This window comes from Glycine max, chromosome 7, assembly GCF_000004515.6.
Source record: "Glycine max cultivar Williams 82 chromosome 7, Glycine_max_v4.0, whole genome shotgun sequence".
Taxonomy (NCBI): Eukaryota; Viridiplantae; Streptophyta; class Magnoliopsida; order Fabales; family Fabaceae; genus Glycine; species Glycine max.
The window spans coordinates 10,254,195-10,326,283 of NC_038243.2; the positions used below are offsets into that span (position 1 = coordinate 10,254,195).

A 72,089-nucleotide genomic window follows, 5' to 3' on the forward strand; every position below is an offset into this window, starting at 1 on the left:
AAGAAGTCGTAACACCTATTACGACTTACTCTTTTTTGGATAATTATTTAAAAGTTATCCCGGATTAAAAAATTACGCTTAAAATACCCCTTTTAGTAAAAAAAAAACCAGATTTTAGACACTATCTATGCCCTGGCTATTATTACACTGCCAAGTAGAACTCTGCCGAAATCTAAAGTTCAATATCCCTTAGTTTTACCACAGGAGCATTAGCAGGCCTCTACTTCTTTTCTTGCCCTCCACACAAACTTGCTTTTTCTGTTACAATTTCATGTGGATAAAGATAAACCATGCCTTGACAAGGTTTAGCATAAAGTCTCGTTTTCACAAAATACTCTTGGCTGATGTTGATTTTTTCATTTGCTTCATAGATCCAGTTAGTGATTGGTATTTCATTGCTAATATCTTTGTATTTGACTCTTGTTTTTCTTCTGCTTCTTATTTTAATTGACGGAAATAATGCTGGAAGATTGGACAAAAAATATGTGGTACATGTTGTTTACTATTAGAATATTAGAGCTCATATCATGATGCTCATAGGTGGTTGTTTGATGCCAGATACATCAGGTGCAAGAGTTCATTTTTTATATATCTCTTTTTATTATCAAATTTGACTGAGGCAAGTCATTACAGTTGGGATGCAGCAGTATTAGCATCCCTTTTTCGAGCTCTAGATCGGGCTGTGAAACCGGACCAAACAAAAATCGGTAGATGTTTGTTGTTGCTACAGTCATAGGAGTGGGACCGCATTAAATGTATTATTCCAAAGATAGATCACCTATCCATGGAAGAAGTACAAGAAGGACACAAATTTCCTCTTGCACGAAGGTGATCTCGTCCAAGGATCCAAACAAATATTCCCACCAATTCAGTGAGATTGATAGGTGTCATATTTGATAGACTATATATGAATGAGGTTCATTTCTTAATTTTAATGACTTAACTATTTTTTTCTGTTTCCTATTCGATTATAAATATGTGACAATAATAATGTATGTGTTGCCGTTCTTGTGGACTCCTTATGACACACCAGAGATAAGACCATTAATTAATGATGTTAAGGTATCAATGATTGTTCAAGCAAAAGTCCCTCACATATGTTTTGCAATTACGAAAATGACATCCAATAGACATGGTCATGAGACAATTTGGACTGCGACAAATTATTCCAGATGACCCACAAAACGTAGATCAACTCCATGACATAGATATTTGAGGGAGAACATATATTTTTTGGCCTCACCATCATCGTGACTGGATTGCCAAATGGAATTATTGGAATGATTATATTGTTCATGGTGAAATGGACCAAGGTCTTTTGCATGAAAATTCAGAATACATGCAATGGTATATACGTCAAACTAGATGACATATATCGCGTGAAGGAGCACTATCTACTGAGATTGTAAGATATTGAAAACGATTATGTAGGGTCAGACAGTGAAAAGAATAGTAAGGGTATAAAGAAAAAGAAAGACAAGAACAAGATGGAGGCAGAACTTAATTTCTTACTAAGAAACTTTTTGATTTTACATTTAAATTGGAATAATTTCTCAGGTCAAAGAATATTTAACAATATCAAAGTATATTGTCAGTTTAATTTACAATTTTAAAAAATTATTGATATTATTATTAATTATTATTTCTAACTTTGTAAATTTGAATCACAATATTATCCTGGTCATCACCAACATCAATCATATGCAGAACCCAAAGGACCTCCCATGCATGTTCTTGGATATATGTCCCAACATCATCCATCACAAGCACAATATCAATTAGAAGCCTTCTCTTGATACGCATCTCAAGGATGTCAACAAAGTTTTCAACCAATAGGGTTCTCATCGTATATGCCTCAATACTCATTTCAAGTCCCTTCTACCTCAAATGTTTTTATGGCCTCTCACACATGTTTGTCACCACTTTCAACATTCTACCATCTGCATGTAATCTACCACGATCGAGTTCTTGTTATCGTCCATCATTACCTACTCAAATAGGTGACATGGGTCATGAAAATGAGGAGGAGGATGATGATAACAACAATAACGACGACGACGATGGTGACAACGATGGGGATCATGTTCCTTAACGACAATACACAATTACACGTGAGCATCCTAAATCAAGTGGAGGTAGAGATCATAGACCAAGAGAACAATAAACACATGCAATTCGTCCAACAAGATGAGAGACCGTATTTAGAAGGACTCATTGTGAGACATCATCTCAATATTAATTTAAAAAAACATGTAATTTTCATTTAAATGTCATCAATTTTTAAATTAAAGTGTTTCAAATTTTTATTATCTCCTTTTAATTTTATTATGTATTTTTATTAATAGATTATCTAAATTTTAAATAAACAAAAACATTAAAATAAAACAATATTAAAATATGTAACATATTTTAAATAATAAAATATTAAAATAAATTAATAACATATAAAATAAAATCATAAAAATTATACACCATATTAAATAAAAATTATTAATAAGTAAAATTAAAATTATTTTTTTTACATTTAAATATTTTTTTAAATTTAGAAAAATTAGAAAAAAATAAACTGTAAAAAGAAATAAACTTTGAAAAAAACAAACAACTTAAAAAAAATTTAAAAAAAGGTTATACGACTTTAAAGTCGTAAAACAAAATAAAATTACTTACAACTTTGAAGTTGTAATTTTTTTTAACTGAAATCCTAAATAGTTTTACAACTTCAGTTAAAAAAATAGGACATTATAGCACCTGTTACCACTTATTCTCTTTTGCGTAATTATTTAAAAGTTATCTTGGATTGAAAAATTAAGCTTAAAAATACCCCTTTTAGTAAAAAAGTCAAATTTTAGACATTATCTATGCCCAAGCTATTATTACACTGCCAAGCACAACTCTGCCGAGATCTGAAGTTCAATATCCCTTAGTTTTACTACAGGAGCATTAGCAGGCCTCTGCTTCTTTTCTTACCCTCCACAAAAACTTACTTTTTCTGTTACAATTTCATGTGGATAAAGATAAACCATGCCTAGGCAAGGTTTAGCATAGAGGCTCGTTTTCACAAAATACTCTTGGCTGATGTTGATTTTTTCATCTACTTCATAGCTCCAGTTAGTGATTGGTATTTCATTGCTAATATCTTTGTATTTGACTCTTGTTTTTCTTCTGCTTCTTATTTTAATTGACTGAAATAATGCTAGAAGATTAGACAAAAAATATGTGGTACATGTTGTTTACTATTAGAAGAATTAAAGATGAAAACAAGCACTAAAGGTAAAGGATGCTCATGTCGAACCTGCTAGAATTTGCCTTACTAATATTCAATACCAAAGTAAGGCTTCCATTGCCATTCACTTGCTTCGAATTTGCATTTGTCTTTACCATTATTTATCCCGAGGACAAACTTTTATTGATGTGTTTGTTACCAAAATTGAATGTATATCCATCTCAATACACCTTTCCCAAATTCTCAGTAGTTTTAGATGCAAATGAATGAGCACTATAAAAAACATTAATTATGAGAATGTGTTGTAGTGTAACATTACTCAATTACACTATTCCTAGGGAAAACACTCTAGTCAAATATGTAACTTCAGTTTTTTTGGGTTCATTCCTGTTTCGTACTGTTAATATATACAGCCCTGCAGAGAGAGGCCAGACGAGGAGAGGGTGCAAATTCCAAAGCAATATTTTATATTGGCGCCAACACACATGAAGAACGGGGTGTAGTGAGAAATGATTTTCAATATATACTATAATTGATTTTATTTTTAATAAATATTATTAAAATTAAATATATTATCTTAGATTTTGAATAATAATTTATTTAGATAAAAATAATTAAATAAACACTAACATTATAGGTAAGTTGATTATTGTTGAAAAAACATCAACATGTCCCACCAAAAAAGGACAATAGTAAGTTGATTATTTAAAAATAAATATAAAGAGGTAAAAATATTCGGTACGAACACATAAATTTCTAAATTTTGGGGCTAATTAAATTCCTATGATTAATTTTAATAGAAGAACTCAAATAGAAAAAAAAAAGATTAATTCGGTAAGCTAATTAAAGATTATGAATTAATTTAACCTTCTTTATATGTCAGACCTTTCTTTTTCTATTTCTCCTCTCAATCGAATATTAAAAATTTGATACTATCATCTTATTTTATTCTTCTTTATTTTTTTTTCTCAGTTTAAATTCAAACAAATACAAGCTAAAACAAAAGAGGAGAGAAAATAAGTAGAATATATATTTTTATTAAATAGATATTAAATAAGTAGGACTAGGAGGAAGAAAAAAGAAAAAAATAAAACGGAAAGGTTTTCTCTGCATCGCAGCGAAGAAACCTCAAAACAAAACCCTGCCTCCCTTCTTCACTCTTTGGCTTCGCCGTTCGGTCACAGAACACATTTTTGAATTGAAGAGAATTGGAAAGCAAGAAAGCAAGTAAGTAACAATGGCGACTCGCGACGGCGGCATGAAGTCGACGTCAATAAACGGCGTTAAGATGTACACGATAGCGTCGCAGCAACCGTCACTCGCTTCATGGCTTCCCTCCAACAAGAAGCAGAACTCTCATCGCAACGTCAAAAGTATACTAACTAACCTCTCTCACCTTTTTTTTCTCATTCATTCATTTGCTCATTCTTCTTCTTTCAGGTTACACGCAGAACCTGCAACTGCTCGAAGACTTGCGCTTCGCCACCGCCGCCACCAAAATCAAGGCCACTCCCGACGGCGAGTACATCATTGCTTCCGGCATCTATCCGCCGCAAGTCAAGGTCTACGAGGTCAGGGAGCTAGGCTTGAAGTTCGAACGCCACTTGGACTCCGAGATCGTTGATTTTCAGGTGCTAGCTTTATTTCTAATGAAATCAAAAGTTAGGTTTATAATCTCCACTTGTTGTTGAGCGAGCCTCATTTTGTTTATATTTACATTAGTTCATGTTTCTGTGTTTGTAAGCGGTCTCTTACTGAGGAGGAACTGCATAGCTTCAATTGAAATAAAAATAAAAAGTTAGGTTTATATTCCAATTCCAATAGTTGTTCTGTTGTTCTTTATTTTTATTTTATTTTTATGTTTACATTTGATAATATCCTCTCTTGTGTTTGTAAATAAGTAAATTGTAAGCGGTCTGTTACGGAGGGATTGATTGGTAGAGGTAACTGCATAGCTTCAATTGAAATAAAAAGAAGTTATGTTTATATTCCGATTCCAATAGTTGTTGTCTTCAATTTATTTATGTTTACATTCGTTAATATTTGCTGTTTTTGTAAACTGTAAGTGGTCTTTTATGGAGGGATTGGTTGGTTTAGGTAACTGCAAAGCTTCAATTGAAATAGAAAGTTAGGTTTTATGTTCCAATAATTGTTGTGCTTCATTTTGTTTATGTCAATGTTTTCTTTGTGTTTGTAAACTGTGAGCAATCTATTACAGAGGGATTGGTTGGTTGAGGTAACATGTTTTTGCTAATGTAGGTTCTGACAGATGACTATTCGAAACTTGCATTTTTATGTGCTGATCGCTCTGTTTATCTGCATGCGAAATATGGAAAGCACTACAGTTTGCGGATTCCAAGGTTTCTTCTCTATGCTTTATGTGTATTGATTGCTCTTGGAGTTTAAAGTGTGATTTGTGCTGAAAAAGGATTGTTTGTTGTTATCATTTGGTAGGATGGGGAGGGACATTGCTTATGACTGCTGGTCTTGTGACTTGCTTTGTGCTGCATCGTCCCCAGATCTGTACAGAATTAACTTAGAGCAGGTGTTTTAGCTTATAGCTTTCTGTTTCGATACCTTTTCATATTGGTTGAGTTTTGAAAAAAAGAAATACTGAAAATGGAAAGCTGTCTTTCTGACTTGTTAGGGGCGATTCCTCTCTTCCCTTAACACACAATCCCCTGCATTGAATGTAGTTTCTCGAAGGTAAATACTGTAACTTAAATACTAATTTACCCTGCTTTATTTTCTTCAATTACTAAATCTTTGTATATTTTGTGTATGTACCTTGCAATTTTGTATTAAATCACTGGAAATTTAATCTTTCTGAATTTTAGCAAGATTCATGGATTAGTTGCCTGTGGTGGTGAAGATGGTGCTGTGGAATGCTTTGACATGCGAGTGAGATCTTCAGTTGGTAGAATTGATGCTGTTGGACCTAGTGGTGATGTTGACCAGGTAGCATGTCTTCTCTCTCACTATTTACTCACAAGTTTCAAATGGGCAGGAAATGTTTATCCTTTCACCTTTTCCATATCATAACCAAATATGAGGTTATAGATTACTTGGTAAATTTTGTTGTGTAATAGACATCTTTATTGTTAACCTTTCCATATTTGTAGGAGGTCACTGCATTGGAGTTTGATGAAGATGGTGGTTTCTTGTTGGCTGTTGGAAGTAGTGCAGGAAAGGTATGATGCTACATTGCTATCATAGGCTGTGTGACCTGTGCCATTATTGGGACAGTTGTGGCAAATTTTGTAGTACTTACAGTAGTCATGTCTGGTGTTATATAGGATTTTAAGGAAAGGTTGTCTTCATCCCACAATCATAGGTTTGTGAAAGTGGATGTATATACTATTAAGACAAGACAGGCTTATTTCATATAATGGGCAATGTTAAGGGCTAATTTCCCAAAAGCTGAAGCTATTAAGTGGAATTCCATGAATGGATTTATATCTCTGACATGGAATTCTACAATGGGCATTGTACTCCATAAATTCTTCAGTAACATAAAATAGACGTAATAGAAAAAAGAAAAGAAAATCCACCATCTGTTGAAGAAACATAGCCCAAAAAAAGTAATGAATTATGGATATAGCATAAACCCCCAATAGTGAAAGTCTGTGGCTTGAAGTTACCTTGGAATTCCTCTAGATGCAACAACCTATTGAGTTTGAAGTGTGGATAATGCAATAGGCACATTTTACCTTGTACTGAAATTTGATTTAGTTATGAGCAATGAGGGCACCAAGGATCAAATCTTGACTATTTCATCTTAGGGCCTGTTTGGGTAAGCTTCTCTAGAAATATTTCTAGGAGAAGAAAATAAGAAGAAAAAAATGAAATGAGCTTTTCTATAAGTTAAAATAAGCTAACCATTAGTTAATTTGTAGATGTCCTCTCATCTTTTAGAGAACCTATAGGAGACAGCTTCTACAAATTAGCTAATGGAGAGCTCATTTTAGCTTATGGAGAAGCTCATCTCATTATTTTCTTCTCTAAAAGTGCATCTAAAGAAACTTACTCAAACATGCCCTTATCTGACTTTGATACCATGTCAAGCACTAAGTCTTACAAAAGCTTAAGTTGTTAATTGGAGGTCCAAGAATGGTTTGATATCTCTAACTGAGCCCAAAAAGTAGTTGGATTAAGTGAGAGAATCTACAAAGTCCAAAGTTATGTTAGAATTCATAAAGTCAGAAGATAAGCTATTACCTTTTACATGATCCCTTGTTTCGTAATTATTTGTTTGAAAATGATTAGACCTCTGGGTAGACATAGCTGATTTAAAAAGTGTACACAATGGAAATAGGACATACTTCTTGTGGCAGCATAGAGGGTGGACTGGTTTTCTGTATTTTTTCTAAATGCTATTTATTGGGAAAATCTTTATTACTTTTAGCAGAAAAAAAACTCCTTGTGGGAACACAATTTTACTTTCTAAACAAAACTCCACATGTATTTTTCCCCCTTGAATATGGATACTTTATACATTAAATTTTGCATATGCAGGTTCTCATCTATGATCTGCGCTCATCACATCCTGTACGAATACAGGATCATATGTAAGTTGACATTCTCATTTGAGAAATTTATATTTGTGTTTGTATTAAAAATAATTATATCTTTAATTAATGGTTGGTTAAAAAATTTCTTACAGGTATGGCAGTTCAATATTGGATATTAAGTGGCATCGTACTCTTAACTATGAACAACCAATGTTGATTACCAGTGATAATCATGTTGTTAGAATATGGGATCCTGAAACGGTAGAGGAATTTGCTCCCACTCTCATATTTCATATTAGTAGTTCAACTGCTTTTCTCCAAATTGATATGTACACCTTGGTCATCCATTAAAATTGTGATGTGTAGTGTCTGTTTTAATTAGTTGGATCATTCAGTAACATTTTCGTAGGTAGGAGAAAGAATGATCAATAATGTTGCATGGCATGATTGACTTCAAGAATTCAATTGTGACATGTTGGGACTTCTATATCATTCTATATATTTGGAGATTGTTAACAGATGTCAGACTTTGAAAACATGATCTTAAAGTGTTTTCAGCAAATTTTTGCTAAGCTATAATTTGTTAGATAAATGTACAAAAATTTCTTCTTACCAAATGTTAATGATTTAAATTTAAATCTATAATAATATTCTACTTATTACCTTCATATTGTGGTTCACCTGTTAATCTTCATTAAATGACTTTTCTTGATAATATGTTTTTGCAATATCTAAACTAAATTGTACATGCATACATCTTATGTTTAAAATGAGCTTGGTATCCCTTGTTCCTAAACATTTTGGTAATTAACTGCATCTAGATTGTATGTTTTATCAGCATGGGTTGTTTTGATTGATTAATCTGTTTCCAGGGAGAAGGCTTGACCAGCATTGAACCGACAACAGGAACAATAAATGATGTGTGTACATTTCCTGGCAGTGGTTTGATCTTGCTGGCCTTGGACTGTAGTCAAATACCATCTTACTTCATACCATCGTTTGGACCTGCTCCCAAGTGGTGTTCTTCCCTAGAGAATTTCACCGTATGTTCTTAATATTTTGATTATTTTATTTTTGTTCTGGTTATCTATGTTGTGACATTATAACTATTTTTACAGGAGGAGTTAGACATGGGCGGACAAACAACTATTTATGATCATTACAAATTTTTGACAAAGGAGGAGCTTGAGAGGTTAAATTTGACTAACCTGATTGGCACCAATCTACTTAGAGCCTACATGCATGGCTTCTTTATTAATCATGCATTATACAAAAAGGTAGGTTGTCTTTGGTATGTTTTCTACTTTACATGTGTTTCTCGAGTTATTGAAATGCTGATATCTTTTTTTTTTCCTAGAGCCTGACTGGCCTTTTCAGTTTTTACATGAATTCTTAAACATGATAAGTTGGTAAATGAAAAAAACCATTTAATTTATTAGCTTAATGGAAAAAGACATGAGTGATTGGCATCTTATGTGTCAAAACATCTAAGAACTTGAGCAAGCTTCATGATGGAGATTCTTTCCTTGCCTTTATCATGTGCTAATTTTTTGCTGTAAGCCACATTTAATTTTAAATTGTAAATTGGCTATTTTCCTTTCAAATAATGTGTTTGGTGTGTTGGATGAACGTTTTGGTTCACCCCAGTGCTTTTGGTATAAAAAGGAGGTCTAATTGCAGTGTGTGGTTTATGTCTATGGTATATTTGGTTAGAGAGAGATGCTCACATTTTCAAGGGTGTCTCTTGGCTCTTAAGTTTGATTTTGGGTAGGGCTGTATTTGTGACTTATACTTTGCTCATAGCTGTTTCAAGGAAGTTTACTTTTCTTGTATTCAAAAAACTAGATATCTTTGCTTGATTTTTTCCTTCATTATGTTTTACTTTTTCTGTTTTGGAGAATAACCAATCCTCAGCTTAGTTGTAATTGTTTCGTTATATATATATATATATATATATATATATATATATAGAGAGAGAGAGAGAGAGAGAGAGAGAGAGAGAGAGAGAGAGAGAGAGAGAGAGAGAGAGAGAGAGAGAGAGAACTATTATACCATTCTATAACTTTCAACTAAATAATATTCTTAAAACACTCACCGTTGGATTGAAAGTTTGTTTCACATAGATCATATATACAAAATTTCATATTAATCCAAAATCATTTGCTACCTCGTTTATATAAATTAAAATCGATGTAATATAAACATTTCAAAATATACTAAAATATGGACCATTTGATTATCTTCTTGTTCAATTTTGACAAAAACAATCTTGGTAATATGTAGATATAATTCAACGGTTAGATTAATAAAAATCACATTCTATATCAAGTTATAAAAATGGTCTAATAATTGTTGAAGTTACACCGGTATAATTCAATTCCTCCATGTGTGTGTGTGTGCATATATATATATATATATATATATATTGATTACAGTATCATGTTTATGCTGTAGTTATTTTTCTTAGATGTTTCTAGACCTAGAGTCTGTTTTGTCCTATCATATGATGCATCAATTATTTTGTAGGCAAAAGCACTGGTGGATCCTTTTGAATATGAAGCTTATATTGAACAGCAGAAACGAGAAAAGATGGAAGCTGAGCGTGCCTCACGAATCACGGTAGAATTGATTCCTTCACTAATCATTTTAGTTTTCTATTCATAGTTTACATAGGTAAGGGTGATTAATGATTTATAATTATTGCTCTGCCTCAATCATTCTCCTTGCAGGTCAGGAAAAAGTTACCCAAAGTTAATCGGGCCCTTGCAGCACGGCTCCTAGAAACTGAAGAAGCTGAAAATGAGAAGAGAGATGGAGATGTTGATGATGGCGAAGCTAAAAAGGCATCCAAGAAAAAGAAAGGGCTCAGCATGCAAGATCTTCAGGACGAGCGATTTAAAGCAATATTTACAAATGAGGTACTGTAATATGAAATATGGCAGTTGTGTTAGTCTTTTTAATGACTTTATCCTCTCTCTTCAGCCCTTTTATTCTAACAAGTTTTAAGATAGTTATCATAGCTGGCTACATTTAAAACGTTATAACTTCCCACCATCCCCAATGGGTTGAATTAAATTTTAAGCCCTTGTACTGATTAATGATGATGCATCAAAACTTTGGCATACAGATACATATCATTGTTGGATTGATTTTTCCACTCTAGTCGAGCATATCATTTTAAATTTTCTTATAGATGCTCAATGTAAATTATGCATACAAGAACTTCTAACTACAAATTTCAAATTCAACTGCAAAATTGGAATATTTGAATGCATTTGATGGGAAATTTGGTGGACACATGTAATTTGTTTGTTCTGACTTGTGATTGCTTTTCCTTTAAACAACACATTTCTCTTACGGTTATTACTTATTCCATTTCAGGAATTTGAGATTAAGGATTCCTCACAAGAATATCTGGCTTTACATCCAATGGGTTCTAAGAAGCAAACATCCTTGTTAAAGGAACATTTTGAACCTGTCATGTCAGATGATGATCAAAGTCTAAGTGATTCTGATGCATCAACATCATCACAAGATGAACCTGCAAATGGAATGAAAGACAAATCTCGGGTTCCAAGGTGAGAATGTTACCAGTTTTTTGTTAGGTTTCTTTTCCTTTATATGGGAGATAAATAGGGTGATCCGTTAGGATTTGGAGCATTTTATTAATTTTTCTATAATCAATGACATTTTCTTTGAGATCAATGGCATCTTTATTATTGTTCTATATCTATTAGTAATTCATAATTACTGATGCATTTTTACATAATATGCAGGATGTATGAAATTAAAAATGAGCAGCATGCAGAGGCATTCTGGAGCCAAAAATCACTTGCAGGGGAGGACTCACTTCCTATGGGAGACAGAGTTGCAGCTCTCAAAGATAACCAACAACCTTCTCGTGTTCCAAATGGTGTTAAACAGGGTCCAGGAGGATCACGAGAAATCACTTTCTCCACAAGAAGCTCAGCTAAGTACAAGGAAGACGAGGAAGATAAAGAAGTGCCACACAGGAAAAAGAGGGGAGTTCAATCCTTGGGGCTTAAGCCGCAGAGACCAGTGTTTCGTGGTCAAGGGAGAGGGAAACGGGGGAATGGCAGAAGAGGACGTCGATAATGACCTTTTACATAATGTAAATGGCATTTGATTCTTCTTAGATCTTGCTTGCTTGATCCTTATGGCTCAGTTTTCCATCCATGCATCCTGTGACTGAAGGCATGCACAGGGTAGGCAATGGCTGCAGGGCTACATGATCTCTGATATGTAGCTGAACATCTTAATGCGTTTACTTATTACATTTTTGTTCTTTCCCCTATTTTTGGATGCTCTATCAAGATAAATTATTTTGTGTGGAACCTACCTTAATTGTTACAGTTTTGTTCAAAAACCAAGGATAGGGGAGGAGGTATGAGTAATCTCAAATGTTACATAGGGATTTATCTCTCCCTTTAAGTGAGAATGTACCATGTACTCCGAATTTTGTTTTGATTATTCTCACCCATTGGGGCTGAATTTTCCCCCATTATGTTTATTTGTGGGTTCGACTGCCTCCTCCCTCGTACAAGAAAAAGCTCCATAATGCTATTGAATATAAGTTCTGACAGAAAGAACGTTCATTGGCGTTGGATGATGATTTTCTGATTATTTATTTTGTCAATGTATCCCCTACAAGTAGTTGAGATATGTTAAATTTTCAAAATTGTAACCAGAGCTTATTCATAATAATAAATTGATGGGTTTGTTCACCAAATAGATTCATCAATCACTTATGGTTAATGGCTGTTGTGAATTTTATCCAAAAGTGAAAGATCAAAATTCAGTAGTAATCAATAAATTCTGAAATTGTATTACTTTATCGATCCAGCAGTTTATGAAATTATGCTCATATATTACTTTGTAAGTTCTTATTAACGATTCCGAACTAATCATTGATATCATATCTATATGAAATTATGCTCATATATTACTTTTTAAGTTCTTATTACTTATGAAATTGTAGTTTTTTTTTATAGTGCGACATTGACATGGAATAGCACTAATGAGTATTTTGTTCATCAAATTTTGATATGATATCATATTGAAATGTAAGATAGGATATCAATGGAGAAACTACATGATATGACAAGGAATTGTGAACGTTTATGTTTCTATTTCGAACTCTTAGTACCACTTTACGTTTGTTTTGTTGGGTTTAATTGCGTTTTCTGCATAATTCCTAAAAATCTGATTTATGCACGTTTATGTTTCTATTCGAACTCTTGGTACTGCTTTACGTTTGTTTTGTTTGGTTTAATTGTGTGCAGGGAATTCAATACTTCCTAATTGCTTTCGAACCAACACAAGAAAAATTGAAAGTTATGTTAAGGGTGTGTGGTGGTGACCAGGTCACGTAAGAGAGCCTATGTGAAGTGTACATCACTTCCGTTGGGAGAATGAATACTTCCGAATATGATGAAGCAAGCCTATATATAGACTATATAGCTATGGACTATAGTAAAACAAGGCTGGGTTGAGCTGTACATAATATCAAAATGTGCCATATCTATTGCTGCTAGGTCTTGGTATTACCATATTGGCATGGTTAGTGCACTCCTCAAGTTTAACATTATTACTTACTTTTTGATAAAAAAAGACATGATCATTCTTCCCCGTATAAGATTGTTGGAATAGTCACAATTCTATATCATGTTATTGCCCTAAAACTAATTGGAAAGATTTTGTTTTAGTGTCTTAATTGACAAAAAAATCTTTTTTTCACTACTATTTAGAAAACCAAATAATCCAAAGGATTGGGCACAGTAACGTAAAGTTTTGCTACATTCATATGTGGGAAAGTGATTATTTATTATTTAGCGGAAGAGATCGTATTTGATTCTCATTATGCGCAAAAGTGTTCGATTCAAAAAAAGAAAACAAATTAATTTTCTAAATAGAAGAATAAAATATCAACAGAAGATAACCAGATAAGGTATATAATGATAAAATGATGAAGAAAGTCTATAGTTCCTATACAGAAAGCTAGGAGGGGCAGAGGACCCTAAATTAATGTCAATATCAAACTTGGGATTTAGAGAACGGTTTGCGTGATTGAATCATTCGCCACGGTTCAAGACTTGCCCCTTTTGTCTTTGCATGATTCAAGAAGAAAATGGCCCGTCCATAGTTCAATCCTGTCTTGGGTTTGTTTAATATTAAAATATCACAATAGGGCCTAAATTTGACACTTGTATATCTCGCAACATTTTATAGTATAAAAAGATTGCAATCATTTATTGTGAGCAATAATTCACTACTAATTTGGGAGGAATAATCTACTCCTAACATGTAAGAGTCTCACTTTTCACATCAGAGCAATACTCTTGGCTCTCAAAAAATGGAAACTCGTGACCTGTATACATATAAGTTTTAACACATTTCTTGAGTATATATTACTTTATCTAATTTGGATTGGTTCCTATTATTTTTCTCGAGAGATTTTTTTTTTCCGATAAATTTTCTCTTGAGAATTTGACCTGGCTTAAAAATATGAAATTTCAATTACATATGATAATTAACTTGTGTCAAATAATTTTATATAGGATTTCATTTTTAACATTTAATTAATCACGTTTTAAGTTTCAAATAGATGAACAGCTAACCAAAATCATGAAAAAATAGTAGTGGTACAAGGAACTAACAAAATTTAAAGGATATAATTTTCAAAGACGAATGGAATCGTTTCATTTTAAGGATATATTTTTTATTATATTTTGGGGGTAGCTGCTAGTGATGTGGACTAATATAGCTAATGAAAGGAACCCTTAACCAGCCCGTTCTCTTGTTTATATTCATTAGTTAATTAACTTGACATTAGGTATGCTTATTTCACATTTTCCGAATGCAAAGGCGCGTTCAGGTATAGGAATAAATTCTTCCACCCATTCAATGAATTTGGGATTTTGTGCTTTAAAAAAATTGATCAATTATCATGCATGCACCGTCATATCATTGTTAGACGCACGTAAAAACAAAAATGCTTAATCTATGATAATTTTCGGCACAACCTAACCATAGCTTTAGCTAAGCCTATATGGTAGCTATATATCAATCAAATGGGATTGTGTGTCCCTTAAAATGAATTCACTTTCAAGGATAGGATGGTTATGCTTGCACATGGGCAGAGTCTAAAGGATTGCAATGAAAATGACTTACAACTCAATTCAAACACCAGATATAAATATGGGTCAATTTGGTTTTAGGTTTCATAATCATGGAACAAAGTGGGTCTGAAACCGAATGACTTTAATTAACCAGTTACTAGTTAGAAAAGCTCACCACTAGTGTCTAGTGCTAGAGCTTATTGGCGTAACAAAAAGTTTAACTTGATGTAATATACCAGTATTCTAATGAACTTGTCATTGGTTTTATTTTATGCTTGCAAACAAGATTAATGAACGTGAATTTGCCAACGAAATTGGTTAAATGAGCAGAACAAAGATATTTGTTTGGCTTCTTGTTTAGCTAACGACTTCTGTGCTTGATTGAAAATATATACAAAAGAGAATACGGGTGAGTAAGGGATTAAGCATGGGTTGAGATGGGTTTATTTTTGTTTTTATCCAATCTAAAATTTTGAGTAGATTATTCATCCAAATTTGAACCCGACCTGATCAAGATCCCAAACCTTGACTTTCTAACGTAATATATTAATCTCAATATTGTGTATTATTAAATCGTAGAATAAAAGAAGTATAAAACTTAAATTAAGATATATTTTATAATATATATTTAAAATAAAGGGTCTAATATCTTTATGGTCTCTATTTTTTTTTTTTTGTATTTTTACTCTTAATTTCTACACTTTTATGTCAATAATTTATATTTAAAATTAATTATATTTAAAAAACATGTTCAAGATGAAATGACATTTACCATAATTATACCATACGAACTATTTTTCTCTATCTTACTCTTATGGTAAGTTTGAATGGAAAGGAAAAGTAAAAGTAAAAATAAAAAACAAATATAACAATGTTTTTTTTTTAATTAAAACGAAGTAAAAAAAAAAAAAGCTAACTTCTAAGAATAAAATTTCAAATTTTTCTTCTGCTTTTCATTTTTCAAATTTTTCTTTCATTCCTCACTTTCCATCCACCTTTCTAAACAGAGTATTAGTTTAAGAAAGGTAAGAATTTCAATTTAATCTATTCCGATGTGCTTTGATGAAAAATATTATTAAATAAAACTATAAAAGTGACATTATATAAAATAAAATAAAAATGGTAGTCGACGTTCTTACTTTTTATCTAAGAAGTAAGAACTAATTAAAAAAAAAGGGAGGAAATTAAATTACACAAACATGCAATCAAGTATTAGCAATAGCAAACAGAGGGAAACATTATATGAGAGAGACAACATGTTTTTTCTGTTGTCCCTCCTATATGGCTAGAACTTGTCCTTAACCAATTCTCAATAAATTCTACTCAGCTGCATGCCTATAAATCTCCTTCCTCTTCCCATGACTTCTCTTTACATCTGATACAGTCTCTTTCTTTTCTGGCTTTTCTCTTGTTTGATAATTGATATGCCACTTCTAATCTTTGGTAGTATTGTAGTTAAAAACCATTGGCAAGGACATAACATATTAACATTAGAGTGCAAGAAGTAGGTATCTCTTTCTTTCTCTGCCTATGCCTCTTTCAATGTCTCTCCCTCTGTCTCTATTTTGGTTCTTTCTGTATGTTTGATGAGTATGTAATATATTTAGTCCAAAGATCATGCAGGGCTTCAATCTGAAGGAGAATAAGATCATGAGAAAGATATTCAGCAGTGATAACTTCAAAGGAGAAAATCAGAATTCGTCAGAGGCCAAAAAGGAAAGTCCTAGTTTGAATCAAGCATCGGCAAGATGCTTCTATCATCAAACCAAAAAGTATGAGGTCATAATAGTATGAATTCTTCAACAATTGTTCTCTTTCACTTGAATCCTGTTCTTGCTATACTATATTTACCTTGAATGTAACTCTCATTTGAATATTAATGTGCACAAGGATCTTTGTTGGTTCCTGGAACATTGGAGGCATTACACCACCCAAGAACTTGGACATGGAAGACTGGCTTGACACACAAAATAATTCAGCAGATATATATGTTCTGGGGTATTCATCTTCTTTGGTTACTTAAGATGCATGTGAGAGAATCAACTGCATAGAGACTAAACTGTTGGATTCCTATTATTTCATTATGTGTGTTGTTATATCAGGTTCCAAGAAATTGTACCACTAAATGCAGCAAATGTACTAGGTCCCCAAAACAGAAAAGTTTCTATGAAATGGAATTCTCTAATTGGGGCAGCCCTTAACAATAGAACACCAACAAAGGTTGTTGAAGAAAATAAAACAGCTGAACCTCAGAAGATATATCCTTTGAAGGAGCACATTTATGCAGAGGGAGAACATGGACAAGATTTTCAGTGCATCATAAGCAGGCAAATGGTGGGAATGTTCATCACCATTTGGGTTCGATGTGACCTCTATCAAACGATCAGGCACTTGAGTATCTTGTCTGTTGGCTGTGGAATCATGGGTTGCTTAGGAAACAAGGTCTGTTTTCACATATCATAGAGAAACAGAAATGCATGTTTTTATTTTTTTTAACTAAATGTTTTCTTTGTTCTTTTTATTGATCTTAAAATACAGGGTTCAATATCAATTAGATTTTACTTGCATGAAACAAGCTTTTGCTTTATATGTAGTCATCTAGCATCTGGTGGGAAAGAAGTAGACCGAAGACATAGAAACGTAAATGCAGCTCATATTTTGTCCAGGACAATTTTCCCTTCTGGTCCTCTGCATGATATGCCTCAAAAAATTATTGATCATGAGTAAGTGTATCCTGAATTGTGTATATTATTATTATTATAGGAAACTATCATTTAGGTTAAAGAAATAAGTCATCAACTAGAAGGAACATTTTTATAACAATGAAGATATACTATCATTATATATTAGATATGTAACTATTACCATTTCCAAGTCCTCAAACTTTTATTTGTGATTGGAAAAATTTAATTAACTTTGGGTCTGTTCCCATGCAGCCGAGTAGTCTGGCTAGGCGACTTGAACTACCGAATCTATATGCCAGACTCTACAACAAAATCATTGATCAAGAGAGGAGAGTGGGAAACCTTGTTGAAACATGATCAGGTAAGGCTCATCATGTTACTTCTTGCATGGCATCATTTTGGATTAGTTAGTTACCATAGTTCACTGAGTTTCAAGATTTAAACTAAATTGGTTTAAGGCATATCATGCTACTTTTTGAATGTCAAAGTTTTTTTCTTATTAATTAGTTACTATAGTGTCCCGATCTTTAGCTGAGTTTAATGGTGCCGTGTTGTCCATATAGTTCACTTCACATAGTGGGATAAGACTTTATTATTATTGTAGTACCATAGTGTTCTGAGTTCAAAATTTAAACTTCCATGCAAATTATATAGCTCAAGATGGAGCTCACAGAGGGACATGTATTCCAAGGTTGGCATGAAGGAGCTATAGAGTTTCCACCTACATACAAATACCGTCTGAATTCTGTAGACTACCTAGGCTGTGATCAGCAGCATGTGAGCAGAAAGCGGCGCTCCCCAGCATGGTAATTAATCAAACATTAACCAATTTGGATGATTCTCATTTCATGACATGTTATTACTTTTTCATGACACAAACTTCCTATAGTGTGACATGTTATTACTTTTTCATGACGCAAACTTCCTATAGTGTGACATGTTATTACTTTTTCATGACATGATCAGAGTCTCACTTCAGATGCTTTATTTGAACCATTAGCAGCCATGGCTACTCTAAGTCTAACCACAAGATTGTACTGCAGGTGCGATAGAATAATATGGTTTGGGAAGGGAATGAAGCAAATCCAATACAACAGGAGCGAGTCAAAACTTTCTGATCATAGGCCTGTACGAGCAATGTTCACAGCTGATATCAGGGTTGCAGGGACTTGTAAATGATTAAAAAAGTTACAAAGGCAATTTGTCCAAGAAATTTTGGTTTTAATGGACTAAATTTAGTCATGGACCAAAACCAGACACAGACACCGGACACCTAACCAAACTTAGTCCTGGGCTAAACCAAGCATCGGTCCACCAGTCAAACTTAGCCATGTGACCATTTCTCAGATGAGAAGTTTTAGGATCCTAGGAAGACATTAGACATGCATGTAGTAGCTGAATTCTTTGCCCATCAGGATAAGCATTTGGAATTTATTTCTTGCCTAGAGAAAACATAGGAAGCCTGACAAAGAGTTGCTCTCCATATTTTTTGGAGGGAGAAAAGGGGGGGACATGGTGATGCAAATCGTAGAAATATGGCATGTTTGTACTATAAACTCGTATAAGAAACTGGTATTATGACTTCAAATTCAGTATTCCTATGTTATGATATGTTTAATATTCACCCAACCCAAAAACCCCATCAGTTAATTATTTGTGAATACGTCAAGATTAGGCCATTGGATGAATCTGAACAAATTATTAAATGACAAAAAATAATGCGCTAAAGGAGTTTTTTCTGCAGTCAACATTGTTGTCATCTCATTAACATTTGAATTGGCAATCTTATGCACATAATATAATGCGCTTCTGGAGCAATCATTTCTCTGCACTTGACCTTTTGTTCCTTCAGCCACTTAGTTCCATGTGGTATTCCATGTTTTGTTTTGTTTTTTTTTTTGAAAGGATAAGAAGATAGTTATATTAAAAGATTCTCAGTTTCAGCAAGTGGTGCTAATGAACCAACCCACAAAAAGAGTAACAGAAAAGGTCTTAAACAGAACATAGCAGTAAAGGAACCTCCTAATCAGTAAACCAAAACATATTAGATACTGATAAATACTCCCCATAACATAATTTTCGAGACCCCTTAAAAACCCATATACATTTCGGTAAGACAGATTCCAACTATGCCACATTTGAGAACATTATTTCACCGCGTGACAGCTTTTTTGCAGCAACATTCGAACACAATGCTTTACAGCTTTTGTGAAACCGATATTAACCCCTTTAACATCTGTTATTGCAGCTCCATATCTTTTCTTTGTTGTTGTCTTATTCTTTGATTTGCTTGATCCTTTGGTTTCTATTGTGATTTTCAGTCATGAAACTGATCCAATACATGGATTCAGAAAAGTTTCCCACCATCTATTTGTACAAATTCCTCTGTAAACTCAGAAAATGTCACAAAATTTCCTGCAAACCTTTCATCTTCATTAAAACTAAGAACACCCAATACATTCCTTGGGATTCATGATCCAATTTGACAAGGAATAAGAGAGCCCCGCCAGCAGCTTTATTCCATTCCCAGGACATCATTTGAATTTTTTCCAACAACTTCATCATTTCCTATAACAATGCCTGTGAAAATCAAAGAACTGCAAGCCCTCCAAATGACCCATAGCACTGCGTATCATACCATATACCGACACCACTTCATGTGAGTTAGCTGATAAAAAAAACATCTTAACTGAAAAGAACTGTTTCGAATATCAGAGTGTAAAGGAGCACTGAATCCCCACCAGTCTAGAACTCTACTCCATAATTCCCATGACTTGCAGCACCCTAGTAGTATATGATTAGTGTCCTCTATATGGCCATCACACCTCTTGCAGTCAACTTCTCCCTAATCCATAATACTCCTATAAACAAGATTTTGTAAAGAAGGAATTTTGTCTTGGACAACTTGCCATACAAAGAACAAAATCTTGGAAGGAATTCCTTTGAGCCACATATTGGAAAAAAGTCCACATTTGGGCCTTCTTCTTTCTGAGGTTATATACTGTAGTTATGGATACAAGTCGAATGTTCTTTTCCTTCTCTCTCTCTCACCCCATCTCCCTCCTTCTCTATCTCCTCTCTCTTTGAATGAATAAGTTAACAAAACCTGAAATGCAAACATGAATTTTACATTTTACATTATATCTCAAAAGTATAATTAAAATCAAAACTAGAGTAACTAAGCTTGTTCTATCACCTTACAAGACTTCTATCTAGTGACCACTTCATGAAGAAGTTTCTCATCTTATCAATCTTGTGCTGTTTTTCTGAAGAGTGAGAAATTTTCCAGCTTTTAAAGCAAGCTCATTGTTCATCAAACAATCTCTCTTCTCACAAAGTGTATTGATCATAGTGGTATATTTTTGGGCATGTTGACAACATCCCTTCATTAAAAGATGCTTGCAAAATTAAGTGCAGCATTAGGTGTTCCGACTTCATACGAACCATTGGTAAGTATAGTTATGCGTGATATATATTAACAGACTCCTCCATCAACAATATGCTGAAGCAAGGCACTTGCTACCAAGATGCTGGTTTCTGTAAAGTGCATCAATGTAATTGATAACATCCAGGGGTGGAGCATTGTCATGCATCTCATTAACAAGCTTCCACGCATAAGAGATTCTCCCAGATCTGCACAAGGCATCAACAAGAGAAATGTAAGTTATGGTATCAGGAACCAAATTTTTTAGATGCATGTCTTTAAAGAGATTAACGGCCTCGTCTATCCTTTCACTCTTGCACACTCCATTAATCAAGAAGGTATAACACCAAACATCAGGTGCCAAGCCCCTCCTAATCATTTGGTTAAACAATAAAATTGCTTGGTTGAAATGTTTACTTTTGCATAAAGCATGCAACAGGGTACTGTAAGTAACAATATCAGGGGGTGGACCATTATTATGCAACTCATTGAGAAGCCTCCACACAGAGGACAACCTCCCAGATTTGCACAATATGAGGAACCAAATTCCTTAAATGCATTTCTTTCATGAAATTCATGGCCTCACCTATCCTCTGATTCTTGCAACACCCATCAATCAATATACTATAACTCCAAACATCAAGTGCCATGCCCCTCTTAATCAGCTGGTTAAACAACACAACCGCCAGGTCAAGATGTTGCCCTTGGCACAAACCATCCAACAAGAAACTGTAAGTAACAACATCTGGTGCCACACCACTCTCACACATTGCCTTAACAACCTTCCATGCAATCGCCACCCTCCCACATTTACAAAAACAATCAACCAACAAATTGTTGTTGGTTCTGCAATACGAGAATCAGAAGAGGGTTGAAAAAAAAGAGAGGGTTGTCAATCAAGTCTCTGCTATGGGTAACTATTTCTTTGTTCCCCTTTGAAAACTTCTCCTCTGTTCTTTTGAAACTCAAAATCATTTTGTGTCATCCTTTCCACATTATACAGTATTTTCATTTGATGGTTTTTATTCTAGGAGTCGAAACTGCGTGGTGGTTTGGATAAGTTTATAACGTTTTCTAATTTTTATTTTGCTTCCATCAAAATATTTCATTTTTGTTATATTGTCAATTGTGCTTTTCTCCATCTTCTTTTTTGTGGTCTTGTATGCAAAGGTGAATGCTTTTGGTGAATTTCATTTCATCTCTCTTTTTTCCCATTTTTTTCTTCTATTGTTACTGGTATGCATGACTTCAATTTTTTTCCTGCACTGGTAAGCATTCTCCTTTGAAGCCCCCACCCTAATTAGATATGCAATTTTTATAATTTCTTTTGCTTCCTCAAATACGTCATTTTTTACATGGTGATTTTTTTTTCTTCCTTTAATACACAGTTGATAAAAGGAGTGTGGTTACCTATAGAGCTGACAACTGACCCGTGTAGGTAAGTATTGTCTTTTCAAACCCCAATTTCATTGTTCTTTGGATACTAATTTTATCAGCTGTTGTTAATTTTTGTTATTAGTAATCATATCTTTTAATTTTGATTCATATGTTGAATTGATTCATATGTTAAATTAACAGATGATTATCACTAATGTGCATTTTGAGTCTGGTGTTTGTCATACAGTCTATTTAGAAGCCGAGTCAATTACACTGTTTTAACTGTGTATTTTTTTAGTGTTTTTCAGATACAGTTTTGTGTTGTTCTTTAAATTTGTAGAGTTGCTTAACTTTGATGTTGCATCTGATGCATTTTCTACCTTTAAGGTCAGATCAGAATCATCCCCCATTTTAATTTCCATTATTTGTCTTACTGATAATTTTAAAGTTCTACATGACACTTCTTCATACATCCGTATGGATATTCTTTGCAGGATCTTCTTACTAAGCATGTAAGCGTGGTCTCTGAATTTTTGACAGCTTACTATGACGAGGTTTGTTTCCTCCTTGACATATTTATCTGATTTGACCATATCAAGGCAGCACTTTTATGCTGATTGAGAAAAAAATGTTTATCTAATATTTATACCCTAGGAAATTGTGGGGAAAATAAATTAATCGATTAATTGTTCTGCTCTCTGTGATATAATTAAGTGTTCATATCCTCATATTAGAATATGTACATAGTACATATTGCAAATTGAATGATTGGTGTGGTTTTATCTCCCATATTACATTTCAACTTTTTTAATAGGACTTTATGTTCCCAGTTCTTTGATATCTATAAGAGAAACTCTTGACATCTCCTAATTATGTCACAAGGAGGCAGTCTTTGAAGGTTTGTTCTGTCAACAATTTTCGACGTTTTTGTTTCCTTATCATATTTTTATTTCTGTGAATTTAACAATTAAATTTCTATGAATTTTAGCTTCTCTCAGAATTTCTTTGGATGCTTGATGTTCGTTCACATCTTTAGGAGTGAAAGAAAAACATAATAAAGAAACACTGGGTAACTCTCTAGCTTTATTTATCATTCCTATAAGTAGAAGCTTAACATCAAGGCATATTTAAATAAAACAAGAAAATTAATATATTAAACCAGCCAGAGTTTTCCACAACATAAAAGGAAAAAGATGATGGCTCTTACAACTAATGTGATGAGAGATGACTCAGACAAGGTACATAAGAGAGCAAGAGTGGGTGTGTGCACCTGTTCCACTAGCAGTTGCTAATAGAAAAGTTGAAATCACTGGCCCTGTGGATTAGAAAGATGGTCATCAATGCTCTCAAATGTGGAGCTAAAGTCTTTATGGTTAGTACACGTACACTCTACATTACTATGTAACTTTACTAATTTGACTATAGTTGTTAATCAATATCCAAGTTGAAAGTTGATGCATATATAAAAATAGTATAAAATTAGGTGTATTCTAGCATTTTCTTTTGGCTTAATTATAATTTTAGTGTCCGATTATAAGATTTTATTATCTTTATTTTAACCAAGAGTTTAACTCAGTTGGTTGGTGAAAGAGTGTATAAGTTGTTGTAAACTCTTGGTACCTCTTTTTAGTTCCTATAAATAAATAAATAAAATCTCTTAAAATTTCTCCTTTTTTATAATCAAGCCCTTTAATAATGATTTCATCTAATAATGACTCTATTAGACCAAAATTTCATAATCAAGCAAGAGTAAGAGATTAAAAATTTAATGAAGTCTTTTGTTTTTTTTAATTATATTGGAGTCGATTGAATTCAGTTTATCTTGGACCAGAACACTGAAAGTTGTTGTTTCTAATTTTTATTTTTATTTTCAACTTCTCATACTGATTTTGAAGATGCACTGCACCAAGCTGGGAAAATCTTATGAAAGGCCATGTGAAATGCATTTAAAATCTTATGGTTAAATACTTGTGATATTAATTTCTTTCGTGGTATTTTATTTCTCTTATTTTTATGATTTTTTTAATATGAAAATATGGACTTGGACTGCTATTCTACAATATGATAAAAGAAACATATATATAATTTGTGTTTTGTTTGGTCATGTTACATTTTTTAAATGGACAATTTGGTTTTTCTTAATTAAAAATCTAATTGTTTTTGGTATGTTTTGTAATTACTCTATTATTTGCGTTTTATTTCTTAGTTATTTTGTTTTCTTTTCTTTGAAGCTCAGGTATGGAAGAGGATGTAGAAGTTTAGATTAACTTTTTTTAGTGTCCTACGACAAATATGAAGGCAGAGTAGTCAGAGAAACTAGCAAATTAGGAAGATTGGTGTAAGCAAGTTCTTATTATTACTTTCTTGATAAGGAGGGTATGCATTTTGTCAATATTTTTAAGTACATATCTTTTTTTATCCTAAAGAAAAAATTAAAATGGTAGATTACCGATTTCTTTGTATTCGTAAGTATGGTTCAAAGATCATGGCAGCATTAAGAACAAACATGAGCATTAGCTTCATTTGAGATGTAACATTAGAAAAATATCTATCAACCTAATACCCAAATTAGAGGATTGACTCACATTTCAAAGTGACAATGTAATAGAAAAGTTGAGTGAATACATGCAACCAATTATTTAGCCTTCCCAACTAACATGATAATTTTCTTTATTTGTTTTTACATGGATGTTTATCCGTGTACTCACTATCACGCTACATTCAGAATATGACCATTTGAAATGTGTTTGACTTTTGTGTGCTTACTATCTATATCTTTTCACTTTGGAGGTTTTTTTGAAAAGAAGAATGGAAGAAGGAAGGAAAGTGTCTGAGTATTTTATCGCTTAGGTTAGTTAACCTCTTTCTTTTGTGGTATTTCATTTCTCGTATTTTTATGATGTTTTTTCATATGAAAATATGGACTTGAACTACTATACTACAATATAATAAAAGAAACATATATATAATTTGTGTTTTGTTTGGTCATGTTACATTTTTTGAATGGACAATTTGGTTTTTCTTAATTAAAAATCTAAATATTTTTTGTATGTTTTGTAAGTACTCTATTATCTGCATTTTATTTCTCAGTTATTTTGTTTTCTTTTCTTTGAAGCTTAAGTATGGAAGAAGTTGCAGAAGTTTGGATAATTTTTTTAACAACCCCACGAAAATTGCAGAGCAATATATGAAGAGTAGTTGGAAAAACTAGCAAAATTGGAAGATTGGTGTAAGCAAGATTGGTGTAGAATGCAAAAGAAGCTGATGAAGAACCTATTGTTAAATCTGAAACTGATATAAAGATCAGAAACCAAGAGTCTTCTAATGAAATCAATAAGATCATCCACATTGGTAGTTCCTATAACATAACAATGTTATCAGAAATCGAGGGTGCTAAATCACTATTCAATTAACAATGATTTACCTGAATTAGACTCAACTCAAGTGCCTAACCATCAAATCATGATCTTCTTTGTTTTCAGTTACGAGAAAGATTTGATGCAATTATTCATGATTTTTGTTTTCTTCTACCAAAATTCTATCTGATGTAGGTGATTCTTGGAATTTTGTTGACAAACTCACTTGAAGATTCCTTCATTGGAGTGTCTCATCTCGAGAAACACTTACAAAGATTCCAAAATCTTATATATTTTATTGTTTTATCTTAATGCAGAGCTTCAATGATTGGATGAAGTTTGGCATGAATTTTGAATTTTTCTAACATCATAATAGAACTTGCTCAACTAAATAATAAAATCATCTCGGCTCAAAATAAGGTTGTTCAAGACTTCATGCAATTAATATAGAAACTTATATCCCAATGTGACATCCTATCAGAGCATTGTGTTCCAGCGTTCTTTAGCATGAGGTTCTCCATAGTCATCCGCCTAACGATCTGTTCCCACGAACACAAAGTTCGAGATCATCATAGGATCCAAACACAAATAGCACACGAGGAGTGATTTATCACATTCCTAACTAATATAGGGAAACATGAAAACATAGATATACATATCATATAAATGAAATATAACTTACTTAAACATAGTTCATGTCATTCCACCACCTGTTGCGTAACACTACACCTCAACACAACATGCCTAATTTATTTTTACATCATTCACGTACTCAATGCTCAAACACAATATCACTCAACCAATCAATCAATATCAATCGATACACAAGCGTTATGCAACATATATACTAAGACTCAATCTTATATGCAATGTGGTACCATCTAAGTGAAAAACCTCGTTAGACGCCCATGAGTACATGACAAGACAAACCACACACTGGTAAGTCAGGTCACTCTCACTAGGTAAAATCAGAGGGAGACCAGTCAGGGTCACGCTGTTTTGCGAGAATGCTCCAACCATGTGGGGCTGACACAAGCTTAAAGGAGCACTCAAATCGAGTGTATTTACCCCCAAGGCCTAGGCTCTGAAAAGTCTGTTAGGGTCTCTCCCTCCTGATTCAGGTCCAACCCATAAAATATTGTAGTACATAGACTCTATGAATTGTACAAAATACACGACTCCTCAATTATTCTCAAAATAATTTTATCTCGTTGCGCTTGTGATTGAACTCGTCGGGTCCCCACAGTGGTTCCCATCACAATACTCGTCACGCATTAACTTGTCGCCCTTAAAGGGTCTTATAGTTATGTGATTATATAATTCATAGCTCACAACTCAATGCGCACAACATCTCAATGCACACATATATTACAAGTTAATACATACTCAATTTATCACATACACTCAGTCTCAATCACAAATGGTATAATCCCAAAGTAACATGTTATCACACCTCATGAATCATATACACTTTACCTATGAACTATGCAATACACACAATCACTCAATTGTTTTCAAAATTATTTTAACTCGCCACGCTTCAAAGTGATTCAAATCGTCGGGTTCCCATAGTGGATCTCATCACAATATTCGTCGCACAAAAACTCTCCGCCCTTAAAGGGTCTTACAATTGTGTGGTTGCACAGTTCATAGCTCACAACTCAATATATACAACATCTCAATACACATGTATCTCACCATTCATCACAGGTTCAATTTGTCACTTGCTCACAATTTGAATCACAATTTCATAATTTCAATATAACAATTTATACAAAAATGTTTCTCACAACATGGGGAGTAAAACCCCTCAAACAATTTCACACAATCATATTAAAATCAATGAATTAAAATCATAGGTGAAAAACACAAAAACACCAAGAGCACTCAATTTTATCAACCAATTCGCATCAGAATATCAATTGGTCGGTCAAACACACAATATCATATTTATAATCGTAAAGGAAAATTATAATTCAATAAACATCTCAAAATAAACCTCAATTTAATCCTCTAAGGATCCCTACACATGTTCATTCTAACCCCCAATTGCGATAAATTCATCCCTTACCTTTAAGCGGGCTCACGTGTGTATTCCGGCAACGATAGTGGTATTTCTAGTGGTTTCCTGAGATTTCTCAAGCGTTTTCTCTGGTTGCTCTGCTAGGGTTTCTAAGAGTTAAAGAGAAGGAGAAGAGATTGAAACCTTCATTCCACTGTCTGCGTGCGATGCGTGTTTCTCCCTGCATAGACATTAATTTGAAAATACCAACTATGAAGATGTGCATAAATGAATTTTGAACCTGGTGTCCAAATTTCACGATGATCCAACGATTAACAAGTCTGGGATCGTAGTTTTACTAGGACAAGTTTGGATATATGCGGGAAAAGAGAAAGCTCAGTGTGAGAGACATTTCTTCCACCACAAACATTATCTCAAACATCCTAACGGTGAGTGTGTGAAAATAAGTTCCGAACCTCGTGTTCAAATTTCACGACGATCCAATGATTACGAGTCCAAGATCGTCATTTTAGTGAGAGAGGTTTGAGTGTATACGAGAAAAAAGAGAGTTTTGGGTGAGAGAGAAGGAAAAAGGAATTTGAGAGGAACACAAAACGTAGAGACGTACCGTCACTCCCAAAACTGACCTAATATGTCTCTACTTATAGCTAGGGTACTCTTAACCTATTATTTACTCTATTTTTCTTTATTTTTATTATTTTATAAACATGAACTCTATTTTATCTCCTATAAAATGAATAAATAAAATATTTTTTTATTTTCCTTCAAACTATTATTTTTATAAAATTATTTCTCCTTATTTATTTATTTATAAAAATCTCATCATTTTTCTAAAACTCTATTTATTTATAAAAAAAACTTTTAAAATTTATTTTTCGAAAATTATGGTGTTACAATGGTTATATTCAGTTGTTGAGAGGTCAATATTATTTCATGTAGGAATATGCTTGATAGGACTGAATTTTGCTTCTTATCTTTTCATGTTGTTGTCTTTTATTATTGCTTTGCTTCTTAATTATCTTCCATACTTCTGCTTATTAAGTGAGATCTTCATTGGTTAGCTTCTTCTTGAAAGATTTTTCTTCAAGTTTAGCTTGATGTCTATATTTCCAATGTTGACAAGTCATATGCCTTTCCAATATTATGTTTTTATTTAATTCTTGAATAAGTTTAATTTTTTTATAATGAAATTTCTTTCTTACTGTTACGAATACTTTTTTTCTATCACACTTAAGGTTTTTAAAGGAAAAGACATGTATGGGCCAATATGTGTATAACAATGGACAATTAAAAACGTGTGGGACTATTAAGTTGATCCAGCAAGGAATTTTACGTGGGTGGATAAAATTTGCATGAGAATTATTTTCTTTCGCTTGATTGAAACAAGGCTAGGCTCCGCTAGAGTTTCTTCATTATGTACACCATAGTGTTACCAGTTTTTTCTCCATTTGCTTTTGTGTTGGTACTATAATGTACCCTCTCATTCATTTTAACCGAAGACAAGTGGTGCAATTTCAACGGTCTACTACCTTTCATAAGTATTTTAATAGGTGGGGTGCTACAATGATCGTGCATGGTTCATTTTTGTAGGACAGAGCTCATCTTTAATAGGTGTTGCCTTCAAGATAGTCCACCTTACAGGCAAGGCCTCTGCAATCTTAGTCATAACAGCTGTTTATAAATGATTGTGATTCTTGGCTGTAGCATTTTATAGACTTCTCTATCTAATTTGGATTGAGGTTCTTGCAGTTGAATACTCAAATGTAGGAAATCTTCATGATCGAAAGTAGTTTACTTGCATTGGATCAAATGGTGGTTGCATTTGCTAACTTATCTCACTATAATATATAAAAAAAAAACTTTGTTTCTTCAAAAAATGTTCAACATTCCATCATCTTTTCCCAGCTTAGAGTTGTGTCCTTTGCAAGAAAACACCAGTACTTCTCAATTATCATCAATGTCAGAGAAAGATGTGAAAAACAAATCAGCATTACCTTTTGCGCCATAAGTTCAACAAGTTGCATTAGAAACCTCCCCAATCCCTTTCCCGGAACACGAGGCTGAAGCAGTAATTCATACACATAAAGCACTGGTATCTCTTCTTCCAAAAACAAAGCGATATTGTACAAATCCAACCAAGGGGCCACTATCTTCTAGACAACAAGTTTAAGTCTCTCCTGCAGTAATATTGTTGTCATCTCATCAACATTTGAATTGGCAACCTCGTGCACAAATACATAATGTGCTTCAGGAGCAACCATTTCTCTGCACTTCACCTTTTCTTCCTTTGGCCACTCAGATCCATATGGTTTTTCCATATTTCACTGCAGTTTTGGGATATATAAATCAAACATTTTCATTAGCCCATTCATTATAACAAACAAAACCCAACCATAAACCTAAAAAATAAAAAGAGAGATTTTGACACTTATAATATCACACCATAAACAAATGAAAATAAAATCCAAAGTTTCAAACAAATTCTTCTCTCTTTCATTGAATTAGCTAGGTGCAATTTTTTAACAGAACAAAACCACATAAACAAAAGGGAAAAGTGACAGATTTTCCTATGCATTATAGAGCATCAAACAAATTAATCCAAACAGGCATTTCAATTAGTTAGAAAGCCTGTTAAGTTAGTTTCCAAGTTCGTTAGGAGTCCAGGTAGCTGTTGATGTGTGAACATGAACACATCTTTTACTAATCCAATAATATTTGAGAAATGTTATTTATACAACAACTGATGCAACAAATAATACAATTGAGAAAGAGAAAAAGTAAAACCTTTTGGTATTCGCATATCGCTTTTTATTTTTAAACTGTAGTGTGAATAACATAAGGGTAAAACATCATTGAGGTTTTGAAAGTGTATATATAGTGTTCTGACCTTAGTCCTAGAAGTATGAAAATTTCAAAAAAGTAACTCAAAGTATAATCTGTCAATCACTTTTTTTGAGAAAGTCATCTGACTTATATTAACATATGTTTAAGAACAAAAATGAGAGAAAGAAGTTAAAATTTAAGAACTTTTTTTTTTAATTTCCTTAGTTTCATGAATTTAAGTTGCAACACATTACATATTTAGTGACCAAAATAGTGAACTTTTTTGTTTTCGAGTTTCCTTAGTTTCATGAATTTAAGTTGCAACTAAATGTGTAAGTTGCAACACATTACACATTTAGTGACCAAAATAGTGTTCTACTATAACTTACTTCATCCGTTCCGGATTACATGACGTTTTAAAGAAAAAACTTGTCCCCAAAAAGATGTCATTTTACAAAACCAATAATTTCATTAAATATATTTTTCCAAGACTATCCTTAATCAATACTTAGCGGGAGTAATAAATAGGAAGAGTAAACAAGTCATTAATTAAGGAGATAAATGGTATATTAAGAAATAGTATCTAAATAAATTCATTGCTAGAAATAGATTGATATTTGTTTTGTCCAATTTTTGTATCTCTTTATCTTAATGTGGTTTATTATTTTTATATTTGCAAAGAAATTTGAGAGAAAAGAATAAATAAACTAGGTTCTTCATGCGGGAAACCAAGGATAAAGTGTCTTAGTAGATGTGGATGGAAACAAAGATTTCATTAGATAGAGAAAATCATTAACATTGCATTACAAGTAGTTTTGGCATGCTAGGTCCCAACATTATCACATTCTGAATTCATCCTTCTTCATTTTTATCATTTTTTATTTTCTTGTTATCTCTTTCTCTTTCCTTTACTCCAACTTTCACATTTGCAATTCCCTATCTTTTCTTTCTCTTCTAATTGCTTAATAATTGGGTTTGCATCACTTAAGTACAACCAAAGTCCACGTGGATTCGACACTTAGACTTTCATTTTAACTTTACAACTTGTTACAAATTGATACACTTGCCAATAAGTTAACAAGTTTTTGGCGTCGTTGACTTGATTGTTACAAACCCCAATTTACGGGTAATCGTTCTTGATTTTTTTATTCTTTATTTAATGTCTGTTTTATTTCTTTTACCTTGATAACCTGCATGTAGTGTTTCTTTTTCTTGTATGTGAGGTACATCTGTTGGGGAAAACCTTGTTCCCTTGAACCTAGAGATCGAAACAACTTGCAAAAGGAAAAACGCTGCAAGAAGAAAAGAGAGCAACAAGAGGTGCAGATCAATCAAGGAGAGAAAAGACCCCCATCTGAATCATCCTTTCCCTCTCCTGTAACCAGTGCACATCCTTTCTCTAAAGAACATATCATGGCAAAAGACCGTCCACAGAGGATGACGCTAGAAGATTACTCTAGCTCTGCTACACCTCAGTACTTCACCAACATAGCCAGACTGAACATGTAAGCGGCCAACATCACATATCCACATTCCCTTATCTAGCTAATCCAAGGGAATTTATTCCATGGCCTACCAAGTGAAGATCCGTACACACACCTTGCCACATACATCGAGATCTGCAACACAGTGAAGATAGAGGGAGTTCCAGAAGACGCCATCCGCCTCAACCTCTTCTCTTTCTCCTTGGTCGGTGAAGCAAAGAGATGGCTTCACTCATTCAAAGGGAACAAGATCGCCTCAACCTCATCCTTCCACCAACACCCTGACGAATCGTTGAGTGAAGCACTTGACCACTTCCATGGGTTACTCTGGAAGACTCCTACACATGGGTTCAGTGAACCAGTTCAGCTTAACATCTTCATTGATGACTTGCGACCCCATTTCAAGCAGCTCCTCAATGCCTCCACCAGTGGGAAGATTAAATTAAAGACTCTAGAAGAAGCCATGGAGCTAATAAAGAATATGGCAGTCAGTGATCATGCCATCCTCCGTGATTGAGCCTACATACCCACAAAGAAAAGCCTTCTTGAGCTTACTTCTCAAGAGGCTATGTTGGCTCAAAATAAGCTTCTGGCCATGACTTTAGAGACCCTCACAACAACTCTAAGTAATCTCCTTCAGCAATTGCATGTAGTGCAACCTCCACCATCTTCAGTCATGTACATTTGGGGATGCAACATCTATGGTGGTGCTCATAAGTCAGGCTCATGCATGGTTCAAGACGACACAACCAACGATGTCAACTACATGGAAAGTTAGAATTGTCAAGGATTCCATCAAGGAAGACCACCAAGATTCTATCAGAAAGGAAATTCTTCTCAGGGCTAAGGTTGGAGATCCCATCCAGGGAATAACTTCAACCAAGGAGGTCCATCCCATCAGCCTCCTAACCAAGAGCCCAACCTATATGAGAAAACCACCAAGTTAGAAGAAATCTTGGCGCAGTTCATGCAAGTTACCATGTCACACCAAAAGAGCACTGAGTAAGCAATCAAGAATCTGCAGGTACAGGTGGGCCAATTAGCTAAGCAAATGGCTGAAAGACCCACTGAGACCTTTGGGGCCAACACTAAGAAGAATCCCAAAGAGGAATGCAAGGCAGTCGTCACCCGAAGACAGAAGAAGGAGGACGCTAAAGCTGACAGAGTATTGCAGGATGCGAGCAAAGAGGAAGGAAAGGATATAAAGAGGGAATAAGATGATGAGAAGAAAGAAAAGGATGACAAGGTCTTAATCCCAAGACTAAGAGTCAGTTAGCTCAAGAGGCTAGAAGAGAGATGTGACAACCTCTATCCCATACATATATGTATTAACAATAAAAGGAATAAAAATTCAAATATTAATTAAAAGTATTTAAAACATATTTAAATACAAGCCTTTCAAAAGGGTAAAAGGCTCACATTCACATTTCTAACATCATAATAAAACTTGTCCAAATAAATAATAAATTCACTTTGGCCCAAAACAAGGTCATCTAAAACTTCATACAATTAATATAGAACCTATACCCTAATGTCACATCCTATCAGAGTATTGTGTTCCCATGTCCTCTAGCATTAGATTCTTCATAGTCATCCACCTATTCATCTGCTCCCACAAACACAAGGTTCGAGATCATCACAGGATCCAAACACAAATAGCACACTAGGAGTGAGTTATCACATTCCTAACTAATGAAGAGTAACGAGACAACATGTAGGTGTAAATATCATAAAAACAAAATAAAACTTACTTAAACATAGCTCACATCATTTCACCACTTTGTCACCCAACATCACATCATAACACAACGCGTCTCATTCATCTTCACAACATTCACGTACTTAAGGATCAACACACAATATCACCAAGTCAATCAATATCGATCAATACACAAGCGTTATGCAACATATACACTAAGATTCAATCCTATATGCAATGTGGTACCATGTCAGTGAAAAACCTCGTCGGGCGCCTAGGAGTATATGACAAGACAAACCACACACTAGCAAGTCAAGTCACTCTCACTAGGTAATATCATAGGGAGACCAGTCAGGGTCACAGTGTTTTGCGAGAATGCTCCAACCATGTGGGATCGGTATAGGCTTAAAGGAACACTCAAACTGGGTGACCCCCAAGGCCTACACTCCGAAGAGTCTGTCAGGGCATTTCCCTCTTGATTCAGGTTCAACCCAGAAAACATTTTAACACACAAACTCTATCTATGAAGTGTACAAAACACACGACTCCTCAATTGTTCTCAAAATAGTTTTAACTCGTCGCCCTTAAAGGGTCTTAGCACTAACTCGTCGCCCTTAATGAGTCTTAGCATTAACTCGTTGCCCTTAAAGGGACTTATAGTCGTGTGATTGTACAATTCATAGTTCACAACTCAATGCACACAACATCTCAATCACATACATACACAATTTATCACATACACTCGATCTCAATCAAAATGGTATAATCTCAATTAACACTCTATCACACCTCATGAATCATATACATTTTACCTATGAACTATGCAATACACACAACTACTCAATTGTTTTCAAAATCATTTTAACTCGTCGGGTTCCTACAGTGGATCCCATCACGATACTCGTCGCCCTTAAAGGGTCTTACAATAATGTGATTGTACAGTTCATAACTCACAGCTCAATACACACATCTCATTACACATCTATTTCACCATTAATCACAGGTTCAAATTATCACATACTCACAATATGAATCACTATTTCATAATCTCAATATAACAATTTATACAAAAAGTTTATCACAACATGGGGAGTAAAACCCCTCAAATAATTTCACATAATTATACCAAAATCAATTAATCAAAATCATAGATATATAAAAAATAAATAAAAACACCAAGATCACTCTATTTTATCAACCAATTTGCATCAGGATATCAATAATGTATTTATAATAATAAAGGAAAAATTACAATTTAATAAACATCCCAAAATAAACCCAATTTAATTTTCTAAGGATCCCTACACATATTCATTATAACCCCAATTGCGATAAACTCATCCCTTACCTTTAAGCGGACTCACGTATGTTTCGGCAGCGATAACGGCATCTCTAGCAATTTCTTGAGATTCCTCAAGTTTCTCGTTTGATTGCTCTGATAGGGTTCCCAAACGTTAGAGAGAACGAGAAGGGATTGAAGCCTCCATTTGTACTGTCTTCATGCGATTCCAATATCTCCCTCCACGAATATTATCTCTCAAATCCCAACGGCGAGTGTGTTCAAAATTGAATCATGAACAACATATCAAAATTTCATGACAATCCAACGGTTAACGAATCCGAAATCATATTTTTACCAAGACAACTCTGGGTTTCTACGGAAAAAGAAAAGTTAAAATGCGAATGGTATTTCTCTCAACTCTGGCATTTTATCATAATTTAGAACGGTGAAAAGGTGAGAAATTGAGTTTCGAACCTGGTGCTTAAATTTCAGGACGATCCAACAATGAATAAGTCTGCGATCATCGTTTTTCTAAGGCAGGTTTGGTGGTCTCCGGGAAAAAGAGAAGATTTTGGGAAAGAGAAGAGAGAAAGAAAATGAGGGGAAGAGGAGGCATCGTCGGTCTGAAAACTGACTTAACATATCGCTATTTATATCTAGGGTACTCACAACTTATTATTTACTCTATTTATTTATTTTTATTATTTTATATAAAGGAACTCTATTTTATTTCCTATTAAATGAATAAATCAAATATATATATATATATATATATATATATATATATATATATATATATATATATTTCAAAATATTATTTTATTACAACTATTTTTTCTTTATTTATTTAATTATAAAAAATTCACTATTCTCTAAAATTTTATTTATTTATTTATTTTTACTAAAAAACCTTTTTAATTCATTTACGAAAAATGGGATGTTACAAGAGACACCACTAGCATCACCAAAGAAAGCCCCGTACCCTTTGGTGCCATCGGAGAAGGATAAGGAGCGCTACTTCAAGAGGTTCCTTGACATATTCCAGAAGTTGGAGACTACTATCCCTTTTGGAGAGGCCTTACAATAGATGTCATTGTACACAAAGTTGCTAAAGGACCTCTTCACAAAAAAAAAAAAAAAAGTACATCAACAGCGAAACCATAGTGGTAGGAGACAATTGCAGTGCAGTAATCTAGAAGCTGCCACCCAAGTTCAAAGATCCAGGAAGCGTGACCATCCTATGTTCTATTGGGAATGTATCAGTAGGTAAGACTCTTATTGACTTAGGAGCAAGCATCAACCAGATGCCCCTTTCCATGTGTAGGAGAATAAGGAACTTGAAGATTGACCCTACGAGGATGACGCTCTAGCTGGCAGACCGCTCCTTCACAAGACCATATGGGTAGTTGAAGACGTCCTGGTCAAAGTCTGCCACTTCACTTTTCCGATGGACTTTGTGATCATGGACATTGAAGAAGATGAGGAGATACCCTTGATCCTGGGGCAACCATTCATGCTAGCTGCAAAATGTGTAGTGGACATCGGGAATGGAAACTTAGAGCTGAGCGTGGATGATCAGAAGGTAACCTTCAACCTATTTGAAGCAATTAAGCATCCCAACAATAACAAGTCATGCTTCAAGGTGGAGGTAATTGAGCAAGAGGCGGACTACGCTATGCAACACCTGGTGACTTACTCAGCATTGGAAAAGGCTTTGAAAAATGCAGTTGATTTCCTGACCGATGAGGAGGAGAAAGAGATGGAAGCCTGTTTGGAGGACTTGGAGCGATTGAAGGAGATTTATGCAGGGGAAAATGCTCTTGAAGATCTGAAGAAGGACAACCCTTTAGAAAAGTCACAGATGGAGTTGAAGACCCTACCTACGCAACTGAAGTATGCTTTTCTAGAAGAGGATGAGATCAAAACAGTTGTGGTCAGCAGTGACCTATCATCAGAAGAGGAAGCATAGTTGATGGAAGTTTTCAAAAAACACAAGTAAGTTATTGGGTGACACATCTCAGATCTCAAGGGAATCAGCCCAGCCTATTGCATGCACAGGATCATGATGGAGGAGGAGTACAGACCAATGAGACAACTGTAGAGGAGACTTAATCCATCCATGAAAGAAGAAGTGAGGAAGGAAGTCCTCAAGTTACTTGAGGCTGGACTCATGTACCCTATTTCTGATAGTGCTTAGGTAAGTCCAGTCCAAGTGGTACCCAAGAAAGGAGGTATGACAATGGTTCGAAATGAAAAGAATGATCTTATTCCCACTCGGACTGTCACGGGATGGAGGATGTGCATCAACTACCGAAAGCTCAATGAAGTCACAAGGAAAGACCATTTTCCTTTGCCTTTCATGGATCAAATGTTGAAGTAGCTAGCGGGACAATCTTTCTACTGCTTCTTGGATGGGTACTCAGGGTATAATCAGATCGCAATGGATCCCAAGGACCAAGAGAAGATGACTTTTACATGCCCTTTTGGTGTCTTTGCCTACAAAAGAAGTAGGAAGCAGAAGGAAAAGACACACCGAGTCTCAGAGCTCTCTATTGAAGATATCCAAAGCCTGAGTCTCTCCCTTAGGGGGAACCTTTGTTCTTAGGCATTCCTCCCTTTCTTTCTTCTAGTCATCTAACCCCTTCTTCCATCCACATTAGCCTCTGAAGTGTAAAGTCTCTCATGGATATGAGAGACTAAACCCCCATTGTTGGGAGCCCAGCAGGCCAAACTCTTGTAATATAACTCTGTCTATTATCTATTTAATGCAATTATGTTTCTATTATTTTTCTGTGCTTTTCTATTATTATGGTCTAATCATTCATGTAATGTTTAGAGGATAATGCATTGAAAAATGATTATTTTCTAAAGAACTGGATAAGAGTATCTAAATAAATTCATTGCTAGAAATAGATTGATATTTGTTTTGCCCAATTTTTGCATCTCTTATTTTAATGCGATTTATTATTTTTATCTTTACAAAGAAATTTGGGAAAAAAGAATAAATAAATTAGGCTCTTTGTGCGGGAAACCAAGGATAAAATGTTTTAGTACATGTGGGTGGAAACAATGATTTCATTAGATAGAGAAAATCATTAATATTGCATTACAAGTAGTGTTGACATGTTAGATCCCAATATTATCACATTCATCATTCTGCATTTTTATCATTGTTTATTTTCTTGTTATCTCTTTCTTTTTCCTTTACGCCAACTTTCACACTTACAATTCCCTATTTTTTCTTTCTCTTCTAATTGCTTAATAATTGAGTTTGCATCACTTAAGTACAACCAAAGTCCCTGTGGATTCGACACTTGGACTTCCATTTTGATTTTACTACTTGTGACAAATTGATACACTTGACAACGAGTTAACAAACAACATATAACAACAAATCCAAAACGATTATTGTTTACGTGGACACGATGAAACTTGAGGAAAGGAGCGAGGTGGTCCTTTTGGGCACATGCCATTTTGGTGAGTTCTTCAACGACTTTCTTCTTGACAAATACATAAAAGATGGAACAAAGTTGTTAGAGTACAAGTGTGAGGTAAAGTCTCACATCGAGTATAAATGAAAAGGTTGAACTCCATATAAATGAAAAAAAAAGACTCATAAACCTGAACATTAAAATTTTGTTTAGATTTTTTTATCTTTCGAAAATGAATTTATCAACACTTTACAAAAATACCTATTTACCATATTTAATTACTAGTTGAAGGGATTAGACTTTCACTCTTCTCGGAGGATATCCAGAATTTTTTTTAAAAAAATTGACCATTTTATTTAAACCCCTCGTTATTTTTATTTGCATTGATTACAACAAATACATATGGACTGCATTAAATCCAATTCAAAAGAATAAAAATACAGATTGACAAACATTGTCAGGCTTGTCTTACTACTGCTATTATTATAATTATAGTAATTAATTATTACTGTATTATTATTAGAGAGATTAACGAGCGTGTTAATCAACAAATATTTATAAGAGATGTGAAAAAAACATTTATATGATTATTCTAGTTTAGTTTAATTAATGGTTTTCAGTTTAAATCATCCGTAAATATTTATATTAAATATTTGTAGCAAGAAATTTATTGTGTTTAATAATTCTTTTAATTTAATTAAAATTGTCTTTTGTAAAAGATACATTATGATTTTAATTAATAAATCGTTGTTCAGTAAAAAAAAAACATTGATTCTACTAGAATAAATCTTTTAAGTCTCATGAAAAAAAAAGTAATTAAAAAAATATGTCTTATTAACAGTGGTTGGTTTTGTTTTGAGATGAAAATTAATTATTAATGAAATTAATAAACAGTAATAGTGCTATGTACCATATGACATGATTACAAAAAAGATACTTTAATTTCTAAAATAAAATAAATAAAATTTATTATTAATGATAATTATGCTGGGTTCGATCGAGATATACACGTGATTTTGTAATTAGGTATTTACTTTTTGCATTTTCACTAAATTATAAATATTAGAAATAATTATGGTTGAGGTCGAATGTGACCATTACGAGGAACAAAATTATTGTCAAAATATTAAACTCAGTTGTATATTAAAATTCCAATCTTGACTTAAAGATGAAACAACTCTACCCATGTTGATTCACGGCGCTTGGCGATTACTATAAATATATATTTTTTTTTTATAAAAAAAACTTAGTTAACAATTAAATAAAAGAGGCATGGCATGGCTAATTAGTAATTACGGTGAAAGGCGAGGGCATTTGGAGAATCCGAAATTGGGATTTGGATAAAGAAAGATCGTTTTTCTTTATTTAATTTTAATTTTCCGTGTTGGAAGAAGCCAACTATCAACTCCCTCGCTTTCCTTCTCTTGTGTTGTGTGTATATAAAGAGCCACACTCACACCACCACCAAACCAACAAGGCTACAGCAACGACAACAACAACAACAACAACTTCTCTTCTTCCCTCTCAGACTCTCTCTCTCCTTACCACTGTTTCATGCAAAACCATTTCTAGGGTTTTCGGTTTTCTCGCCATTCTTCAATTCTCGCACTCCGACACCGCTTCGCCATGGCATTTCCGAACAAGAAGCTCATCGACGACCCCAATGGTGCGTGCGCCTCTCGTTTCCCTCTCCTCTCACTCTCTCCCCCTTCGCTCCGTTCAATTCCTCGCTCTCTGTCAAATTCCCCAGCAATCCTCGCCTTCTTTGACTTTTGCCATCGACAATTGCTGCGTTCTGAATGCTTTCGCCGCAGTTCCGTGCGGAATCGCCTTCTGGATTATTTTTTTAACTGTTTGTGCTCTGTGCATTTTGTTGACTTTTTTTTTTTCGTTTTATAAAATCTGTTTGAAACTTAAATGTTTTAGCATTAGGCTTTGATTGAATTTGCACTGTGCTTTAAATGACGGAAATCGCTGCTACTGGTCGTAATATTCGACGTGAAATGTTGTAGAATTGATTGTGATGATTTCCTGTTAATCTAGCTGTTTTAGTTCGAAGATTGTGATTCAATGTGAGAGTTAGATTCCGATTTAGATTTTTTATTCTGTTTGTATTCCCCTTAGTAGCACTGCAGTTCTTTATTATTCTTTTTCTTAAGAGATTTTGCAATAATTAGATAATTTATATATAAATGTATTTAAACATTTATTATTTATTTATATATGTATGTATATATGTATATAATTGTCTTGAAAGTTGAATAATTGCTTTTGTTTTTAAATTTGATTGCAGATGTTGTGACTGAATTCATTGAAGGTCTTGTGGAGACATATTCCGGACTACAGTATTTAGATGGCTTTCCTCTGGTGATTACAAAAACACTTACAGAAACATGCATAACTTGTGTAGTATTAGTGAGAGTTGCTGAAAGCAGTTTCTTTTTCTGTTGTTTTTCGCTTGAATGTAGGTGAAGGTTGTCTTACGTGCAGATGTTTCAGCTGCAACATATGATAAAGTTGCAATCGTATCAGGTATGACCATGCATTGGATACTTTATATTGCTTAACAGTTCATTTTTTCAGGAGTTGTGCCATTGGGATTCTGTTCAGAGTGTGTAAGAATTGTCATGCCAATTAAGAAAAAAAATTGAAAATAAAGTTCTAAGAGGAAGGAATAGGATATAGAAAATGGTTTGTGGAAATATGATATTTCACCCTATGAAACATGTATAAAATGAAACTTCTTAGGATGATTTTGCATCTTTATTTGTTCAATTTAATTGTGTTCATAGGTTTTATTGAGGAAATTGTGTACATCCATATGTTATGTTACAGGGGGAGGAAGTGGCCATGAGCCTGCCCATGCTGGATTTGTCGGAGAAGGAATGCTTACAGCAGCAATATGTGGAGATATATTTTCTTCTCCACCTGTTGACTCAATTCTAGCTGTATGTTTATTATTATTAGAATTTATATTCATATTACCTTTTCATTTATAAGCACAACATTCTCTTTTCTTCTTCTGATGCCACCTATTGATTTGGAAATTTAGGGGATACGAGCTGTAACTGGTCCTAAGGGATGTCTTTTGATTGTAAAGGTATTTTTTTTTCTTTCTTTAGCATTTTGTCATCCTAAGGATGGCTTTTTGCATTGGTCTTTCATATAAGTATGCATATTAGATGTCCTACACATGGAAAGTGTTATCTGTGGTGGTTAAGATCATAAACAGTGAAAAGATTCATAAGTAAGCTTCTTTTTTATTATAATTATAATAGTATTATAATATTGTGTGCCAAAAAAATTTAAAAAACTCGTCATCTTGTTAAATGAACTTGACGCTGTGAATAACATATAAGAAAGTGTGGCTTTTGCACTAACTTGAAGCTGTGAATAGCATATAAGAAAGTGTGGCTTTTGCACTAGTATGGTCAGTTCATGATGAGTCATTAGGATTTGCTTTTGTTTCTGGATTCATAGTGTTCGAATTTGGGTGTTGATAGAACTATACTGGTGATCGTTTGAACTTTGGCTTGGCTGCTGAGATAGCAAAATCTGAAGGTTATAAAGTTGAGGTATGTCTAGCTGGCTAGAGTTTTCTCATTGTACTCTAAATAATTAAATATTTAATATGTAGGTAAAGTATGACATGTACTTTGCCTATTCAGACTGTTATTGTTGGGGATGATTGTGCACTACCTCCACCTCGAGGGATTGCGGGAAGAAGAGGTTTGGCAGGGACTATTCTGGTTCACAAGGTACATTCATGAAGTCACTTCTTTCCTTTGTTACCAATGCATATAAAAATGCTCTAACCATACATTTTCATTAAAACATATGAAGGGACTATGCGGGGTATTAATGTAATTTCTTTTCTTGACATCAGCATTATTAATTGTAAATATAACTGTAACTAAATATTATGTATTTTAGTATAGTTGTTAGTTATGTATTTCCACACGTTTAAGGATATTTTTGTTTTGTCTGAGCCAGGTTGCAGGAGCTGCTGCTGCTGGTGGTCTTTCTCTTGCTGATGTTGCTGCTGAAGCAAAACATGCATCTGAAATAGTGGGAACAATGGGTGTTGCTTTGACTGTGTGCTCAATTCCTGGTCAAGTTGCATCAGATCGTTTGGGGCCAGGAAAGATGGAACTTGGTCTTGGAATTGTAAGTGTTCTTTATTAGTTCAATCTCCCATTAAGAAAAAATATAAAACTCAATTTTTTTGCAGTATTGCATATCTGTCATTCTGTTTTATAGCATGAAATAAGCTCTTGCATTGTTATTTTTCTTGTGGTTTTCAGATCACAACATTGGAGATAGTGTGCTTTTCTTTGTTCTTTGTTCTTCTCTTTAAATTATTCTTTCATAAAAACTACTCTATAGTTATTTGATATTTTTCTCCCTAATGCTTGTGCTTGAAGTCTGTCTTTACTGCAATCTATTCTCATTCAAATTCCAAATTAAGCTCATTATGTGGTAGCATTTTACAGCATGGAGAACCTGGGGCAGCTGTGGCTGATATTCAGCCCGTAAATGTGGTGGTTTCTCATGTTCTACAGCAAATATTGTCCACGGTATGCTGTATGCCACAATATTGCATGAAAGCTCTTGATGGGTGTATGCTAATTAATTGGGAATGAAATGTTCTTCTAACATATACTTTACAAGCACATCACAAATTCACAATAGTTGGCATGTGTGACAAATGAACTATGATGTTCACCCTTTGACTGTACTAGGGGCATTCTGTTTACGATACTCAATTGAGTTTGAAGAAATTTAGCATATAAAGTTCATGTACCCCTTAGTATTTCATATATAAGGTGTCCTATTCTATTTGAATAAGCTACCTGTTAGCACCTGAGTTTTAGTGTAAGGTTTATTTATATATTGGAGACACTGTAGAGACCAAACAATGTCTTGTGAACTTATGTTAGTACAAATTAGTATAAATAGGAAAGTGAACAGGACGATGCACTAAATAAAATAAATTCTCAGAATTGAGTCAAAATAAACAATGACCTATTAAAATCGGAAAATATATTCAAATGATAGAACCCTATGGCCCTACAAATATTGGACAAAGAAACTTATTAAAGAGACATTCTCTCTCTAAGTAGCATAAAAATGTCAAATGGACTATTTTGTCTGCTAAAATTTGTAATAGTTAAATTTGACTACAATATCTTATTAGAAAGGACTTTGGGAATAATGTGCACAGATTGATCCCAAAATTGCTTCTTCTTATCAATCTACTCTTTCCTTTCGTCAATAAGAGTGTACTTTAAGCATGTAGGCAGTGCAATTATCATTCTAGTGAGTGGGTCACAATCTTTGTTTGGTAATGTTTGCAGGAAACAAACTATGTACCGATAACTCGAGGAGAAAGAGTGGTCCTTATGGTCAATGGGTAGGTTCATGAATGTGTTTAATAGATCTTCTCATTATTGAATGTTGAGAAAAGAAGATAACAGATCTTTAACACATGTTTTGTCTACATCCAAAGAGGTTTCATTGAAAAAGTTGTCTCATCTAATATATTTTCATATTGAAAATATATTGCCTTTTATTAGGTAGCATTAACACAATTCATCCATCTTTTTAGCTTTTTCTTGTGCATTCTTTGAAGGTTTTTAACCTCCCTTCTTCAATCCTCTCTCCTCAGGCTTCTGTCTTTGTAAATTCTTCTATTGAATTTTTTAAAATATGCATGTTTTTCGGGCATACATTTTACTTTTTAAATATTCAGACATTCCTAAATCACGAACCCCATAATCTAGAATTTCAAATATTACATCTGAAAATGCTTTCAATTTTTTTTTTTTTTTTTATTGATGTTCAAGATTCCTTTTGACAAAACATTTTGCCTTTAGAATGGTTACTTACTTCTTAAATGATTTCTCATATGCAGGTTAGGTGCCACTCCTACAATGGAACTAATGATTATAGCTGGAAAAACAGTTCCAAAATTACAGCTAGAACATGGATTGGCTGTTGATAGAGTTTATACAGGGTCATTTATGACTTCTCTTGATATGGCAGGTTTGTTACCACAGCCAATAGCAATAGGCTTCTTTTTTTTTTTTTCATTATGCAGTTCTGATTAGCATTATTTCATTTTCTGTTAGGTTTCTCAATTTCTATTATGAAGGCTGATCCAGTTATTCTTCAACGATTAGATGCTCCAACTAAAGCTCCTTATTGGCCTGTTGCTGCTGATGGTTAGTAATTTTCTCTAGTTGTTTTCATCAATCAATTTTATTACATGGAAAATTTTCAATGTTGGTACTTTTCTAGTAACAAGCTTTTACCTCTAAAATGTTCATTCAACTGTGATATTGATTGGAGCAAATTAATTAATTATTCGTTGATCGAACTTTTGAAATTGTTTTTTCTTTAAAGGTAATCACCCGCCTGCTAAGATTCCTGTTCCAATTCCAGCATCTCGATCAGCAAAGACTGATGAGGTATATCCATGGAAATTAGATGTCATTTCCCTTCTATACCATGTAACTATTGTGATCTAAGAAATTAGATTAGGACAAATATGCTTAATAACAACCCTATGAAAAATGATCATATGAATTCTATCTGATTGGATTATCTGGTAGTTTTTCTGTTTTAGCTGTTGAAATTTGACTAGCATTTTTTTTTTTTGTATAACATTTGATACTAGCTTTGTTGGTTCTTTGTGGTTAGCTGAACTTCATCTATTTGTTGGTTTAATAATGAGTCATTTAGTTGGGCAGGGGGGATTCCTTCTCTAAGGAGCTGTTGCTCTGGTCATTGATTTGTATTTGCTCTTTGGGTTTTTGTTTCTCGTTCAATAATACTCATTGGGCTAGACTCATTCTGGTCATTATCATTGGTCCAACCTACTGGATTAGGGGAGGATTTCATTTTTGAGTGTGGAATTTCTGTCCATACCACCAACAATGTTTGATAGATGGATGTGTTGGGTGGATTGCATGGCCAACATGGTGGCCTCTGTGGAAAACCATCAATCCTCTTTCACTGAATTGAGCCTTGCATCAGGAGAGAGCAAAATTAACAGTCAACTGTTAGGTTCCAAAGAGAGGGCATCATCATCCAAGCACTTTGGAGGAGTACAAAATGGCAGTCCTTTCTTGTTGCTGACCCATTATATCTCCCTCCACATCAGACTTTGAATTATGAGCCCATCATAAAAGGACATTCTAGTTCACAGAACATTTTTCACAACAAAAATACATTTTCAAATTTTCTTTATTTTTAATGCAACCGTTAAACTTCATCTATTTAAATTCCTTCCCCTTCTACCACCAGCACCTGGCCACTGGGTTCTCTTCCTTGGCTATCTTGAGTCATCTTGGCACCTTCCTCCAAATTTTGCTTTCTTCCTCTTTCCCCTTCATACAATATTTCTAAAAGGCTGCAATGACTCCTGTATTTAGTATGAAATTAAGATTATCAACCATCAATTTTGTATTAGTGCTAATTTATTGCACTAAGCATTAAAAAATTGTCAAGAATGAAGACTATTGCTACCATCCAATCAAACTCTTAGTTTAGTTGATTTTATGGTGACTTTCAGCATTAGCTCAATCTAGTTGTTCTCCAATATAAGTGAACCCCCTGCCAGTCTTGCAATCAGTACAAAACAACAAATTACAATACAATAGTTTGTATAAAAAGAAATTCATTCAAATTTTAGTATGTGAATTATGCTCTTTTATGCAACTCAGCTTATTTTCATGCATGGTATGGAGAGTTTTTTTTTTTTTTTCCTTTTGGCAACATGGTGTTTGTTATTAATGTGCAATGATGCTTAAAACATCTTAACTTCTTGGCAGTGGATGTCCTGTTTCTCTTAAGGGAAATAAATACTTCATAGTTAGCTTTCTGCTTTCTTGATCCTTTTTTACACCTCCCCCTTCCTTCAGTTTTCTTTTCTTGTGTCTTAATACAATTTTTTTAAAATCTGGTTTCCATATTTGCTTTATGTAAGCCACGAAGTCAGCCATTACAACTAAATGAGCAAGGCCAAATTCTTGAGGTAGCCATTGAAGCTGCTGCAAATGCAATTATAAATCTGAAGGACAATTTAAATGAATGGGATGGTAAAGTTGGTGATGGTGACTGTGGATCAACTGTGAGTCTTATCCTCAAAACTGTTTACTTGGTTTAGTTTTAAATGTTGCTGTATCATGTGTATTACTTGGTGTCTGATTTTTCTTCTGCAGATGTATAGAGGTGCAAAAGCAATTCTTGAGGACATCAAAAAGTAAGTTTATGCTCTGCATTGCTTAGCCTTCTATATATTTTTGTTTTTCTTGTTTAGATTTATTTACCCATGTATTTGATTAATGGACTATTTGTATATGTTTTTCTTTATTGCTTTATAAGAGTTTATGTTCTTGAGGAACTGCAATGGTGGTTGCTGCAAAAATGTTGTCAATTTGGATTGTGATAGCAGTCTGACCTAAACTGCTATTTTTTGTTCAGTTACCCTCTAAATGATGCTGCAGAAACTGTCGGTGAAATTGGTTCATCAATTGGAAGATCCATGGGAGGAACAAGTGGGATCATGTATGATGCCATTCCTATGCCTCCTTTAAAGTTTAATCATTTATGCTATCTGAAATCTGACTCTTGTCACTCACTAATTTCTTTTCCAGATATACTATATTTTTTAAGGCAGCACATTCGGTGCTAAAAGCAAGTTCCCATTCTGGTGTCACTTCAAAACAATGTGAGAACATTCTCCAAATCAAGCATCGTTCAACAAAAACTTTACAATATTTCCCCTTTTATCCTTTTTTTGGTTGGACTTTCCACCCCTCATGAGTCCTTTTGTTGATTCAGGGGCTGAAGCACTCGCAGTTTCCATTGCTGCTGTAAGTAAATATGGGGGGGCTAGTGCTGGATATAGAACATTGTTAGATGCCCTTATCCCAGCATCGTTGGTTCTTGAAGAGGTAATATCTGTTCATTTCCCTTCATTATTTTCATGACTTTATTTACTGTTACTTACAATGATTTGGCTTTACAGAAATTAAATTCTGGAGTTGATCCTTGCATCGCATTTGTTCTCTCCTCTGAAGCTGCATTGGCTGGAGCTCAGTCAACGGTAGACATGCAAGCACAGGTGACAACTTATTAATGGTTCAAGTGGGAAAACTTTTGTGGTGTAGATGCTTCCTTATAATTTAGAGTTTAAAATTAATCTATTGATTTTTTTCACACAATTAGTGAAGACTGAAGAGAGTTCCAACCTATTGTAGTGACTGAAGGACCAAATTCCTAAATGGCATGAAAAATACAAAATCATAAGAAAATCCTTTGCATGTTTTAATCTACTGTTGTCATTATTAGTGGATCTGATGGGGGTAGCATATGCAGGCTGGACGTTCGACTTACTTTTCTGGAGAGATTCTTTCAACAGTTCCTGATCCTGGTGCTATGGCTGCCGCTACATGGTACAGAGCCGCGGCCTTAGCTGTGAAGGCCAAATACCAGAGCTAAGCTATATACTTGAAATGTCCTGTTTGTGCGGATATACCCAAGTTTTGTTCCAAATTTTGTACTCTCCTGTAACCATTTAAGGCTCTCCGCTTATGTCTTTCATGCATAAAGCTGAGAGAGCAATTCCCAGTCACTTTCATATACGCCAAAAATTTAAAAGTGGATGTAAATTTGAAACTTTATTACTACAATCGACAATAATGTCAGTCTCAATTTGAGCTCATGATTGTAATCTTCGTGGCTGCTTTATTCATTTTTATCAGTTTACAGCATGCCCTTAAGTTGAAAACAATAAATTTCGTTGGTCATTTCTCCCAAGTGAAAGATATGGAATGTACTGGGGAAACATTCAGAGTGGCTGATAAAGAGGAAACGTAGCAACATACTTGAACGCACACTTAACAGTTACCATATTCTTTGTTATTGATTAGAATTTATTAAAAAGAATTATTAAATAAGTCATGGATCCTACAAAATATTGTGGGTTGATTTAAAAAGTTATAAATCTCAATATATCAAGATATATTAGATTTTGACTTTTGGTTAGGAGAACTTCGGTTCACCCAAAAAGAAAGTGTGTTCGTTAATATTCTCTCAAAATTAGATAACTTCATATTTTGAGTCAAACCGGTTTGCCTGAAAATTGTGGTGTGAAATGAATGAGCTTTAGAGGAAGACACGTTAATCACAAGATACATTGAACATTTGGTAACCAAGTAGTCACTCATCTTGTGATCATGGTGATTCTACTGCTTACCTCAAAGTAAATGGAGATTATCGCCAGAGAATTTCTCAATAAAACATACACTTCTATAGAATAAAAAATGACCCATTTTGCTCTTTTATTGTTTAAATTTTTAGTCTAATAATACTCTTGCTATTTTCTTGGAGATATTGTTGAAAGGAGTGGAGCAGAATCGCCAAGAATTGCATAGGAGTGCAGTTGTACGAAAGTAATTAGAGTGAGTGATGGATCAGTCGTTATCTTGTCAAACGTGGCCATTTGAAATGTTAGTGGGCTGTGAGTTCGTGCATGCATTAAGCTCTCTCACTGCCCCTAGCTGAATAAGACGTGCCCTGCAAAGAACCTAGTGTGTTTTCATAGTGTCCTTCTATATTGGCCCCCTTTCATGCGTGACTTGCCAATTTCTTCCTTTCATTCAATATTCAGATGGAAGTTTGAAAATTAGCCCTCTCGTAGATAAAACCAATAGGCTCAGCTTAAATGGTAGAGGATTGCTTGATTTTCAAATGGAATTGGACTTTGCTAGCAAACCACCTAATCGCTTAAGCCAGCCAGGTTTCTTCTCATTATTAATTGATTAATTTTAAATTCTCTTACAATATGTTTTTATTAATATTTTGTTTTTGCATAGTAAGTATTAAATGTATTTTGTATATTCAAAATATAAAAAGTATTTACTTTCTCATTTATTATTTCTTTTATATATACAATCCCAATTTCTTATGATAAATGCTAGCAACACCCATTCTTTATTATTGGTTAAATTTATTGAAAACCACCAAATTTTATAGATTCTACTTCTAATTCAACAAACCTCGCCATTTTTGTAATTTTGAATGAATTTTAAATAGTAAGAAATAAATTATATAAAAAGTGTTAAAAATATATGTTGTTAGCACTTTTCTTAGAACACCTCCAAGTCACCAAGGCACAACTTTACCGCTGCACGAGGACTCGCCCTCTGGTTGAAACTTATTAAACACAAATTCTTATTAAGAGTAACTCATTGAAAAAGTTCTTATCAAGTACTCATGAAGCAGTGGATGCTTACATGAACATTGGTCCTTAAAATTTTGTGGGTTCCACGTGCATGTATTTTTAGGAAATAATGATAAATATAAGGACGCAAGGTTATTTGTATGATTCATTTAGTAAAAGTTTTTAAAATTGTTAGACCGAAGAGGTGTATTGCTTAAATTATGAGTGATATTGTCATCTATGCACTTGACATACTAATGGTAATGTCTGATTAGTTGGAAAAAAAAAACTATATTATAAATGCATAACTATTAAAATCATTATATTCTTTTTCTTTTTGGTAAAAGAAAAAGAAAACCACCCTTTTCACAAAAAATCATTAGTGACAGGTAAAATGGATTGTAACTTGTAAAGTGCAACATAACCGCAAATTATTGAGGATACCCTGTTTATAGAAAACTCCATTGGAAAGAGATCAATGTGCCGCAGTAGTGCAAGTTGGCTGTATATAAAGGGAGCATTAGCCTCTCAACATCTTGCGGTTAGGTTGCAATTTGCGAGTCCATGTGCTGTCTTTTCTTTTGTCCCTAATTCGAAGAGCAGCACCTCAGTACTGCTAACATGCCAGGTTGTTTCACCTAAACTGTGGTCTTGTCTCTCGGGTTCTAGGCAGATGTTTAAATTTCACATTTCATTGAAACCCTTTTGCCTTTTGCCTTTTACAGAGACACATGCAAGATCATCTTAAATTTCACATGAGTGACATGTAATCTTACATGATTAATAGATAATTTTGTTTTTTATAATATATGGTTAAGAGTTTGATTTTTAAGTCTTTGTGTATAAAAAAATATCTCTTAAAAAAGTTATCTGCTTAAATGAATCTTAGTATTACAAATGATTAGTTGAAAAATACCCTAGTTAAACACTTAAAAAAGAACAAATGTCACATGGGTGTGAGACAGCTTAAGTTAGAAAGGGGTGGGAGTCATTAACCTTAATTTGTGATTCTAACTTCCTTTCTTGTGGAGGAAGGGACATGAACATCCGTTTTAATTCTTTTTGGATTTGCGTACAAACGAAGGTAAAAATTGAATCCATAAGGGTCAGTACGTGGTCCAGCAACGTTGCAAAAGATTCTTTACCACTTATTGATCTGACTTTTAAGTCCTACCCTTCATTTATTTAATGCGAAATGAGAATGAAACTGTAATTGATCCAATCATTGGGTTCCATAGCCCTTCAAGGTACAAATGTTGAATTGAAAAATTATTATCCATACATTAAAATTTTATAATTGCATAATTAGGGTCTTTTTTTCAAATTTAAATATTGAACATGAAAAAATTATGCAAGTGGAAATAGAATGGACATCAAAAGTAATCCCGAGTCATTCAGCAATAAAAAACATAAATCTTAAACATATTATTATTAGTTTTGTACTACTTATAAAATGTAGTACAAGTGCATGTGTTTATAATTTATTAATTTACTCAAGAAAGGTACTAATACCCTTTGAGTAGGCACGATTGAATTTGCCAAATTTTAATTATTTCATTTTACAAAAACTCGTAGAAAAACTAATGAGTCTGGAAAAGAAAACCAGGAGTTGTTTGATTCTATTTTGGTTTTCAATATGCTACCATGTCTTAATGTTCTTTGATCGTGTAATTATCAACGGATGACTCGTTTAAAAAAGCTTAGTAACCAAAGCTATCTTTATATTTAAAAGTAAAAAACTATAAGGTTTTTTAAGATTTTAAGGAATTTTAAATTGAAAATATTAGATTCTTATGTTTAATATGAATTTCAAATATCATTTTGAAATAATAACGTTTTAAACAACATGTTGTTGATTAGACAATGAAACTAAGTTTGAATTCTTTAAGAATCATGTAGATGAAAAAAAAATTGGGAGGAAAAATCTTATTGAAAGTGATCATCTAAATTTTTAGTAAAGATGGATAATTAGTAAAATTAGTGAATATTTTACACCAATGATGATAAAAAATAATAATATTTTGAGAAATTTAACGATGTTCATGGAAAAAAAACTCTCATCAAGGAATCTGGAATCCAAAATTCACATAGCCCAAAATTTTTTAACTCTTAACAACAGTTATGATAACATCTTTAAGCATCTATCCCCAAAAATTATTATTTTTAGAGACGTGATTTATGAAAAACATAATTCCCAAGAACTAAACAAAAAAACATGTTCCAAACACGTCCTGACGCTTTACATGCTAAGCACAGAATCCATGCTGTAATCTTTATTTATTGAAACATAATTTAATAATCCGTTGGCAAAGCATGATGACCATGACCTTGCCATTTTGTCAAATCACCTCACAAGAACAAACTTTGTTGTATGAAAAAAATCATAATAAGGATTATTATATTTTTTTTACAGGAAGAAGTAGGCAACAAAATTCATAAGGGGTGCACCGGTTGCAAAGTGACAATAAAGCAAAAGAACATATCCATTTCCTGAACCAAGGTAGGAATTGCAAGCAACCCAAAAATTTTCAAAAATGCATGACAAATATTGAATTATAACATCAAATAGCAATCACAAATGGTGGTTGTGACTTCTGAGATGCATTGGAACCATAGAAGATATCGTCAAAGTCATCTGTCACCCCAATACACACATATCTATGGTGTTAAAGTGAATAATCATGATTTAAAACCTTTTACAGTTAGCTTAGAGGTGGAAGCTTAAAGTCGTAGTTTTATATAAAGTTCTAAGTACAAATATTAATGTCGCCAATATAAAAAGAAAAAATAATGCAACTCCTCTGAGTTTAAATGTGACAGAATTAGTTTTGTGTGAAATTTAGTCTACCATTTTCCTGAAAGACGAGAACTTGGGTTAATTTTTTTAATTTTTTAATATAAAAAAGTGCTTTTAAAAAAGTATTTTTTTTAAGAAACGGATATAATTTTGCTTCTTCAAAAAACAAAAGAATCCTTTTCTTAAAAAAAATTTAAATACATACATAAAAAACAATAAAATTGTTTATTTTATAAAAAAAATATTTTTTATTAAAATAATATAAGCTTAAAAAAATGGATCTACTAGTAGGTGATTTTAAAGCATCACCTGTCTATGATCTGAACTAATGTTTGCATGACATGTATTTATGTTTTTTTTTTAAATTTAAAATAAAATAACTAATACCATTGATTACATATCATATAGAAATTTGTGGAGACCATGAACTAACAAGTGATAGAGATAAAGAAATAACTTCACAGCTGGTAAATATAGAGGGCAATTAACTCATGCACCAGTCGAAAACAAAATTAATTTTTGCGAAGTAGTCAAATGACATTTTTTTCAAAACAAAAAATTATAAGAGAAGACACACCCCTTACGAAATTAGGAAAGATCACCAACAGCAGGAATTTATAGTGAAACTAGCTAGCTTACACATTGTCTAATAATCAAACCTAAGTCACGGCATGTATACACTAAAGATTCAACCAGATGTGTGAACCTGTGAAGACAGTAAGTCAAGTGATATATATTGAAAAATAACTAATGAAACATCAACAATTATTTATTTTAAACATTTTGTTAACATCTTTTATTTTATTTTTTTTTATCTTTTTCATCCTATTATATCATAAATCTTATCAAATTTATATTTTTCTCTTTTTCATATACCATTTACGTGTTCACCTCATAAACAGTTTTATTTTACCTGCTACTTGAATCTTCCCAAGCTCCTGTATATTACTTCACATACATGAATCTTCTCCTTATTTTTCCTCAAGTAAAAAACTCAAAAAGAAAAATAACAAACAAATGTATACTAACGCATGCATCAAGGATATAGATAAATTACAAAATCATTACTTCCAAGCCTCGATTTAAAAAGAAAAAGAAAAGAAAAAAAAGAGAAGAAAATATTTTTAAAATAGCAATAATAAGATACATGCATCTCTCTCTCCCTCTAATTAAGTTTAGGAAGTGGGATCATGACTGAGTGAGAGAAGAGAGATTAACAGAAGAATTAGTAGAAGAGTTAGAATTGTTCTTGTGGTTATGCATCCACACCTTGAAAACTTGTCTAGTGACTCCCACACTCTTACAGAACCTCTCAATCTCATCATCCACCTCTTTCCTCTGCAGCTTCCACCCTAGCTTCTCCGCAAACCCCAACATCTTCTCCTTCTGCTCAGCGCTAAACTTCGTCCTGAACCTCTTCTTGCTGCTTCCTCCACCACTCCTCTCTCCCATCTCCATTCTTCCCTCCCCTCCTGAATACTCCATCATGTCCCCGCTCCCTCCAGTCACGACCTGCGGCCCTTCCACCACAGGGCACGTGACCTTGCGGTGGAAGTTGCGATGGCAACCGCAGGCCATGCACTGGAGAGAAGGGGACGAGACGCTATCCGCGTCGAGGGTGAACTCCCCGCAGCCATCCGTGGCATAGCTGCCTAGGCTGGCTGCATGGTTGCGGAGGCACTCTCGGTAGAGATAGTTTGAAGATGATGAGTTCTCCATCTTTCTTTCTTGCTTGTGTGGTTTTTGTGTGACTTTGAGAGAGGGTGTAGTGTAGGTTTTAATATATATATTTATTTGGTGTATGTATTGTGTGGACATTGATATGGAGAGTGACGAGATAGGCATATATAGAGAGAGAATATATGTGAGAGAGGGTGTGAGAGCGCGTGTGTGTGTTTGTATGTATATATATATATATGTATATATATATATATATATATATATGTATGTGTGTATATATATATATATATATATATATATATATATATATATATATATATATATATATATATATATATATATATATATATATATATATATATATATATATATGCCCCCATGTTAGGGGCTCCAAAGGCGTCAAAAATTGCCCATACAACAAACAACTAAGTCTTTGATTCACAATGGCGTGGAACTTCACACACACAAATGAATAAGAATATATTGTTGTTCACATGCACCACAAACATTTGTCAGTCAGAGATATCAATTACAATCAAGATCATTCATTATTCATCATCGGTTACCAAGCTCAGTATGATGGTCATTCTATTTACATATATATAAATTAATCAAAATTAAGGTCATACGATACGAAGCAATTTTAATAAGCTAGAAAGGAAAAGGAAACCAAACAAATATTTGTATAGTCTCATGTATCATATTTGCAAATTTTGATACTATTCCATGTACTAAACTACAAAAGAATACTTATTCCTTGTGTTTAATTTAGAGAACAACAAATCAAAAGAAAGACGGTGGCATGGTGCAGATCAATCATGCAGGTTGAGTTATCAAAATGTAGAGTGCATACAGATAAAACTTAGATATATACAATTTAAATCTTATGTGTTTTTGGCATTATTTTCAACCTGAATTAAAATTTTACATTAGCAAACATGTAATGAAAATTTGCATTAAAGATAAACATAAATTACTGAGATCCTAACGTAGAGGGATTGAGGTAGCTTACGTGAAGTCTTACATTCAAACTTCATTGTTGTCATTGTATAAAAAAGTTACTAAGATAAAATTTCAATTCTAATTAAAATATAAAACCAAAAATATTTAAGCAACCACATTTTATAGCATCTTTTGTTTTGTGTGCTTGTTAGGAATTTGTGCTAAAAGATGTGACGTTCCAATGTAATAATACTCGATGGCTCTTCAAATAGGATCGCTTCCAAGAGAGGATACAAATTCTCATGTCCACATTAAAACTACCTCTTTTCACATTCTTTACATGTTACTAGTGCTTTTAATTATCAAGCACAGACATCGACACCGGATACAACACGAACACGAACACGTGAACAATATAATGTATAAAATATAAAACGTAATACAGGTATTATGTTGGTGTCAGATACTGATACAGACGCGTGTCGGACACCGAACACGATAAGAAACTAAGGTGTCCGTGCTTCATATGCTTTTAACGCATAACCAAACACACACTTAAAAACTTGGTTTTGAATGAGGAGATAGAAGAAGTGAGGTGTGCTTAGGAATGGAATGGGATGGTGTGGGCATGAAGAATAAGTGAAGTGTGGAGTGAATAATAGGTGGGTTGGAAATTGAGAGTGCAAAGGATGAATTCACTTGATGTGTCGGAAAATAATTATAATGTTTCAGTGTCTTTGGGAAGCAAATTGCTTTGTTTCCTTTTCTCCATTCAGTGTCCAGTCACTGTACTATGTGACCCTTTCCAACAGTACCACAACACCCGCAAAGCTAGTTATAGCTAGATGCCACTTTTGGTGCACAATCGGCTTGGTCTGTTTGGCTCTTTTTGGTTAAGGCTGCAACCAAAATGTGCTCGGTCTATTTTCTAATTATTATCACTTTATCATTCCTTATAATACTAATCAGCAAAAACAAGATTAAATTTTTTCTTCAAAAAAGTTAGAAATTGAAACGTATATACACTATAAGGTAACAAGGATATTGCAAAAGGAAAAGTTAAAGGGTAGTTTAAATTTGTGGCTTACAAAGAAAGGGGAAAAAAGGCTGCTCAAATTTGTTACGATGATTGTGGTAGAAATGATTAACTGCTTTCCTCATCATGTAGTGCATTTTGGTACATGATTGTAATATTTAGATTTTTTTTTACAACTGTTTGATGAAAAAGCTGAAAAGAATATTGTTTCAACCTATAATATTTTGCCTTCAAAATTACACAATCTTGTTGTTTCTCAAGAATTCTCTTCACAAATTTTGCCTCTTAATTTACAAAATGTGATGAATTTTGACCTAATATATCAAGTCTGTATTGAATCGTGAATACTTTCTAACAGTTTTGAACCCGTCAATAAATACACATAGTTAAAATAATTAAATTTTTTTGCTACGTTAAAAGAAATTATTTTAAATACATGTATTTGGGATTCGTCACATTTTGTGAACTGAGAAATATAATGTGAAAACAAATCTTTAAAGATAAAATTTCAGTAATTTGGGGGGGGGGGGGGGGAGGGAAATATAATTAAGTCTTTATTGATTTAAAATAAGTTAAAGCAAATATGTATTTAATGATTTGATAAGAATTAACCCAGTTAAATAGTCACACTAATATTAGAATTAACTTGCCAACTGGGCAATTTTTTTTCTCATGGAATAGTGATTTTTTTTTATATTTTCATTATAGTTTTCTTGAATTATCATGTTATTAATGTGAAATTTCACCACTTTACCAATAAGAATCAAATCTGAGTCATTGTTTAAAATTTAAAAAATACAGTACAAAATAAATGCAGGTCTTAACTTTTGATTTTTTTCTCATGCCACTAAAATCTAGTTTGGTGGACAATGACATCCTTCTTCACAGAAATCTAAGAACTAGTTAAGTAGTTGTAAAAACTAATTAAGTAGTTGTAATCGGTATACTTTTAAGTAAGTCTTTATTAACAAGTTTAGCATGTTATTGTCGTCCTATCTAATGAAGAGTATCTTTCTATTCTATCACTTTGTATTATAATAATAATAATAATAATAATAATAATAATAATAATAATAATAATAATAATGTTTAAACCAGAGCGATGAACTCATAATAGCATTTAGCTGCAATTTAAACGCACACATTATATAAATATTATAATAAAAAAAAAAAAAAGAAGCAAAGAGATATACACTAGAACCAAACTCCACCTTAGATATGGTGAGCCACCCAAAACCATCACTATAGATATCATTGATTATTTGAGTAGTTATGTTTTCATAAGTCATAAGTTGCCATTGCCATGTGCAGAACAAGGATTCATTTCTAATTAGACAATTATGTCTGGATTGAACTTTCTATATTTTCACACATATATTATGCTTCTGCCATTAGCTGCTAATGAGATAACCCAGCTAACTCTTCTAAGGATAATCATGGTGCATGCACGGCAACCTAAATGTACTTGCCAGATACGAATATTTCCTTGTCCACCACCATTAACTCCCTACATGCTTCAACTGTAATGTGGTCAAACAACGTGGACAGTTTCCAAATCCAAGTTCATGAACCTGCCAAGGTTTTTGTTCTTCACTCAGATTAAGTGAATTAGAATATTATCCTAGTGTCCCTTATACCTTAAACATGTTCATTATTATGTATTAAACTATAGTATTCTCTTCCTAATTATATCTTCAAAGTACTGTGAATAACTTGTTCGGGCCACATGCTTTGCTGTAAGCTCTTGTAAGTGATGGAAGAGAAATTGTTAATTCATCTTGTTTCATTATAACTCATACTTATACAAGTAAAGAATTCATTACCCTAAAAGAGTTCGAATCTCAAATGTGGTTAAGAGTGTGTTTTTAAAAATATAGATGAATAGAAGAAAATGAGATTAAACAGTGGTACATTTGGGTTCTAATTAAAAAAATGAAACCAAAGATAATAGAACGAAACAAAATGTTTTGTTCTATTCCATCCATTTAATAAACACTACTTAAATGTGTAAGGGAAATAACATGAGGCATTATTTCATATACACACTTAATTCTTCAAAACTTTTATATTGCGTACGCGTGTGATTTTCATTGTTATTAATAAGAGAAAAGCAAGGTCACAATCCTTATCAGTATTAATTAGTGCTTATCTGGAATAACTTACGTTTTAGGGAAAATTCACATACTTTTTAAAATTATTACAAAAAATTGTAAAAGTAAGCGAATATTTTTTTTTCAAAATTTTTTAACTTTATATACACTTAATGTTTGCTTTATAAATTGACAAATTATCTTGGGCTAGGATTTTCTTTATAAGTAGACATCGTAATTTAAATACAAGGATGTATATCACTCTCGGTTATGATTTAATTAGGTGCTTTAGGGCCCGTTTATACTATGCCATATATATATATATATATATATATATAGCATCTGTACATGTGCTTTCAGTATTTTACCGATTCGTTTCATGCATCTAACCCTAAACTTGGCTTAACACGTATATTTTAAGTAGAGAATTTCAAATCACACACACACAAACACACGAAGAGAAAGACAAAAAAATAAGGGTGTTGACTGTTGAGGATTGAGTTGAGTTTATGCATATTTTGAGCATGCGTGTAATCAGAACTTAAACAAGAATGAAGTGCTACACAAGTAAAAATAACATCTACATTGGATATCAATGCAACTGAAAAGTAAAGGAATCAATGTTTAATTAAGTATATTCGAATACTAATGTTTCTGGTTAGAAACTTTAAACGACAAGCTCTTAATATAATATTCTAGAGTCTTTTAACTAACTTCTATGATAATAACAACTTATTCATATACAAATGTCAAAAGGGAAAACAAATACCAAACTCTCCTGTTGTGGACGTTTGACTCATATTAATTGGTTGGAAAGGCAGAATTAGTCTTTGATTATGCTTACAGAATCAAACACGTTCTCTGGCAGTTTACCAACAATATTGCCTTATCATTGTTCCAAGTCATATGTAATAAGATCCTTGGCTTCAGGAATCTCTACATGCCAGACAAGTATTAATTATAAGCTAGAAGCTAGCATATACATGGCCTCATATTGATAAAGACCACTTTATATTTTTTTATTTAAATTATCTGAACACTTCACTATAGCTACTAACACAACCTTTGTGACCTGTATTAATTCTAGACCTCGGTAATGTGGAGCCAAGCATAAGGTGGTTCACGTTCTTACTTCAGGTTTTTTAGTATAAAAATTATTTAGTACTTATATTTATACAATTCTTTTAGTTGCTCTAATGTGGTAATAACTAAAATGTGCTTTTTGTTCTTCGTAAACAGACTTCAAGTTCAAATTCTATAAAGAAATAACCCACTTTTATTTTTTTTATAAGGTTCCTAATTTTTCTGTTATTCTCTCATATTTAAAAAATAATTAGTCATTAATTTCAATCAAATAAATTATCTGTTAATATATCAATCCTCACTAAATTCAGTCCACAAAAGTTTCCTGAATTGGTAATATCAAAAGTCACTATTAATTTAATAAATGATTTTACATCCCAAAAAGTAAAAAAAATACACTTTTATTTTTTGTATGATCTATAATTCTGTGGGCTTATTTTGTAAAAGCACCACTGATAATTAATGGTGAAATAATGGGGATAGTATTGTAATTAATTTAATTGTTTCGTTCTTGCTTAGATGGCTGGATTTTAGCAGTGTTTTTTTTGGAAGGCTGGATTTTAGCTGTTTTGGAGACAGCCCTTCGGACTTTGGAGAGTCACATACCAACTACCAATTCAACAATTCCTTATGATGGATCAACAAAGATATATTAAATATAATTAAAAAAAAACTCTTATAAATATTATTTTAATACTTTATTGATTGTATTTATATTGAAATTGTTTTTTTTTTTTTTTTGTTTCCATCTGACTGACCCACCTTTAGAAATTGTGCTTGTATAAGAACTAAGAAAATATTATATATATTTACCAAAAAGTACTTTGTAAACGATTCATCCATGTTATTAAACTATATTTGTTAAGCATAACTTCACATGTAAACCAGAAGATATTATTGTAACGTTAATTGATATTACAACGCTTGATATTATTTTAACCCACTAAGAGAGAACCAAGGTTTCTTAAAAGTCCAAACTAAGAGAAAGAAAAATCACATTAGACTGGTAATGTTGCGTAAGAGATTGCAAACTAATATTGAAATTCTAAAGTACTATGAAAACACTACTCTTAAAGGCTATATTTGATTTCAAATTTAACCCAACATGTTTAGCATTGTTACAATTTTATTAGATTGGGAATGTTATTTTCATACGTTGTTCTCATCGAGAATGTGTGTTACGTACCCTCCAACTTGCATGATTGCAACAAACTGATGGAGACTACCATCACTTCTCAAACTCAATGCCGTTGCTTCAGATAAAACATGGCAAGATCACACTTGTCAACTTGTCACTGTTCTATGATTTTAACAATGAATTATGAACCTACCTCAATTTGATTTTGAAACGTCTCGTGCTATCTATCACATATCCGGATTCTCTACTGTCAAAAAAAGCACACATTTATACAATCAGACGATTAAAACCGTTTGATAAAGATCCAATGATTCATAAATTATTTTAGTAAATTCAACTTAAAAAATACCTTTAAAACATTAATCGTCTGATTAAATCAAACGATCCATGTTCAGGACTGCATGAATACAAGTAATCCATATTCCTATCTATCACCTACATTCTACCGGACTGTCATAGAGTGTAGACAATGGCGTCACCGAGTAAAGTAATAAAGTGCACAAAGGCGTATGTCAACATACACATTATGGCATAAATAGATTGCACTTTTAATGACTGACACATTTTCAGCAGGGTACCCAAATTTGTGCTCTAGATTTAAACTTTTTAAAATAAAATAAAATAATGATAAACTCCTCAGGTGCTTTTAGAAAAAAATATCATGGCCTCGTGGGATTATATTACTTTGTTTTTATGAAGAAAAAAATGTTTTTTTATAGTAAGTTCCTGTAAGAGATTTTGAAAAAAAATATATTAACAAAAAAAACTGGGATAAGCATGTACTTAAAATGCATACATTACAAATTAATCTTGAGAATTGCAATTTATTGAAAGCTTTTACAAACCATGGGTCTTTGTCATGCTAAAAAGACCTCCAATATCAATCAAGCTTATGGACAATGTAATTTCTCTGTCATTTAGTCACACGTTTAGATCCTCTTTCTTTTTTAGATAATATAACCAAAAATATAAAAAGATACATATTCCTACACACCATCTCCTTTTTTTACCCCCTTAAACTAAGTGCAAAATTGATTAAACATTTTTGGTGCAGAAACAACACCATCCTAAACTTGTTTAGCCTTGGGCTGAAGTCTTTTACTAACCTTTATTATCAGGAACCACATTGATTAAAATCAGGAACAATGGCTTTTTAGGTAAACTATGGATTTTATCAGACTTCATAAAAATTCAAGATTTTTAGGTAAGCTTTTAGTTTTGGATGCTACTCCTCAAGTTCAACAAGACAGCATCTTCTATTCATCACTAGCTTCATCTCCTATAAATCTTAAACATCCACCTTTTTTTTATCCGTTAAAACATCCACATTTATGTTCACACTTAACAGCCTCTAGAAGGCCAAAAAAAAAACTGAACTCGCGGCTTTTTTCCCCAGCAAAAACAGCAATATACCAGCTCTTTTCTCAAATAATATTCAGAAACAAGAGAGCAAAAAGCAAAAGACTTATTTTCCATTTTAAAAAGAAAAATAAAGAAGTGACACTTTTAATCAATTTATAGAGAAATAAACCCAGGCCCTTTGGGAACTCAGTTCAGCTCCTCTTCGTTTTATCCAAAGAAAAAAAGAGAATTAAAACTAGACCTTCAGTTTTCACTTCAGATGATACAATACAATTGAAATCTAGTGAAAAAATATACCTTATAATATGTCTTCAAATTTCTAATAAACTATCTGTAATTATACTGCTGAACAAGAAGTTTGAGTTACTCGTCAGAAATGCATATCATCTCAATTCTCAACTAACATACAACTATAAATTAGCAAAGGAAACAAATGACATTAGCATATACAACAATCATCACCCCAAGAGTGGTTAATCACAATAGCAGTGGATAATCCAGGCAAACTTTAGCCGCACTGTCAGGGGTTCAAATCCTAGAGTCACCACTACAGGGAAGGCACCTAACCCCCACCCCTGGCTTAAGGGTTAATCCCACAGCATTGCTAGTGAGTATTCCCAGCCAGGGACCAAAAGAGTACATAACAAATTGTCAAGTAGTAACACTTGAACATGCAAACACTGAATGCCAGAAAATATGCACAGGAACATATTACTAATGTAACAGTCTACTAACAGAAAGTCACATACATATGCTGCAACTTTTCATTCCCCTTTAACACAACCCTTCCCGTTTGAGAAACCATATCAACCCGCAATTTCTCATTTTTCTGGTTTACTAATAAACCAAAAGTGAGACCATGTACCTCTAACATCAATTTTACATACATAGATTAGTCTTATAACAAGTACTAGTTTAAGTAACAGACAATAGTTTTATTTAGAGTTCTACTGGGAACTAACTTTACTATTCTATTTTTTATGTTAGTACTATTCTATTTATTATTAAAGAAACTTTTAATCAAGCATAAAGCATGAACTTAATACCAATTCAGATTTGACACATAAAAGTCATGATTTGATTCAAAATAAATTTCCCATAACCAGACTTGCATAAAAAAAAATCCGCCACTATGACAACCATCTTACCTGCACAGTTCAAAAAACCTGTTTCTCTGAAAACTGAACTGCATCTATCAGGAATTTAAAATGATTTGGAGATCAAATTGTTTGGGTCCAATTGCAAGGTATGAGACTTGAATCCCAAATTGGAAAAATGAAATTCAGGTATGGGGTTAAAAGACCTTGGGTCTCCAACTACAATGGCTAGCTTTTGTGGTATGGTTCTACAATGGCCTTATCACATATCGTTCAAAATAGCAATGCTAGGATGTAAGTACTTTTATTCATTTTTGAAAGAAATACAGTAAAAAAGAAAAATATTCTGGATAAAACATTAAACACTGTTTTCCACACTTTCTTTAAACAATGATGAAGCATCCATTCAATCGGACCATCTAGAAACACATTACCATTTTAATGCATCGTGAAGTGTTTTCCCTTCCAACCCAGCTTTCACAGGTCATGAACAGTAGGCATATTTTAATTATGGTTTTACACAACAGACAGCTTGGTATCTGAACAATTGAAGAAAAACATTTAGTTGCAAGTAAAAAAAGAGTTGGAAATAATGGTCAATCACCAGTAGGTTTATGAACCAATTAAATTCTCCTACTAAATATTAATAAAACAAGACCTCATCAGGTAGTTCCCAATCTGAACCAACCAACCGATAGATGAGTTCCCATGTACTACATCCAATAAAGTGAAGATACTAACAAAGAGAGTTAGAAGACAAAACAAGATGTCTAATGAATTTGAAAATTGTTGTACTACAAACCAGCTAAAAAGTCTGTCTCTGGCCAAATACGCATGTATATACATCACAAACAGGCTAAAAGACATAACAGGCCAGATGGCCACAGACTAGATCTACCTGATGGTGACAAACTTGTTGGTGCCATGTTTTGCCCAATAAGTCCTCAAATCAATCGGATTAGAAAAGTTATAACCCTCGGCGGCGAGTTTCTCTAACACTTTCTTAAATGCTCCTATACTCATTTTCCTTCCAGCAATCCTAGCACCACGCCGCTTGGTACTCATAGGCAAAGGATATACCGACATGCCTGTTGTGCAACATGCAGACTGCCAACCACCAGATCCCCATTTATAACACTGTTGCGTTGCCCCGGTGCATGAACAAACTGGAATTGGAATGCGAGAAATATCCATATCAATCCCATTTATTACAATTTCAGTAGTTTTCTTCGGAACCCTTGCACGTTGAACTGCAGGAGCATTCTCATCCTTTGGCGCACGAGGCACCCTCTTTGGCTTCTTAGCCTTGGGAGATTTGGGAACCTTGGGCCCCTGTCTTTTCTTACGAGTTCCATTTGCCTTCTTGACGACAGGTGCTTCTTCCACTGGCTTTTCTTCCTTTGGCAATTCCGGTGCTTGAATCATTTGAATTTGATGTGCTGAAGATGTCTCCGGAATACCACCATAATTATGGTTTGTAGGTATCATATTCATATATTTGTCTCTCTGACTAATCCATGTATCCCTCATGTATTCGATAGGGTATGTAGCTTGGGGCATACCACCAATGTCCCTATGGTGAAATGCCCCATCAGTGCCAGCTAAAACCACAGCATTGCGCCCTCCAATTAAAGGTTTTTCCGGCAAGGATGACATCAGCTGCAGCCCCAGGTGGCTCTTAAACGACGTAGCGGGTTCATAGTAACCCCAATTACGTATGTTAAGACCATTATCACCATCCATCACAACACCAACTGATGAAAATAATTAAAGGAGCACAATGTACACGATGTTAAATATCCTCACAAATTATCCAGGTCCACTGCATTCTCCTAACAAATCAACACAATTCAAAACATACAAAGTTTAATAACAAAAATAGAACCGAAAAAAAAACTACAACAAACAGCATGCAATTTACTGACCTAAAAACTTGCCATTGTTTCAGCTCAGATAAAGTCAAACCAGAAAAGGGGGTAAATTACACAAATCCCATAAATGTAGACATGCAAAACCTCATACCCCAAAGGTTTCAGCTTCTTTGTTTTGATCTAAGATCCATTTTACCATAAAAAAGTGGATAAAAAATCAGATCTTTGGGTAAAAAACTAAACAGATCAACAAAATCTAAGATCAAAATGAAAGTGGGGAAATGAAAAAAAAAAAAAAGGATTTTGATGAAAACCCATTTCAACTATCGAAGAAAAAATAAGAGGGTATGGGAATGTTTGAGCAGAGCGAGAAGGGAGCAGTACCTGTTAGGGTTCTTGGCGTCTACGAATGGAAAATGAAGAGAGCAAAAGGGGAGACAGTGGTCTGCACGCCATCTTAATATCTAATCTTAATCTTAAAAAATTAAAATAAAAACATTTATGAGATTTTAATACTAATATTTTTTAATTTTTTTAAGCTTTTTATAATCAACATTCAAAGTGAAAAGATGTTGACAGGTCAAAATTTATTTCTTTCATTAATGGATAATTAAAAACAAATTAAATTAATATATATATATATATAGTATGAAATTATTAATACATCTTAGTAAATATTTAAAATTAATTTTTTATACTGATATTTAAAATTATTTAAAAGGCACTTCTATTTCACAAGATAAATAATTTAAGAAGGAAAGGATAACGTAAATCGATTTTTTAAACACTTTTACAAACTATAAAAGAATGCATTAGTCATTAATTATTATAATGAACATTCAAACTAAAAAGAAGTTTTGAAATACCAAAATTTATTTCTTTCATTATTGGATTATCAAATGCATAAATCAAATAAAATTCCTTTTAAAAAAATCAAATAAAATTATATATATTACTTATTTATATATTCAACACCTGTTTCTCATTACATCAATCCCTAGAAATGTATCAGAAGAAAGAATTATATATAAACATGTGGCGTATTTGAGTTTAATTTATTTGTTTCATTTTATTAAGCCAAGAATGATTGAACCCAGTTTTATTTTATTTTAGTTTTATGTTAGTTACGATTTTTTTTTTCAAGAGTGTTAGTTAAGATTTTTAAAACGATATCAATATACTTTTATATATGGAAATATGCGAAGTTCAAAAGAAATCATATATTTTGCACATTCAGTAAACGATAGCTCAACCTATAATGTCGTATAATGATAAATACATAAAAGAAAAACTATATTATGTTTTCTCGATTATCAAGTCTTTGAAGGATGATCATCTTCTCTCGTTTATCTCTATTCTATGGTGTTTATGACGGCGCCGCAACGACAAAGTTTGGGACAATGTGGTGAAACCCACCCATGTTTCTAGCAGACTATTAATTCTGATCCGAGAATGATCAAGTGGACGAAGCCCATGCCTAGAATCTTCAAGTGCAACATAAATGCTTCCTTATTTGTTGAAATGAACTTATATCCTAGCTGCATGTCATTCATAGACAAATTTACGGTAGAGGGTCCCCTTTACAAATTATTTACGTAAAAGAGTCAATTTTCTAAGTATTTATGGAGGGGGTCTCTTCTTACGCTGATGCCACCAGCAGGATTGGCGAGATAGGTGTGCCGCCATTGTCAATGGCGAGAAGCTTCGCGACGTGGCTGCATGGTGAGTGTGTCGCCAGCACAACTGGCGAGATGCATGGTGACGTGGGTGTGTCGCGTGGGTGTGCCGTCAGCACGACTGGCGAGAAGCCTCCCCCATTGTGTCGCCATTGCTTCCTCTGAGACAGCTTTAATGACTGAATTTGTTATGTGTTGTATATTTCAACTCTATTGTCTGAATGCGAAGACACGGCACGGTGATGAAGTGAAGTGGTGCATCAACCTCAATCTCAGGTACCCATTCTTTCTCAACCCAACAACTCCATTTTTTTTCAAATAATTCATGTCTACCCAGATGACAATTCATCTTCAGTTTTCTTGGGTTTCTTATGATTTTATATCCTAAGATTGTTTTTAGGAATGCTGAAGCGGAGAACTTTTTTTTGGGGGGGGGGGGTGTTTATTTGTTTCTAGGTTTCTTTTATCTCAACAAAGGTTGGATTTCGAAGGAATTCTTGGTTGATGGTTGATGCTATATCTCATCAGTGTGTTTTATAAGAAATTGGGGTTTTCCCATTGCTTTGTATGTGGCAAGTCATTGCATTTGAGAACTGTTGGAGATCTTCTCCAACACTGTAGAAGGTTGAGAAGACATTAATTGGTGGGTATGGTTTTCTGTGCTTGAGGGATTTAAGCTTTGGATGCAGATTGAAGAGGGCTAATTGTTAAAACCATAACCCCATCAAGGTTTTTGCTTTGTGTGTTTGTGGAAATAGCTCGAGCTGCTCTGTCTATTTTCATTTGGTGTTTTGTTCCATTTACTGTGTTTGGTAGGAGGTTGCTTCATTTACAGTAAATTTGCCGCACCGGAACTTATTCATGGGTCCATTGGGTGGAAGCAGTATAGCAATATGAAGAAGGAAGGAGACAATGTATCTCGCCAGTGGGAGTAGCGAGACAGCTTCCACGTCAGCTATCTCGTCAACGACAATGGCGACACCATCTTCTATCTGCCAAGCACGCTTCTCGCTATTGCGAATGGCGGCACACCTATCTCGCCAATCCTGCTGGCGGCATCAACTTAAGAAGAGACCCCCTCCATAAATACTTAGAAAAGGGACCCCTTTACGTAAATAGTTTGTAAAGGGGACCCTCTATAGTAAATTTGCCATGCAATCGACCATTTCAATGCAGCCAGCCTTTTAGGGGTGTGTAAAAATTTGTGCGGTGAGAAAATTAAACCGAATTGGTTTTTAAACTGTTTTAATCGATTCAGTTTCATATTCAAATAATCAAATTGAGATAAAAATTGAACTGATTTTAAAAAGTTGGTTCTAAATTGAATTGATTTTTAACAAATTTGAAATTGTAGAAATAATTTGGTTAACAGAATTGATTTTGGAAAACAATTCACTCTTCTTTTCTTAAACTAGTTGAGGGAAAAACTAATTAGATTTAAGTTCCATTATAATTGGGCTATTCATTGGGTTGCACAGCTGGGCCTCACCAATGTTGATTTTGAAATGGACTGCAAGCATCTGGGAGTTGCTACGTGCACCCAACAAAATTGCTGGGGCACCCAGCAAACAGTGAATGGGCAATTATGTCCCTCCGAGAAGGCTATTTCCACAAATGATGTCAGCACTGACGGGTTACGTGGCCCACCAGGAATCCCTCAGCATCATCAGCATCTAACCCCTCAGCACCATCAGCACCCTATACGTCCGCACGCATCTCAGGTGCCTCCTCAATCACATCAGGGACATCCTCAGCCATGTCAGCAACATCCTCAGCCGTAGTCATCTGATGAACCCATTGCCCAGTAGGCCTACGCCTCTCGGGAACATCAGCTGCATCATGCTCATCATGTCTATCTCTGCCTATAAGTCTACCTATAGCACGACCTAAACCTCCTAGCCATGATCTGTAAATCATGTCGAACACGTATTTTTTTGGGTTAAAATATACACAACTTTCTTTATAAAAATAAAAACAAGTTTATTTATAAACAAATAAGACTAATTTAAATCAAATTATTTGAAAACATACACAACATAATTTTAAAAAAAATAAACAACTTCATTTATAAAAAAAAAACACAACTAATGTAAAAAAAATTAATTAGTAAACATCCACAACTTAATTTTAAAAAAATTAAAAAACTTCATTTATAAAAAAAACACAACTAAATTATTTAGTAAACATCCACAACTTAATTTTAAAAAAAAAACACAACTAATATAAAAATAATTAATTTCCAAACATCCACAACTTAATTTAAAAAAAAACTTCATTTATAAAAAACCACAACTAATGTAAAAATAATTAATTATTAAACATCCCCAACTTAATTTAAAAACAAAATAAACAACTTCATTTATAAAAAAAATATTTCATTTATAATAAAATAAACAACTTTATTTATAATAAAATAAAAAACTTTATTTATAGACAAAAAAAACACAACTACTTTCAAAATATATAATTAGTAAACATACACAACTAAAATTATATATAAAAATAAAACAAAAATGGAAAAAAAATTTCAAAACATACACAACTTAATTTATATCATATAAAAAATAATTAGTATTTAAAAAAAATTTCCAAATCACACACAACTTTATTTATAAAAATACACTACTTCATTTATAAAAAAAATACATAACTAATTTAAAATTAAATAATTAGTAAAATACTCAATTAAAATGATATAAAAAATAAACAAAAACAATTAACAAAAATAACCAACTTAATTCATACAAATAACCAACTTTATTTATAAATAAAATACACTAATTTTTTTTTTTTAAAAAAACAATATTTAAAAAAAAAACAAACTTCCGGGAGAAGGGCTGAAAGGTCATCCGGAAGAATCCTTCTTCCAGAAAGTTTCCGGAAGAGGTGTTCCGGAAGCTTTTCGGATGACCGGTTCTTCCGGAAGACCTTTCAGTACTTTCGGAAGAACCCTTCTTCCGGGAATCTTCCAGAACACGTTCTTTTGGAAGTTTCGGAAGACGGATCTTCCAGAAGGCGCCACCGTAAACACCCTTTCCCCATTTTTTCCGGCGTCTTCTACCCTAAGGTTCCACTAATGTTCCACTAACCTAAGGTTCCACTAACCTACCCTAAATGCTACAACTATAGTGCATAACAAAACCAAAGGAAGGTTACGGGCACCTACCTCGAAGGCAAATGGGTCCAAGGGAAAAATAAGCAGCGGGCTCGCGGAGAAGGCTCGCGAAGAAGAAGACGCAGGAGGCTCGTCGCGGTAGAGAGAAGAGAAGAAGTTAGAATGCTTTCGCGGAAGAGAGAAGAGAAGAAGTTGAATGCTTCGGAAAGAGGAAAAAAAAAAGCTTTTTAAGTTTTTTAAATGAAGGGTAAAATGACTCATTCAATAAATTGCTGGGTGCACCAACAATATTGTTGAGTGCACCTAACATATCCCCAAACATCTTTTCCACGGTCTCAATTCGAACAGATAGATTGCTGAGCTCTGAATTTAGTTTTATTGTCAAATTTTGTAAGAATCGCATTACTCATATCACAAACTCTTCTTTGAGTTTGGTCTGCATATTCATCATGTCATTCTTAATTTTATCATTGCTCTAAGTATTAATAAAATGATATAAGCATATTTCATTAAAAAAGGAATTTGGTGCATTTTATAGGATAACAGAGAGTATGCTTGTTGATATTTTGTTGCATGAAAAGCGGTATTTAATATTAGTGAATATGACTTAAATAAGACAGTGGCATATTAACCTATATTAACCTCTATCATCGACTATATACTCAAGATCCTTGTTTCACTTCAGGAAATTCAATATATGTCGTAAGCTTTAGAAAGGATAACTTTACAAAATTCAGCCACATAAATGAAACCTATGCCTCACATTGTTGTTTCGTTTTAAAATTAATACCGAAAGTTAACTTTTGTTTTTACTACATTCCAAAATTTGACTCCCACGTTCAAATCTAAGGATATCTAAGATTTTATTTCTTAATTTTTTTTAATTTAATTTTTAGTCCTTAAATCTTTTAATTAATCAATTTCTCTCAATTTTTTTATTATGATTTTTAGTCTCTAAATTTTCAAACGACTAGTTAAGATTCTTAAACTTTTACAAAATTCAGTTTTTATCTTTTAAACAAAAATTTGAATTTATTATTTTTATTTATTTAATAAGATTTTAAAGATTAAAAATTGAATTTTTTTTAAATTTTAGTGACTAAAAAATTTAATGAAAAAAGTTAAGACACCTAGACCTTGGCTAACCAAATAAAAATTTAGAAACTAAAAATCTTAATAAAAAAAAGTTAAGAAACTTTAATCAATCAAACAAAAATTAAAATACTAAAAATTAAATTTCAAAAAAAGCTAGAGATTAAAAAATTTAATTAACCCTAAAATCTAAACTAGTTTGAAAATTTGGGTATGACTTGGTCTAGGAAATTTTTTTTTTTTTTTTAACAAATTACACTCTGTCTCTAAGATTAGCACTTATTACAATTATATCTCTCATATAAAATTGTATTTCTTTTGCACCCCTTTAGGGTGAGAGTTACTAACCATGTTTGGTTTTATTTTAAATGACAAAATTGTCCCTAAACTCTTGATCTTCTTTACTTCCGTTTGCTCAAGTTCAACGATGGCAATTTCTTTGGATCTCCACCCTCCACCCCCACTGCTGCACCCCTTCCACAGCCACCACCACCCTTTGCCGCCCTTACACCGTCCATGCCGCCAGATCTCACCACCACGCCACTTTGGGAGGTGCTGCAGTAGTTGCACAAAGATTTTATGCTGTTCTTGAAATTCTATACGAGCTTTCTTTCGTTCACCGTGTTTCAGTTATCATGTGTGCCCACGAAGAAGACAAGGGCAATTGTGTCTGATTTTTTTCATCAATCACGCATGTGCACGTCACATGACCATTTTCGGTTTAACGGAAATAAGTATGTAACAAAATGGCAACAATAATGGATGTCATTGTAATAAGTGTTAAACACAGGGAGACAACTGTAATTTGGTCTATTCTTTTTGCTGAAGAACCTGGTGTGTTTTTGTTTTTTGTATTGAAACTATTAGACAACTTAGAGGCCCAAAATTCATGAGGGTTGGGCTTTTTGTACGTGGGCCTTACTGGATTCATGATCCAAACCAGCCAGATGTACCAAATTCAATGTTACAAATTTCTGGTCCTCTATTCATTTTAATGATTGATAGTTACATTTTCAGCAAGCTACCCAAATTTGTTTGGGTGCATTTTAAAAGTCTTAAGGTCCCACGTTGGCACTTTGCAGAGTGGACCCCAAGAAAACATTTGTCAGAAGACATTTTCAGTACAAATGGTCATATGATTCAACTTAGTTAAAAAAAAAATACTATTAGTATAAAAAGATATTTTTTTTTTAATTCTTCAAAAGAAAAATTATGAATAATCTAAAGTTTAACTTAACCATCAGTAAAGTTTGATAAAGAATTATTAATATAATCAATTATAATTAGATAATGAGTTAATTTGTTTAAACTTAATTTTTTAAAATATATATATATATATATTTAAAAAAATGTTTTTTAATAAATAGATATGATTTATTTCTTAAAATAATTAGAAAATTATTTATTTTATTTAAATAAGAAAT

At 33.3% G+C, this 72,089-nt stretch overlaps 5 protein-coding genes and 1 long non-coding RNA gene across 13 annotated transcripts in view; 4 read left to right on the forward strand and 2 right to left on the reverse strand.

Moving 5' to 3' along the window:
- The first annotated feature begins 4,287 nt into the window (after positions 1-4,287).
- On the forward strand, positions 4,288-12,484 carry LOC100817392 (nucleolar protein 10). The gene is made up of 15 exons (XM_003528925.5): positions 4,288-4,596; positions 4,664-4,854; positions 5,483-5,583; positions 5,678-5,768; positions 5,871-5,929; positions 6,061-6,181; positions 6,346-6,414; positions 7,739-7,791; positions 7,887-7,995; positions 8,607-8,777; positions 8,853-9,011; positions 10,261-10,353; positions 10,464-10,652; positions 11,116-11,312; positions 11,511-12,484. The coding sequence occupies exons 1-15, from the start codon at positions 4,461-4,463 to the stop codon at positions 11,848-11,850; spliced, it is 2,079 nt and encodes a 692-aa protein (XP_003528973.1). The 5' UTR covers positions 4,288-4,460; the 3' UTR covers positions 11,851-12,484.
- Positions 12,485-16,112: 3,628 nt separating this feature from the next.
- Positions 16,113-19,145, forward strand: LOC100798039 (type IV inositol polyphosphate 5-phosphatase 9). Of its 5 annotated transcripts, none has more exons than XM_014777914.3 (8): positions 16,113-16,377; positions 16,481-16,645; positions 16,764-16,871; positions 16,976-17,315; positions 17,412-17,596; positions 17,810-17,918; positions 18,212-18,363; positions 18,601-19,145. In XM_014777914.3, the coding sequence occupies exons 1-8, from the start codon at positions 16,298-16,300 to the stop codon at positions 18,734-18,736; spliced, it is 1,275 nt and encodes a 424-aa protein (XP_014633400.1). In that variant the 5' UTR covers positions 16,113-16,297; the 3' UTR covers positions 18,737-19,145. The 5 variants fall into 5 exon arrangements, with proteins under 5 accessions (XP_014633400.1, XP_006583479.1, XP_006583481.1 ...); XM_006583416.4 differs by having other exon boundaries at positions 16,115-16,381; positions 16,488-16,645; XM_006583418.4 differs by having other exon boundaries at positions 16,115-16,381; positions 16,497-16,645.
- Positions 19,146-19,561: 416 nt separating this feature from the next.
- On the forward strand, positions 19,562-25,208 carry LOC121175109 (uncharacterized). The gene is made up of 4 exons (XR_005892178.1): positions 19,562-22,745; positions 22,853-23,730; positions 24,595-24,696; positions 25,149-25,208. It is a non-coding gene; the product is annotated as an uncharacterized lncRNA (long non-coding RNA).
- A 14,719-nt stretch (positions 25,209-39,927) lies between these two features.
- On the forward strand, positions 39,928-48,281 carry DHBK (putative 3,4-dihydroxy-2-butanone kinase). The gene is made up of 20 exons (NM_001360294.1): positions 39,928-40,122; positions 40,750-40,823; positions 40,925-40,988; positions 41,292-41,404; positions 41,509-41,556; positions 41,960-42,031; positions 42,125-42,214; positions 42,450-42,623; positions 42,950-43,033; positions 43,814-43,869; positions 44,371-44,501; positions 44,588-44,680; positions 44,862-44,926; positions 46,447-46,590; positions 46,682-46,722; positions 46,944-47,027; positions 47,117-47,190; positions 47,304-47,416; positions 47,491-47,586; positions 47,841-48,281. The coding sequence occupies exons 1-20, from the start codon at positions 40,083-40,085 to the stop codon at positions 47,961-47,963; spliced, it is 1,779 nt and encodes a 592-aa protein (NP_001347223.1). The 5' UTR covers positions 39,928-40,082; the 3' UTR covers positions 47,964-48,281.
- A 5,311-nt stretch (positions 48,282-53,592) lies between these two features.
- Positions 53,593-54,229, reverse strand: LOC547766 (zinc finger homeodomain protein SZF-HD2). The gene has a single exon (NM_001250628.2). It carries the CDS (start codon positions 54,200-54,202, stop codon positions 53,672-53,674), a length of 531 nt encoding a protein of 176 aa, NP_001237557.2. The 5' UTR covers positions 54,203-54,229; the 3' UTR covers positions 53,593-53,671.
- An 8,921-nt stretch (positions 54,230-63,150) lies between these two features.
- The window catches only part of LOC100783209 (protein BASIC PENTACYSTEINE2), a 14,282-nt gene continuing 5,343 nt past the window's right edge, over positions 63,151-72,089 (reverse strand). The window contains exons 1-3 of one of the 4 annotated variants that reach the window (NM_001414699.1): positions 65,167-65,204; positions 64,837-64,962; positions 63,151-64,743 (exon numbers count right to left, since the gene is read on the reverse strand). In NM_001414699.1, coding sequence (NP_001401628.1) covers positions 63,806-64,654 — 849 coding nt within the window. In that variant the 5' untranslated portion in view covers positions 64,655-64,743; positions 64,837-64,962; positions 65,167-65,204 and the 3' untranslated portion in view covers positions 63,151-63,805. Of the gene's footprint in view, positions 64,744-64,836; positions 64,963-65,166; positions 65,341-72,089 lie in introns of those variants that run through there. The other 3 variants (XM_003528945.5, NM_001414700.1, XM_014777916.2) reach the window with 3 other exon arrangements.

Coding starts and splice junctions, on each gene's coding strand:
- LOC100817392 (XM_003528925.5), top strand. CDS start 4,461: ATGGCGACTCGCGACGGCGGCATGAAGTCGACGTCAATAAACGGCGTT. Junction 5,769..5,870: donor ACAGAATTAACTTAGAGCAG/GTGTTTTAGCTT, acceptor CTGACTTGTTAG/GGGCGATTCCTCTCTTCCCT. Junction 5,930..6,060: donor TTGAATGTAGTTTCTCGAAG/GTAAATACTGTA, acceptor TCTGAATTTTAG/CAAGATTCATGGATTAGTTG.
- LOC100798039 (XM_014777914.3), top strand. CDS start 16,298: ATGCCACTTCTAATCTTTGGTAGTATTGTAGTTAAAAACCATTGGCAA. Junction 16,378..16,480: donor TTAACATTAGAGTGCAAGAA/GTAGGTATCTCT, acceptor TAATATATTTAG/TCCAAAGATCATGCAGGGCT. Junction 18,364..18,600: donor AAGCGGCGCTCCCCAGCATG/GTAATTAATCAA, acceptor ATTGTACTGCAG/GTGCGATAGAATAATATGGT.
- DHBK (NM_001360294.1), top strand. CDS start 40,083: ATGGCATTTCCGAACAAGAAGCTCATCGACGACCCCAATG. Junction 43,034..43,813: donor TACAGCAAATATTGTCCACG/GTATGCTGTATG, acceptor TAATGTTTGCAG/GAAACAAACTATGTACCGAT. Junction 47,417..47,490: donor CATCGTTGGTTCTTGAAGAG/GTAATATCTGTT, acceptor TTGGCTTTACAG/AAATTAAATTCTGGAGTTGA.
- LOC547766 (NM_001250628.2), bottom strand. CDS start 54,202: ATGGAGAACTCATCATCTTCAAACTATCTCTACCGAGAGTGCCTCCGC.